Source organism: Leiobunum rupestre, chromosome 7 (genome assembly GCF_980474605.1).
Source record: "Leiobunum rupestre chromosome 7, qqLeiRupe1.1.hap1, whole genome shotgun sequence".
Lineage (NCBI taxonomy): Eukaryota > Metazoa > Arthropoda > Arachnida > Opiliones > Sclerosomatidae > Leiobunum > Leiobunum rupestre.
This window is the reverse complement of record NC_143390.1, coordinates 56,999,338-57,071,426: the sequence shown is the minus strand read 5'-3', so window position 1 is coordinate 57,071,426 and position 72,089 is coordinate 56,999,338. Positions and strand designations below refer to the sequence as shown.

The window sequence follows — 72,089 nt, the reverse complement described above, 5'->3', positions numbered from 1 at the left end:
TGAGAGTGTCAGTCCTCGATATAGCTTTGTTGTTTAATTTGTAGGAGTACATTGTTGTATTGACTTTTCTCGTTAACGTTATGACCGCACTTTTTGATTTGTTAACTAGTAGATTGTTAGACGCGCACCAGTTAGCGACGCGACAGAGGTCGCGCTGCAGTTGCTGGCACTTATCGGTGGTCGTAATCGCACTGTAAATTTTCGTGTCGTCCGCGAATTGCTTCAAGATGGAATTTTTAACGACCGTGTGTAGGTCATTGGCGTATATATTATACAACCACGGTCCAAGGGAACTGCCTTGGGGGACTCCGCATATAGTTGGAAAAGAGACGTTCGTTGTGGTACCATTACATTTCCGGATGTTACATCTGTTATTCAGGTAGTCCTCCTCCCATACATACGATAGACCAACCAGGCCATACATTTTCAGTTTTGTCCGTAATAGTCCGTGTGACACTCTGTCAAATGCCTTTGATAGGTCAATCGATATAACGTCGACTTGACCTTGTCCGAACACAACGGGCATAACGTCGTTTAAAAATGAAACGTGGTTGGTCTTCACGGAGCGCGACCTGATGAACCCATGTTCCGTCTCAGCTAAGTTAGGCTTGAACCAGTTGTATAGTATGTCGTGCATCAATAAATCTAAAATTTTTGCGAAGACGCAAAGTAGCGAAATAGGTCGATAATTCTTCACATCGCCAGCGAACCCAGCTTTGAATATCGGTGAAATAACGACCTTCTTCCACAGTGACGGGAAAGACCCAGATTTGATATAGAGATTAAAAATATAGCAAAGAAGCGGAGCGATAATGTCCATACAGCCCTTAACAATGAAGACTGGTATGTTGTCTATGCCGCTAGAATTAGTGATTTTTAGCTTCTTTATGGTGATGCGAACGGCTGCTTCGTCTACGGTGATGCTATTGAGCACATAATCGGCTGCGTGGAAGTCGCCGAGAGAATAGTTGGTGGTGTCCCTTAACGTGTCAGTGGCCACATTCTCAAAATTTCGTGCAAATTCCTCCGCTAAGATCGACGGGTCGGACGTCACACCTGATGGAAGGTGTAGTGAAATCGGATGTGGTTTGTTGTTGAGCCGTTGGTTTACAAAGTTCCAAAGGTGTTTAGGATTTTCTAGTGAGTTTCTATAGGTTAAATTATGTTGGAATTTATTTTCCTATAGTTCTTTTCTATTTATAATTTAGACAAGCTTTGTCGATTTAGGTTTTTCTTATATAGAAAAAGGGGTATCAATTGATATTACATAACTCTAATATATATATATATATATATATATATATATATATATATATATGTTTCTATTTTAATAACTTCCCTGCTGGACCCTGCTGAATGCTTCTTTCGAGCGACTGATTTCTATAAAGTAATATTTAAAATTTGAGAATTTAAAGCTTTTTGACCTGGTTCGTGTAAAGAGAAGCAGTATTTTACATTTTGGAAATGCATTGGCACAAACGCCGTAAAGAACCGTTAACAGTAGGATCTTCATGGTTGTCTCTACTGGGAACGAATTATTATCATTTGAATGGTTTCATATGGCTCACTTTTATCAGGCAAAGTAAGGGTCAAATAAAACAAAATATATTTTTGACAAAACAATGCTTGGATTCTTGAATAATACTTTTTGTCCATTTTCGGACAGTTAATTTTTAAAATAGGAACCGTTACTATAACTCTACATTTTTTGTCTTAAAATAAACGTAAATCGGCTTTTACGAAGAGGATCTACCCTTTCTCGGTTTGAATATTTAACCCATTTAAACTTGTAAAACCTATAGATTCGAGCCTGTTTATAGCGGATGAAGTTCACGATTTAAAATATTTAATATAATATTACTCGTATATATTCGCACACTGTTTGGTAATGAATATATAATTTATTCTCTTATTATTTTACGGATTACAAACTTAAAAAGCCAACTTAAATATCATCTTTAACTTTTATATAATTTTTATTAAACAAAAGCCGTTAATTAAACCAAATGTCTTCTCATTTTTTCCTATTGGTTTCAATATTTTGTACTGTCATGGCTTGAGATGATTTCATCTAAGTGTCATTTTTGACAATAAAATCAAAATTACAAGCTGAAATATATTGGATTATTTATCTAACCTTCTTTGATGGATGGTTTTCCCAAGATAAAACTGTCGGAATGCCTTCTCCTTTTATACTGAAATTATGTTCTCATAATCAACGGCGTTTCATTTTTATCAGATTCAAATTTGTTGAGAAATGGCATCTGTTGGAAAATTCGTTCTATGGCACTAATTTTAATACATGCCATATTTAGCTATTGAGACAGATTCTATATTTACAATATATTTTGAAGGATTATCTCTCCTGATAAAAAGGTCTGAGCTTTTGAAACCAAGATGCTAATGAACTTTTCAATAACTTTTTATGTCATTTTCAAAACCTCAATTCACCAACAGCTGCAGACTGAACATTGGGGACACCTCCTACGATTAACTTTTTCTTATTTACTGCCTTTTTGTATATTGGAGGCATTTCGTTCACACGTGTCCAATTAAACATTTTGTCTCGAATGATTACGTAGTCAATGAAACCAACTTATTATTCGATAAAATTAACAAATGGTTGAAAAGTAATTATCTAAGTTTGAATCTTTGTAAGACGGAATACATTATAATCAGTAATTAAGGAAAAGATACGAATTTTGGGACGGATTTACAGATTGATCACCAAAATCTAAATGGAGTATAAATGGAAGAATCTATTATCCCACAAATCTTTAAAGGAAGTATATCACGCACTCTTTTCCTCTAATATAAATTACGGGCTTTGCATCTGGAGAAATACTTCCGCGAAAAAATTAAATAGAATCAGTGTGCTACAAAAAAGAATAATTAGAACAATTAATAATGTACCATTCCTTACCCACACAAAAAAATATTTTTAAAAACTGAAATTTTAACTATTTATCAATTATACAAATATTCCGCAATTTTATTTGTATACAAATATTAGCGTGGTACTCAAAAACTATTAATATACATAAAAAACTAACAATACTAGACTCAACTGGAAGTTCAAACTCCCCCAATGCAAAACCTCGAAAAAACTCCCATCTTTTATATACAGGGTCTTTTTTTTTGCTCGGAAAAGTGTTTTTTTTCAAAAACTATTTATAGTACCGATTTCAAATTTGGAAGGTCAATTCTCTATACCGGGGGACATCAGTTTGAGAAATTTGAGCGTTTTCGGTAATGTTTTTCACCAATTTTGAAAAATTATTTTTCGACCACTAGGTGCGAGATAAAAAATTTCTATTATAAAGTTGTAGGCCGTCATCGAAAACCCTTAAAAATTGTTCACTCGACGAAAAACAATTTATTTATCAGTGAAAATTCGAGCTTGAAAAATTTACAAGTTGGTGAAGCCAAATTACGATTGTTTGAAACGATAATTGAAACCGAATTACCTAATCCAGTTGAAACTTTGGTTAAAAAAACGACCGGATTTAAAAAACACGAGGCTATAGGTCAATCCTAAACATGCATTGGGTATTTAAAGGAAAACTTTGGGAGATTATTATCAGTGTTTGATAATATTTCGAACAATGCCTCGTTATTCAGTAGCTGAGCGTACCGAGATAGTTGCCATTTACTATGGAGAAGCAGCGCAAAACCTTAGAAGAGTGACTGAAATCTTCGCAGAAAGACATCCAAATGGAGCACCATCTGTAAATACAGTAGGACGAGCAATTCACGATTTCAATCAATTTGGTAACTTGCAACCTAGGTTTCGCGGATTGGGTCAACCGGATTTAGACTTCGAGAACAATGTACTCGCGTACTTTGTGGCATATCCTCGTCACAGTTGCGCTAACGCCGCTGCTGATTTGGGTTGTTCTGCAAATCGTGTGTGGAAAATTCTTCGTAAGAATCGCTATCACCCATACAGAGCTACGCTCCACCAAGGACTAATTGACGGAGACCATCAAAGACGTTATGAATTTAGCAACTGGTTACTAAATGCTGTCCAAGAAGATAGACAATTTTTGCGCCATGTTTTGTTCTCCGACGAAGCGTCATTTTCTAGAGATGGGCCCTTTAATCATCAAAACAGCCATCTTTGGTCTGACATCAACCCACATTGGGGTTTTGAATATCATCACCAGGTTCAATTTGAACGGGTCAATGTTTGGGTTGGACTTGTTGGAAACCGTTTGATTGGTCCCTTTTTCCTGCCGACGAACCTCAACGGCCAAAGGTATTTACATTTTCTACAGAACGAACTGAGTGACGCAATCGACGACCTTCCATTGGCTGAAAGACGTCAGTTGTGGTTTCAGCAAGATGGCGCCCCTCCGCATTTTTCCCGGCAAGTAACTGAGCACCTCAACAACGAGTTTCCTGAAAGGTGGATAGGGAGAAATGGTCCAGTGCATTGGCCAGCAAGGTCACCTGACCTAACACCGCTGGATTATTTTCTCTTTGGATTCGTTAAAGCAAAGGTATACGCCACGCCCATTGAAACTAGGGAGGAACTCATTAGACGAATAATCAGTGCTTGCCGAGACGTCACACCAGAAATGGTAGAGAAAGCGTTTGAGAGCTTAATTGTCCGCGCACAAACCTGTGTTGCAGCCAATGGTGATATTATTGAAAATGTTTTGTAAAAATTTATGTGAATAAAATATCTGCATTTAAAAACCAAACGTGTACATTTTTTCAAGTGTGAAAACTCTACTACGTTTGTATTAGACTTGTTCCCTTTTCAATTATCGTTTCAAACAATCGTAATTTGGCTTCACCAACTTGTAAATTTTTCAAGCTCGAATTTTCACTGATAAATAAGTTGTTTTTCGTCGAGTGAACAATTTTTAAGGGTTTTCGATGACGGCCTACAACTTTATAATAGAAATTTTTTATCTCGCACCTAGTGGTCGAAAAATAATTTTTCAAAATTGGTGAAAAAAAATTGTCTATCTTCTTGGACAGCATTTAGTAACCAGTTGCTAAATTCATAACGTCTTTGATGGTCTCCGTCAATTAGTCCTTGGTGGAGCGTAGCTCTGTATGGGTGATAGCGATTCTTACGAAGAATTTTCCACACACGATTTGCAGAACAACCCAAATCAGCAGCGGCGTTAGCGCAACTGTGACGAGGATATGCCACAAAGTACGCGAGTACATTGTTCTCGAAGTCTAAATCCGGTTGACCCAATCCGCGAAACCTAGGTTGCAAGTTACCAAATTGATTGAAATCGTGAATTGCTCGTCTTACTGTATTTACAGATGGTGCTCCATTTGGATGTCTTTCTGCGAAGATTTCAGTCACTCTTCTAAGGTTTTGCGCTGCTTCTCCATAGTAAATGGCAACTATCTCGGTACGCTCAGCTACTGAATAACGAGGCATTGTTCGAAATATTATCAAACACTGATAATAATCTCCCAAAGTTTTCCTTTAAATACCCAATGCATGTTTAGGATTGACCTATAGCCTCGTGTTTTTTAAATCCGGTCGTTTTTTTAACCAAAGTTTCAACTGGATTAGGTAATTCGGTTTCAATTATCGCTTCAAACAATCGTAATTTGGCTTCACCAACTTGTAAATTTTTCAAGCTCGAATTTTCACTGATAAATAAATTGTTTTTCGTCGAGTGAACAATTTTTAAGGGTTTTCGATGACGGCCTACAACTTTATAATAGAAATTTTTTATCTCGCACCTAGTGGTCGAAAAATAATTTTTCAAAATTGGTGAAAAACATTACCGAAAACGCTCAAATTTCTCAAACTGATGTCCCCCGGTATAGAGAATTGACCTTCCAAATTTGAAATCGGTACTATAAATAGTTTTTGAAAAAAAAACACTTTTCCGAGCAAAAAAAAAGACCCTGTATAACGGAGTAAGCTTAATGAACTCCGCCCTCGAATTTATTGATATAGAGGATACATTTTTAAGCGAAAATTGTTATCTTTACCCTATCGTTATTGTTAAATAAGCGTTATTGTCTCCTTTCTTCTAAATTTAAATGAAAATTAAAATGAATTTTTAATATAATTACCGGGCTTACAAGTCACATAGGTGACTTAGCCCAACCACTCTGTAATAATATAATTTATGATATTCACAATAAACTTTGATTTGATTTCAACCTTATTTGAAAAACAAAAACAAAAACAACAACATACTATTAAGAGCACACGATTAACGAATTCGCTGAATACGTCCGCACCCATTTTAATTATACGTGCCTTGGCATATTTGTCTCAATTAATTGTTTAAGTTTCCACCCGTTAATTTTTACTAGAATTCGATTTTATACACCTGAGGAAGACGCTGCCACAAACCACAAACCACAAACCAGCAGTAGCGATTAGAGAACGACCACTCCCCCTGAAAGAGAGGTCATACTCCGTTTAAAGGAAAATGCCATTGTTATAGAGAATGTCGATTATAGTTTACGTTTTTGACTTAGTATGAATTGATAAGATTATCTGGTAACATACAACCAGAAAATTTTCTTTACGGTGATCTCGACTTTCTCTGGAAGAGGGAAGATAAAAGTAAGAGGGTTTTATTGAAGAGTCTATTCCGAGGGGTCGGACATCTGCCGAAATACCGTTGAAAATTTAAATGAAAACCACCAATCCAAAAAGTGTTGGTTGTGACACTTTAAATAATTGAGGGTAAGAAGAGGTTAATGAAAGGGCTAGAAATATAATATAAGATGTTTCAAAAATCCTAAATCGAGAACCACCATCCTAATAAGGTGTCTTTCATTTTGGTGTAGTGAATATATTTTTAAACACCTGCACCATTCGTAACTAAACTAGTACTTTTATAAAATAAATTGACATGTTTTCGGTGTTTGGTAAGTTCATTCATAAACGTTTGATATTGAGCGGTAAAGCAATCTTTTGACGAGAGAGAAACGAAAATGAGAGGATCAACGACAAAGGTTGAATGAAAAGCGCCCTAATTTCCCAGCTTAATAATTTATATAAAGAATGAGTCCATAAAATGTACTTACATTTTATATTTGTATTGTGCATATTAAACGGATCACAGCATATATTTTGATAAAATTCATATCTCAAAATTAAAATTGCGTAATGGTGGTCAAAAATATTTTGCAAACTCTCAACTGCAATATCGTCTAAGCGAGCTGTTATCAGACTTTTTATTTACTATTCCAATTCGTCCATTTTCTTTATTCCCTTCGTCTTACACAATGAAGTTGTATAACACTCTTCGTTCTTTAGTTCACAGACCGAGCACTGTTTCGGAAAATGTTATTCTAATACCATAGCTAATCCCTAAGTTTTAAAGTTCCAAACACGAATAAACTACTATAACTCTACATTAAATTCAAAGAATTACAATTGATCTTGAAAAAGTCGCCACGAATTAAGGAGTAACTTTATTTCTAAATTCTTAACAAGGGAGATCAGTCAAGAAGGCTGCTATACACTGTCATATTTGCTTTGTTCCTTTAGAGAATATTCTAGTCATACTTCCAGCACCTTTTAACGTTTATTCCCATTCGACCGAAATCCCATTCAACCGAATCCCATTGGACCGAAATAATTTTAAAATGTAGCCCAATTGGCGGGGTGATTTGGTATTTTATTTATAAGTAATGTACTATCGAAGATACATGTTTAGGTTAGGTTAGGTTAGGTTAGGTTAGAGTTGGTTAAGTTTACTATATTTCAGTTTTGGTCCAGTTACTTTTCTTGACTAGGTGAAGATAATTATTATTGATGTATAAATACCCTCCTTTATTAGCTATCCGCTCCATTGTAAACGACTTCAGTAACTAAATTGAAAACATAGCAAAAGCCAATTTATATAGCAGCCTTCGGTCGAATGGGACACATAAAAACCGCACGTTTCGGCGGAATTCGGTCGAATGGGACACCTCAAAAACCGCCTTCGGTCGAATGGGACTAAAGCCCTTTTAAAGACGTTTCTCACAACTCGCGTTCCAAATTAAGAATGTCTAAAATATGCTTAGACAATGTACAAACAGATTTTAATTTACGTTTTCAAAAATAATTTTTATAGAATTTTAGTATTAGTACTTTCTAAAATAAAAAAAAATTACAATGTTATTGATAAATTTGCGAAAATAAACAAAATTCGAATGTTGTTTTTTCAAACCTTAAAAACCAAATACTTAAGGAGTATAGTATATCAAATTCAAGTTTACGTAAGAGCTATTAAAAAATAACTTGTATTTGAAAAACGAAGTTGGGACTTTATACGCCGTCGAAGGAGACCCCCCATTTTAGAAAAATTCTAAGAAAACTTTCTATGTTTTTTTTTGAAATCTACAGTATTTATTACACTAAAACCGAATATGTTGCTTAAAACGTATTTGTATATTATATTTTATTCAACGATTCCTTTGGGGGTAGCAAAATGAGCCTTACGTCACTTCGAAAAAGATACTTCTGTTCATATTGCTCTAGTTTTGCAACCACTTAATATTTTTCGCTAAAACTTAGAATTTGCCCATCAGTTTGTCCTTATTTTACGTGGTAAAAATTTCAATTGGATCGGCCGACCCATGAATGCATGAGTTGTCGATTTGACGCAGAATGACCCTATATGATAATGAAGACAGCCCAGGTAGCAAAATCTCGTTGATAAACCGTTTGTGAATCCTTGAAACTATGTTGAGAGGTAAACGTTATGAAATGGTTGACGATGTCACCAAAATAGACGGTTTATAAAACAGTTGATATTAAGTCTTTTAATACTAACAGAAACCCAAGTATAAACGTTATTTGATTAACGTCTATTAAACGTCAATATGAAATGTTAATACAACTATTAAACGATGCATAATGAACCTAATATAAACGTTATAGGACTAAAAAGTCGATTAAACGTAGGTTTTGAACATTTTGTAAATTATTTAACTAGATAGGGTACCCGATATTTCCCGGGAATACACAGCACAACAGCATATTTTCCCTTAGGCATATACCGTTCACCAAACAGTGCAGGCAATTACCTGATTAGTAGCGGCAGTGACAAACATCATCAGAATCAATACGAATGTACAACGGTGCCGTAACTCTCTCCACGCATGGCACCGTACCCCATATAACCAACTGATTTATCCAAATTTAAACAATTATACGTTGATAACACAATAATTTCCTTTTTACCATAAGGCCTAGTGTCTATAGAAGAAGGCTTTCAAAACTATTACAATACTTTAATCGTTTTCCGTGTGTAGGGCCAAAGAATGAAGAAACTCGGTCTTTTGGCTAAGACCAAAGTGTAGTATCTTGTGTATAGCGGATATACCTCATTTTTAAATTAATCCAATTAATTAAAGATGTTTTGCCGACCGTAACCGTTGAAAACCACAGTCAGGATACCATGAGATAGTATACCAAATTTGGTCGACCTAAGTTGAAAACTGTAGATTCCTATAGCGGATAAACAAACATATAAATACAGTTTATATTTAGTTAAATATTAACCACTTCTATAACATGTTTTAATTCGAATATTTTTATTAAAACATGTTTAAGAAGTGGTTAATATTTAACTAAATATAAACTTTTATTATTAGTTAGATTAAAAAATTAGTTGATAGCAAAAAACATAACGTCTCATGTTTGTCAAAAGATATATCCTTAAAAGGTTAAATAATATAACGTTATTTTAACCTTAATATCCACATTAAAAGTGACGTTTTTGAATGTGATAAATATAATGTAAATAACGTGGTTTTTTCAACCTAACTATTTTGATGAAAACATGAGTTCTAAAAGAGGTCAATATTTTACTAAATATAAACGTTTATAATTAGTGGGATAATAACCATTAAACGTTATTTTGACCAAAAACCAAATATTGACCATTTTACAAACGTTATTTTGCTACCTGGGAGGTTTACCTAGAAGCATAAATATGCGCTATGAAGATGATAGCACAGTTTTATTTATCGAAAAAGGTACTAGCTATTGTGAAAATTGTGGCAAATGAGGACATACCGTCGAAAGATGTTATAATAAACTTAAAGCAACTGTGAAAGAAGTTGCAGAGGTAGAAACGGTAAGAGTGGAAGGCGGATAAGAACAAAATGACCCAAGCTTAGAAGCAGATATGCGAAAAAATAATGCTAGGTTGACTTGAATCTAGACCACTTATCAAAATAGTACCAAAATCTGTTCTACTACTTTCAATCGCTCCCAATTACGTTATTAAAACCAACGAATCTCTCGTCATAACTGAATTACCTAATTTGGAAGTGCTCTTTTTGAGTCATCCACTTTACCACCAAAATGGGAAATTTATCGGAAATTTATTTAACGCTGAAAAACATAAATTCGAGTTATCCGAAGAGGGAAGGAACATTAGTGCCGCAACAAGAAAAGCGTTAACACGTCAAGCTTAACTAATTATGACTGATCTCATAAGCAAATTTCCACTGCCTTAAAAAATATATTGGAACGCCTATAAGTATAAAGTTTAGCCTAGAACTTAAACTTATTGAAAATAACGCGGAACTCGCGGTAAACACTATAAATTCAAGATTACAAACATTTGTAAACCCGGCACCTAAAGTACAAATTCCGAAACCGTATATCTTAATTAATGACAAATATATAGTTTAAAAAATTAACTTTAAATTCATATGGAATAACTTATTTACAAACCACGAAAGTATTTAATTTTGGTGACTTTTGTTAAGTTTTGTTATTTCCCCGTATCTGACCTCTAAATTGCATAGTATAAAACCAGAGTGCCCTTTTTGTCAATATATGTGTAGTAATTTTAAACATATGTTTTTGGAATGCCCAATAACTATATGTTTCTTGGAAAAATTCGAAATTTGTATGTGTTAATATGATAGAGTTTTTAAAATGGAAAATAATAAATACTGGGTGAATAAAGTAAACCCTGGTTACTTTTGTAGCATCACTATCTAGAATTATTTTTGCCTAAGTTAGTTGAATCAATAATGTATTTATTTATACTCAGGGAGAATGAATATGTCGAGACTATCGACGGACACGTTGAGGCCCTAACCCCGTCACGTTAAGGGGGGGGGAAGGAAAAAGGAGGCGGTCTTATTTTTTGCGTCCTCGCAGCACCGTTAATCGTGTCGGAAAATGTAATTTTTAAGAACCAATGAGATTGCAGTATTATTTTATTTTATTAAAGCGGAGGAGCATACCGGGGGGCCCAACGGGTGGAATTGGAGAAACGCTAAAAATAATCTCGACATATTCATTCTCCCTGAGTATAAATAAATACATTCTTGGTTGAATATTTATTTTTTGTATAACAAAAAAATGAACATTTGTATAATGGACAGTTCATCCTTTATTTTAACAGATTTAAATAATCGCATAAATAAGTTTGTAGAAATGGAGAGAGGATATTTCAAGAATATGGTGTTTCCTTTGTTAGGTAATGTTAGTCTCAGGCTTAGTTAGTGAACGTGATCAAAAGGTTATTGTAAATTTCGTAATAGGGTGGCATTTGTGAATATGAAAATATTTTCGTTTAAATTCGATTTTGATGTTTTTCTTGTTTTCTTTTTTCCTGTGGTTTTTGTTAATATTTGTTGATCTCTTTTAAATAAACGCCCCTCCCTCGTTTTGGAGAGGCTTAAACTAAACACCAAATTGAAACAAATATTTACAAAAATTGATATTATAATTAATTTGCACGTGGTGAACGAAAGAGTTAATCGTGAGAGGCGTTCCTTCTGTTGACTTGTTGTTCAAACAGTGTTTCGACAATGACTACCTTAATGAAGCAGAGTTCATTCGCGCCTTTGTTTCAAAAGCCCAGACTTATTTATCAGATGAGATAAATAAATGTCATTATAGAATTTGTCTCAAATCCTAATTACGGCATTTCTTAAAAATAGTGTCAAAGAACTACAAATTTTTCAACAGGTGTCGTTTTTCATCCGATTTCACGCAGATAAAAATGCTACTTGGTTGATAATTGAAAAAAATTCGGTATAAAAGGACTGGCAATTTCAACCGTTAAGTATTGGAGAAATCCATCCATCGAATAAGGTAAGCTAAATTAATAAATATTTTTCCGCTTGCATTTAAAACGGAATATTTGAATAATGCTTCCTAGCATAAGTGAATAATATTGTTACATAGGTGTGACACTTTGTATTTTCCACATTAGAAAGGTTTACTGATAGCTATTCGAGAGACAGCCTGAACGTAGCTTTTGACAGCACCTCGCTAGAGGGAGATTTTCTTCTTGTGATAACGTCACTCCGTTACTAGCTCTCTTTAAATTATTCCCAAAAGTGACAAACAATATTATATACTATGTTCCTAGTCATGAGAAAGCTAAATATTAAAATCTATAAAGGGTAGAATTATCTAAACTTCTCAACGAATTCGAATGAGGGAAATAATATATCTAAAATACAGCCTCGGCTTATCCAAACAGTTATAGACCGCGGTTAAATTAAAATGTCTCGACTGCAGAAAGCTTATGGGCGTTTTTTTTCAAAATTTAAAGTGCTATTGAATAAAAAATTTAATAGGCTTTTCAATGAAACCTGTTCAGCACTAACCAATAAGTATTAACATTCCGCGCCTGGACTAACAGATTCCTTTTTGTATAGACTTTGTCACTTGGGGTCGCTTGGTGCCTGAAATAAGGAAATATTTTTAACGAATATTTTTAACGCTGTAAACGTTAGGCCTAAGTTGGAATTCGGGATCAGAGATATAGATAATAAGTCGGGAATTCATTATTCTAAAATGCCTAAAACAGCTACGTGGGTTAAAGGAAACACTTGTTGCATTTCAGATTGTGAAAGTAATACGTTGAGTTCTAATGGGATCAGTTTTCCTCGTTTTGAATTTTCATTCAATATATTCGTAGATTTTAGCATTAACTGTACTTTTGCTGGTTTTGGGGTTTTATTACCGTCTAGTGGCTCCATATCTTCTCTATTTAACTGAAAACTAGAAATTATTAAGTTATTTACATTAGATTTATTTCATTTAATTAAAATTTTAACTTACCTAACGTTAAAAATCTTAACGAAGGACCACATTGAACGGTAACGCCGCTACGGCCGTGTGCCGAGGCTTACAGTTTAAAGCGAAATTTTGGACTGAAGTTGGCTGTACAACTACCTGATAAAATCTGGTAGCCGTGTAACATAAATTAAATCACCTATTTCCGGTTTTACGCGGTTGGCGGGATGGAAGGGGGACGTAACTTTTATTGAAAGACCTGTCGTCACAATTTTACCATGATCTCTATAAAACCGATTCTCGGTCCCTGTAACCGAAACTCCTATTCAAGAGCTTCCTAAATAAGGTTTTTGTAACTGGGATAGTATAGTGAATATTAGTGTAGTGAGGGCAATGTGAGTGAAGCGAAAACTTTAAAACTCCATTAATACGATTTATAAATGTTCTAAAGACATAAAACCATGAAGATTCTACTGTTAGCTGTTCTTTGTGGCGTTTGCGTCAATGCACTGCCCAAATGTAAGAAATTGCTCCTATTTAAGAATAACATCAATTATACAATTTAAATAATTATTGATATAGATCAGTCGATCGGAGGTAGCACTCAGCAAGTCTCAGCAATGTAAGTTATTGAAACAGAATTCTGACAATTCTTACTTAAAAGATGTAAAATATTAATTGAAAAATATAAAAATAATAACGTAAAAGTAACCATTTATGTTATTTGTAATAAACTAAAATTTAAAATGAGTGTAAATGAGGTTCATTGGGATAATTACGATAAATCCTATAAAAGAAAAATGAAGAGTTAACCCTGTCAATTTTTTCACGTTTCAAAACAGTCGTTTGGGAGATAGAGAGTTGGCATTAAGAGGCTTTTTGCAAAGATCACTGCTACAAATTCAACAGATTGCTGCCCAGAGTGAGGACGTACAAGACGAAGTAGCAGGAACGGTAAGTGTTCAATTATTGAATTATCTTACAGCTTTACAAAATATCAAATTGACGATAAAGTTTTGGTATTGCTATAGATCGCCCAGCTGCAAGACCAACTAGAAAGCTCTGTTGGGTTACCTGAGCAGCTAGCTCTGCAATCCTTAAGACAAACCCAACAACAAATTGCTCAGGTTTTGCAACAAGTTATTCAGGAACTCCAACGTAAGTATACTAAGTTTCCACTCACAGCAATGAAATTAAATTATCCTTTTTGCAGGGGTTTCTTCAAATGCTCTACAAGGCGAAACGCAAGAGTTATTAGAAGATCTCCTGGATGGACAAAGCCAATATCAGCCACAACAGCAGAAACAACCGCAACAAAGGCTAATTCAAGAATTAAGCATCCAAGTTCAGACTCAGATCCAACAATTACAGCAACAAGTGGTCCAAAGCGATGCTCTTCAACAACAGTATGGACAACAGGTAAAAATTAAGCATTTAAAATTGAAAATGAATGGCAAAATTTTAAATTGTTTCAAATGTAAAAAAAACACAAATCAATTCATGTTAAATGATAGAAGTACGGTAAGTGACTAACTTCAACAAGCATTCACGAAGAACTAATTTTTTTCCATTAGGTCGCTGCTTTAATCACCCAACAGCAATCTGCAGTTCAGCAATTTGATTATGAAGCTCTTCAAGGACTCATCTACGTTCTTGGATCGGCATCACAGCTCTCCGCCCAAGTTGCCCAACAACAAGGACAAGATCAGCAACAACAAATTCAACAACAGCAACTTCTACAACAACTTAGAGGCCAAGTTCAGCAACAGGTTCAACAAATTCAACAACAACTAAGTCAAAGTCAGTCTCTCCAGACTCTATACGGACAACAGGTACTTTTTCATTAATAAATTAAATGAAAGAAAAACGATCAAGATTGTAAGACGTTTGTTGTTATATTTGAGTAGCTATTAGCTATTAGAACTCAGCAACAGTCTCTGAGCCAAGAATCCGGGTTGAACTCTGTGCAAAGCCAGGTTTATTTGCTTGGTACCGTTTCTCAACTTTCCCAGCAAGTAGCCCAAAAACAAGATCAACAGGAACAGGACTCTCAAGGCCAACAGCAACTTGCTCAGCAACTTAGCAGTCAAGTACAAATCCAAATTCAGCAACTCCAGATCCAAATTTCTCAAAGCACTTCTCTTCGAGGACAATACGGACAATTGGTAAAACTTCGAAAAACTTAACCCAAAATGTGACAACTACTAATCAATATCAATTCTGAGTAGTTGTCAGCTTTGGAAAACCAACAGCAAACGGCGAGCCAGCTTTTAGGGCCTCGACAGGTGGAAAGTCAAATTTATCTTCTGGGTTTTGCGATCCAGCTTTCACAACAGATCACCCAACAACAAGGCCAATCTCAGCAGCAACTTCAACTTGTCCAAAAACTCAGTGTCGAAGCTCAAAGCCAGATTCAACAGGTGCAACAACAATTATATCAAAGCCCTAGTCTTCAAGCCCAGTTCGCACAGCAGGTAAATATCACATAGTAACAACAAACTGAATAAATTCCAGACTAGTACCTTGAAGTATAATTATATTCTTGAAACAGTTGTCGGCATTGAAAACTCAACAACAAGCTGCTGCACAACAATCTGGAATTCAGGCCTTAAGAAGTCTTCTTTACCTTTTGGGTTCAGCAAGTCAAATTTCTGCTCAAATCGCTCGACAGCAGCAGCAGCAACGACAACAGCCTCAATACTATCAACAAAGTCAACTGCAACAGTTTATTATTGAACAGCTCAGTTCTCAAATTTCTTTTCAGTTACAACAAGTGCAGGCTCAAATTTATCAAAGCTCGGCCTTGCAAAACCAGTACGGAGATCAAGTAGGTTAATTCAGTGAGGTAATCAAATTACTATTATATACGAATAATCATGTATCTTTAGGTGTCAGATCTATTAGCGCAACAACAGTCGGCTGCTCAACAATCTGGAATCCAAGCTGTGCAGAGTCTGATTTACCTTCAAAGCAGAGTTAGTAGTCTCGCTATTCAAATTGCCCAAGAACAAGGACAAACTCAACAACAGCAATACCAATCGCAACAACAAATAGAACACCAAGTGCAAGCCGTTAGTCAAGAGATTCAGTTACAATTGCAACAGCTGCAATACACCCTGGGCCAGAGTATCGCTCTACAACAAGAGTTTGGGCAGAATGTAAGTTGAAATGCCGTAGGAATTTATCGAGTACCTTCAAATTCTTAAGTTCAATATTCGTTGTTTAAAAGCTGGTCGCTTTGAGCGTTCAACTGCAAGCAATCTCCAAGCAATCGAGTCTCCAGAAACAATTGGAACAGTTGTATACCATCCAGCAAAGAGCCCAACAACTCTCTTTGACTGTTGCCGAACGTATTGCACGTGGACTTGACTAGAGAGGAAATGTTGTTCAACAATCGCCCTTTTTAACCAATTTTAATTTTTTTAATATATATATATACTGTATTGCATTTTTAAAAAACCAAAAAAAAAATAAAAAACGTTTTACTATAACAAATTGACCTTATTTTCTATCGAATAGAGTCATTAGCTAAGACTTTCTTAATCCAATATCTTTGAACTTCATTCTTTCGCGGTAAGAAAAGCTATTTCGACTATACACTACAAGGTCCCCCCACTGTAGTCCTGTTATTCCCAGCTGACCTGGAGTTTGATAGTAAGAAGCGGAATTTAAATCCATTATCGTTTTTACATTTTCATAACATTTAAAAAATTTTACACAGGGCTCTTTGGTTTTCAAAACTTCCTTGATGCTGATGACCTTATTCGGTGCGGTCGTAATTCAGTGCGCGCTGATTTCTTTAATTTTAAACCATATCCATACGTTTTCTATTAATTTTATGTTTCGGTTTAACGACTGTTGATACTAAAATTCTTAAATGTATGGGGACTGCAAACTAATATTAATTAAGCCTTTGTACCACGTTATATTATTCTTAAATATTTTAAATGTAACTATTACAAAACAACAAATTTAAATATGGGTATCTGTATTGTACCTGAAAGTTAGAAAAGTAATCATCCAAGAAAACCGAATAATTTATGAAACGTGTCGATTGTGAAAAATTAAGTTTCCACAAATGCTCAAACAACGAAAACCGAAAGAGCCTTTGGTTAAAAGAAATATTCCTCAATGATCTGTCAAAGTATAGAAAGCTACTGAGCCATTTCAAATAATCAGATTTAAGTACATCCACCAATATGAAAACATTGCTAAGCCATGCAGTAGCGCTTACATGCTGGGAAAATGCAAAGATCCAGCCTTATTTAGACAGTACAATGTCAAATAAACGAAGCTGCCTGAACGAGAACGACTTCGTAGAGTATTGATTCCACGATGGTTTTAAAAGTTTAAAAATCATATGCTTTAAGAAATATGAATTTTTTCAATTTTAAGATATTTAGTGAAAGCATACCTATTATTTAACTTACGACTATTGATATAGAACTGATATCTAAACAGTGATAAGGAAATGCAGTTTAAATAGTGACAAAGAAGTGATATTTAAATAGTGGTAATAAACTTATGCTTAATTTGTAGTTAAAACTGGGCTTACTTAGTTTTACACGATTATTGTATTTTCAAAGGCGTATTTTTTAGTAAATTGAATGCATTATTTATATGTCTCCTGCTTAAAAATAACATTTTGTCTAGCTCATTAATAAATGAAGTCTATAGCAACAAAATTTAAAAAAAAACCTTTTGAGAAGTAGCGCTGCCTTTAGGGAAATATCGCAACTACACCATAAAAATTTACCGCTCCGGTAATGGAGCACGCTCCTGCTTCTAGGAATAACGGAGGCACCGACTTAGCTTCACACTTAAGGCCCATTTTCATGCTCGCTGGTAGCGGATAAAAATCGCCAAAATTCGCATCCGCCACTCGCAAGCGTGAAAATAAAGCTAAAATACCTGTTTGAAACAGATCGACGCGGAAAGTGAAAAAGTGTGTAGCGGAAGCGGGTTTTGTCGATTTTTACCCGCTACCCGCGAGCATGAAAATGGGGCTTAAGGCCGTGATTTCAGCTATAAAAGTCTTTACCCTACGTGCAATTGGAAGATCAAGCAGTTAGGGAAGGCACCAAACATGGGAATGGTTAAGTTCCTGGCCAACTGAAAAGGTTGTAAGAGTGCTTATGTTTTAATCTTTGTATTTGCTTATTGCAAGGATTTTCATTTTCCAAACCTTCTTGCACATTCTTATGCGATGTACATCCTCTACATTAAAATAGTTTTTAGAAAAGCTTAATTTATTTCGTTTACAAACTAGACCGAACTCCGAAGTGGTTACTCCTGCCTTCCTCTAAAATTTCCATAATCAAATAGATAGCTCACGAGTATCTTCTTCTAAAGGTAGTGCAGAGATTAAAATTAATTTAAGCTTATGAGGCAATGCATCTATTATTTCAGTTATTGTATTTAATACAATCTTAGATATTAAAAGAGCCTATTATAGGAGATAAATTAATCCGTTACTCCACTAGGAACTTGCTAAACTACAAATGTATTTATAGGAACTAATTAATTGTTGTAAACGCTTATAGTTGTGTTCTTCTTGAATAGCACATACCAAAGCCCTCCGTTTTCCAACTTGAAATTTATCTACAGCTTTTTGTTTTATCCCTTCCATTGGTTTATCATCCGCCGCGGTCCCATAGTTTGTACGAGAGTTGTTGGATTTCTGTTTTATAGGTTTGTTCTTAAAACATCGCTAATTAGGTGAAACTTCGTTTGGATAAAGATTTTTGATAACTCGGAGCAATACATAAACACGCTTTATGGGCGTTAGCTTGGTCATCCAGTATAACTATCTTAACGTCTTTTGCAGTCCTGTTAATGCCAGAGAACCACTCCAACAGGCTTGCGTGCTCCTTCGCCTAATGCAGGCAACCACTTTCGTTTGTAAAGTAAAAGATTTCCCTACATTACTTAAATATATATACTAAAAAGGCAAGGTTCGTAAAAAATGCTAAAAAGGTACTTAAATTCGAGGCAGGGGCGGCGACATAGGGTACGCAGGGTACGCAACTGCGTGGGGGCGCTTTTTTTTCGAGGACTATAAAGTGAGTAAGTAAGTTTTATAGTTGGCGCCAAAAGTAGGTAAAGATTGGTTTAAATCTGATGTATTTCAGTCTTTAGACACGAGTAGTTTATTTAAATGCGTTACGAGTTTTACGCTACTTCATTTTAACTTACTCTTCGAAGAATTAGTTCATAACGCAGGGTACACGCCGGGGACTTTTTTTATTATCTAGTCGCGTTACGAGATTTACTCTACTTTACTTTAAGTTTACTACTTAGAATTAGCTCATAAAGCAGGATACACGATGGACACGTTTTTACTCTATGTTACATTTCTATGTTGGAGAGCTTAATAAGGAGACGGGTTGTTTAAATTTAAAAGTAACATATAATTAAATATTCGAAGTGGCGGCGTAACTTGCTAGTTGCCACGCTTTGTTTTATCTTTATTTTAGAAATTGGGACTCGGAGAGTCGGAAAACCGCGCAATTTATCATCTGTCTAAATTAAAAAAAGAAAAATAGTAGGACTATTTTATGCAACTTAGTTCTATATTTTGTGGTACCCCCAGTAGTGCCTAGCGGGACTGGGGGTATATAAATATTATAACAATATGTCTAACGATGCAACACTTTTTGAAGTAGATACTTTAGCAACTACAACGAATCAAGGCAGCGTTCGAAAAAATATTATAAATCACTGTTCAGTGTTCGCAACTTAAAAACAGCAGGCTTTTAATTCGGATTTTGATATTTCTAGGTTCGCAAATCATTTGAGGGGGCTGTTCGGGGCCCCATCATCTAGATTTGGGGCCCCTACAAACGAAATAAAAGTAGGCTGTAGCCTGCGTAGCCTACCCCTTGGGCCACCACTGGATATTCGATGTAGTCTTGCCTAAGTACCGTCACGTACCCTACATCATTTTTGTTGAACAAAGGATTGAGGCTAATACGAGGATCTTTCGAATTTGTTGAATTGGTGCGACTATATATATATAGATATATATACATATATATATACATATATATGTATATATATAGATATATATATATACATACAGGGTCTTTTTTTTTGCTCGGAAAAGTGTTTTTTTTTCAAAAACTATTTATAGTACCGATTTCAAATTTGGAAGGTCAATTCTCTATACCGGGGGACATCAGTTTGAGAAATTTGAGCGTTTTCGGTAATGTTTTTCACCAATTTTGAAAAATTATTTTTCGACCACTAGGTGCGAGATAAAAAATTTCTATTATAAAGTTGTAGGCCGTCATCGAAAACCCTTAAAAATTGTTCACTCGACGAAAAACAATTTATTTATCAGTGAAAATTCGAGCTTGAAAAATTTACAAGTTGGTGAAGCCAAATTACGATTGTTTGAAACGATAATTGAAACCGAATTACCTAATACAGTTGAAACTTTGGTTAAAAAAACGACCGGATTTAAAAAACACGAGGCTATAGGTCAATCCTAAACATGCATTGGGTATTTAAAGGAAAACTTTGGGAGATTATTATCAGTGTTTGATAATATTTCGAACAATGCCTCGTTATTCAGTAGCTGAGCGTACCGAGATAGTTGCCATTTACTATGGAGAAGCAGCGCAAAACCTTAGAAGAGTGACCTTGCTGGCCAATGCACTGGACCATTTCTCCCTATCCACCTTTCAGGAAACTCGTTGTTGAGGTGCTCAGTTACTTGCCGGGAAAAATGCGGAGGGGCGCCATCTTGCTGAAACCACAACTGACGTCTTTCAGCCAATGGAAGGTCGTCGATTGCGTCACTCAGTTCGTTCTGTAGAAAATGTAAATATCTTTGGCCGTTGAGGTTCGTCGGCAGGAAAAAGGGACCAATCAAACGGTTTCCAACAAGTCCAACCCAAACATTGACCCGTTCAAATTGAACCAGGTGATGATATTCAAAACCCCAATGTGGGTTGATGTCAGACCAAAGATGGCTGTTTTGATGATTAAAGGGCCCATATCTAGAAAATGACGCTTCGTCGGAGAACAAAACATGGCGCAAAAATTGTCTATCTTCTTGGACAGCATTTAGTAACCAGTTGCTAAATTCATAACGTCTTTGATGGTCTCCGTCAATTAGTCCTTGGTGGAGCGTAGCTCTGTATGGGTGATAGCGATTCTTACGAAGAATTTTCCACACACGATTTGCAGAACAACCCAAATCAGCAGCGGCGTTAGCGCAACTGTGACGAGGATATGCCACAAAGTACGCGAGTACATTGTTCTCGAAGTCTAAATCCGGTTGACCCAATCCGCGAAACCTAGGTTGCAAGTTACCAAATTGATTGAAATCGTGAATTGCTCGTCTTACTGTATTTACAGATGGTGCTCCATTTGGATGTCTTTCTGCGAAGATTTCAGTCACTCTTCTAAGGTTTTGCGCTGCTTCTCCATAGTAAATGGCAACTATCTCGGTACGCTCAGCTACTAAATAACGAGGCATTGTTCGAAATATTATCAAACACTGATAATAATCTCCCAAAGTTTTCCTTTAAATACCCAATGCATGTTTAGGATTGACCTATAGCCTCGTGTTTTTTAAATCCGGTCGTTTTTTTAACCAAAGTTTCAACTGGATTAGGTAATTCGGTTTCAATTATCGTTTCAAACAATCGTAATTTGGCTTCACCAACTTGTAAATTTTTCAAGCTCGAATTTTCACTGATAAATAAATTGTTTTTCGTCGAGTGAACAATTTTTAAGGGTTTTCGATGACGGCCTACAACTTTATAATAGAAATTTTTTATCTCGCACCTAGTGGTCGAAAAATAATTTTTCAAAATTGGTGAAAAACATTACCGAAAACGCTCAAATTTCTCAAACTGATGTCCCCCGGTATAGAGAATTGACCTTCCAAATTTGAAATCGGTACTATAAATAGTTTTTGAAAAAAAACACTTTTCCGAGCAAAAAAAAAGACCCTGTATATAGAATAAAATAGAATTTTTGTTTATTGTACCATAAAACAGTATACAAGTTATGATACAAGAGAAATAAATAAATTAATAAACCGGTTATATAAATTATAGAAGCAAGACAAATGACAATTAGATTAAGAATTATTATTACGTTATTTGTCAGATGTAAAAGAAAAACAATTACGGTGCATGGAAATTGCTTTTGAACATTAACATTAAACAGTGCTAATTTAGAAAAAAAGTTTAAAACAGAGTCATATGTAAAAGTTAAACACTGCAATTTAAAAAGTGAATAACAATAATTCATTTTAAAAGAGCAAAGGTAGATAAGATAAAATATTTAAATGCATTTTAGATTAATATTCTTGTTTTTTAGTTTTTTCGTTGAGAATAGATCAGCATTTAGTCCATGATTATTAAAATTGTTCATGATACGAGCAAAAATTTGACTGCTGTGTTTAAAGGGATAAAAAATTATTGGTTCTCTAGTTCTTTTGACTTTACAGTTAAAATTTATATTTCCTAGTATTTCCGAGCAATCAATCTGTTTAGTTATAACCCGGTGGATAAATTTTACGTCATTTTTGATAAAGCATGATTGTAAAGTATCTAACTTCTGACGCTCTAGTGCTTCTTCGTATTTAAGTTTTTTAAAACCGTTATTCGATGTTTTGTATAGATAGATGAATTTCTTTTGGGTTTGCTCTAACGGTAATAAGCTGGACTTACAAGCGTTGGTATATAAAAGTGAGCCGTATAATATGGCTGGGATAACCAATGTACGATACAGTGTCAAAAGGCACAATGGAGATTTTAATTGGGTGGCTACGCGATAAGACGCACCTAAAAGTCTATTAGCTTTGGATTTGGCTTGGTGTATGTGAAAAGTATAGAGGAGCTTACTATCTAGATACATTCTCAGGTCTTTGAAATTTTCGGCCCTCGTTAAAAGAGTACCATTTAATTTATAAGGGTAGCGTACAGGATTGGTTTTACAAGTAAACGTTACAAGCACCGTTTTAGTTTCATTGATAGGTATATTATTTTCATTGCACCAACTTCCAAGTTAATAAGGTCGTTAAGAAGAGCTTTACAGTCCGAGATAGAATTTATTACGTTAGACAACTTGTGGTCATCCGCTAATTGATAGACCTTTGAATCACGGAGTAGTGCTGGAATGACGTACGTATACACGTTGAATAATAAGGGACCCATTGAGGACCCTTGGGGAACCCCACAATTGAAACTATAAAATACATCAGTCAAAACTCCATTTATTTTAATATTATTTAATATATTACTGAGGTAGTCACGTAAACAATCAATTAGGGGGCTTGATAGGCCGTGGTGAGACAATTTATCCATCAATCGAGGGTGCGAAACCCTATCGAAAGCCTTCGATAAATCAATATATATAGTGTCTACCTGCCCTCTATTTTTAACCACCGGGTCAATGTAGTTAACAAAGTTGACAAGGTTGGTGTCTACAGATCGACCTTTAGCAAAGCCGTGCTGAGTTTCTGGAATGCTCAACTTAAACCAGTTATAGAAGTGCTTATAAGCGACAAAATCAAACACCATATTGGAGCCATTTAGTACCAAAATGGGACGGTAATTACATGGGTCACCACTGAAGCCTTTTTTAAATACAGGAGAAATAACAGCTGTCTTCCAGGGCTTCGGATAGGTACCGGATGACAGAGAAAGATTACAAATATGTGCTAGTGGTTTAATTAATGGCTTGAGCTTACTAATGGCTTCTGAAACATCGTCTTCGGTGACCACAAGACGGAAAAAGTTATTGATTATGCATGTTGGCGGTGATGTATTGACGACAGGATTGGAGTTATCACTAGCTACGCTAGAAAAATGTTTGGCGAACGCTTTTGCGATGTCGTTACTCTCGGTAACGAAGTTATCGTTATCAACAAGTGTAATTGAGCTGTGTTTATTTTAAGTCTTATTATTAATATAAGACCAAAATTTTTTACTATCCGTAATAATGGTTGACCTGGTAGTATCGGTATAAGTCGCTCTATCTCTAATAAAGAGCTTTTTCGACAGAATGCGTTGAGCATTAAATTTTTCTTGATTAATAACGGATGAGATACGTTTAAATTTCCTGTGAAAAATCCTTTTGCGCTGGAGCGATTTTATCAGTTCGGGGGAGAACCAGCTCGGAAATGTTTGTTTATTTTGTGATCTGACTACATTATTTTTGAAAAAACTGCATCCATACAGCGTATTATGTTTGTAGTATAAAATTAAACTGTGACATCTGGATTATCTATACTATAGAGGGCATTCCAGTCGATAGCTTCAATGTAACGATAGAGAGACAAATAATCAGCCTCTTTATATAGATAGGTATTCTAAGAGTTCTTAGAGATATATTCAAGTAAACCGTAGTACTCTACTATAAATACAGGATGTAGGGGGTCTATCTTGACAACTGGACTGTAATTTTTTACAAGCACACTATTGCAGTTCTAAGACACAAGTCTAGAACATTTCCCTGTGAATTGGGAATATAATTATTCTGTGAAAAGTTGCAGAGATTCACAAGATCGAATATAAAATCACTTTTTAGTTCCACATCGAGATATATATATCGAAGTGGGACTATTGCTATGGACGGGGACTATTGCTATGGACGGATTGTCGTTAAGTGTTGTTGTTTGTGTGTTTGTGTGTTTGTTGTGGAAAAGCGACGACACGGTAGGTGGAGCTGCGAAAAATAATTCATTAATATGTTTTATATTGCTGGCCTGGCCGGGGCTCGAACACAGACAGCCGCTCGCCGCGTAATTTCTTTTTAACTCCACGGCCTACCAACCTAGCCACGCCGTCTTCAAAAACACTCGCTTGAAATTTTACCCTTGAACAGTTTTTTTCTTCCATTGGGGGCGGGACGAAATTTTGCGTTTACTCAAAAGCGGGACAAGTAGTTTGTTAACTAGTAGTGCCCGTAAAGGCAGGAGAGCGCTGACGGTGCAGTCTGCGGATCGGACTGAGGATTTGCGGACAGCCATATTCCGTTCTCTTTTCGAATCACATAGGCTTTTTCGCCCGTCAATTTTCTCCCTCGCCCCTGAATCGCGAAGCCCCGGTGACGGTGCGGTCTGCGGGTCGGACTGGGGATTTGCGGACAACCATATACCGTTCTCTTTTCGTATCACATAGGCTTTTTCGCCCGTCAATTTTCTCCCTCGCCCCTGAATCGCGAGGCCCCGCTGACGGTGCGGTCTGCGGGTCGGACTGGGGATTTGCGGACAACCATATTCCGTTCTCTTTTCGTATCACATAAGCTTTTTCGCCCGTCAATTTTCTCCCTCGCCCCTGAATCGCGAGGCCCCGCTGACGGTGCGGTCTGCTGGTCGGACCATGGAATAACGAGAGAGGGAACGGCGACCTTGTGTTGTAAAACTGGTCGTAGAAAACTTTAGGATCCCCCTTTCGGTTCATTCCCCCATAATATAGTAGGAACTTGCATGTTCATTTGCGCACACTTATCGCGCATTCACTCTAGTGCGATCGGCTTAGATGTCCGTATTTGAAAGCTTTCCAGTAAGGTACAGTTTGTTTGTTTGATAATTTGTTGGCACTTGTTGCAGACGATTTTTAACGTGACTTAAGGCGGAACAAGTTAAATTAAAATGGTTATTAAAAACTGTTGCTATAAAAACTGTAAAAATGATCCGAGATTTAGCAATAACGATTATATGGATGGGATATTTTTTCTACCTTTTCCAAAACCCAAGACTAATTTAGAAAAATGTAAACGATGGATTTTGGCTTGTGATAGACCAGAGTTTTTAACTCTCAAAAGAATAACCAAGTACAGGCAAGTGGTCCTAGCACTCTTTTATGTTATATCGTTTTAGGTTACTTATTTGTAATTTTGTTTTATTACGATTTTAGATATGTTTGTTCTTTTCATTTCATGGGCGGTGCTGGCCCAACTCCACAATTCCCCGATCCAATCGCTTATCATCAACACTGTGTTGATGATACGCACAAAACATTTAAACTAGGAATTTAAAAAAACCTTAAAAGTGATGTAAACAAACTAAGCCCTTGCCGAGAGTAGAAAAGTATTTTCAAATTTCAATCTACACCGCTAGTACGTCCAATCATAATTCCATGGTCCATTAACCACTCAGCATAGCGATATGATGTAATGCGCGCCAAATATGCGCATGAAGCTTCAGAGGTTCCTACCCGAAAGGGGGAGAATGGGGGAAGACATTTTTACCTCGAACGTTTTTAGTACAGGCTTTCCTATTCAGACCGCCGTTCCCTCTCTCGTTATTCCATGGTCGGACTGGGGATAATAAGTGTGGCACTTTCTTATCGAAACCGTGTTTGGTCAAAAGTAAGAAGTGTGGCACTTTCTTATCGAAACCGTGTATGGTCAGAAGTAATAAATAAGTGTGGCACTTTCTAAAGCGGTACAAGTAGATTGTTAACTAGTAGTGCCCGTAAAGGCAGGAGAGATAGATCCGTTAGACATTGCAGCAGAGAGCATATAATATTATATAATAATAATAAGTGTGGCACTTTCTTATCGAAACCGTGCTTGGTCAGAAGTAATAAGTGTGGCACTTTCTTATCGAAACCGTGTTTGGTCAGAAGTAATAAGTGTGGCACTTTCTTATCGAAACCGTGTATGGTCAGAAGTAATAAATAAGCGTGGCATTTTCTTATCGAAACCGTGTATGGTCAGAAGAAATAAATAAGTGTGGCACTTTCTTATGGAAACCGTGTATGGTCAGAAGTAATAAATAAGTGTGGCACTTTCTTATCGAAACCGTGTATGGTCAGAAGTAATAAATAAGTGTGGCACTTTCTTATCGAAACCGTGTATGGTCAGAAGTAATAAATAAGTGTGGCACTTTCTTATTAAAGGGAGAGTGACCGAAAAAAAAACCGTTGGTCTCATTCGATAGAACTCTTTAACGCGCACGCAGTGCCGTTAATTTCCGCCCCCTCCGACCAACCCCCTTAAAGGGAGAGTTACCGGGAAAAAAAGTTGATTTCATCAGGGTGGGCGGTGGCCACTCTTTAACATAGGATGGTGAATTTATTTCAAACAATAGGAAATCACATTGGCCCAACAGATTTTTTATTAGTTTGTCCACCCGGGTCAGCTGATGGTGGGCGGCATCCACTCTTTAACTTAGGGTGGCAATTTATTTATAAAAAGATAATAAATCACGTAGCCTCATTAGCTTTGGTATTAGTTTGCCTACCTGTGTCTACTAAGGGTGTATATGTTTGTCCACTCTAATACACTGATGTGGAACTAATATTACGGCCTGGGCCGACTTGTTTTAGATACGTACACTGAGAGAAAAAACCGTAGTTTTAACAGAACATTTTTACATGAAAATACGATGCAACACGTTGACAGAATAGTCCTGTAAATATTACCGGGTTTTGGTATTTTTTTAAAGAGAATATTTACAGGAATAACGTGTATTCTTTAAGAAAGGTATTTACCGTAAAAAGTACCGAAGAGGTACGTAAAAACCTTTAGCACACTATAAATCTGTATAAATTACAGGGAAAATGTCTGTGAAATTGTCAGTGCACATTGCAAAATTAACATAAATATAATGTTTTCGCTAAGTAAGTTACCTTACGTTAAAAGTACAGTTTGATGTCGTAAATACGTTTTATGTAATTGAAAACTGTATGTTTTACATATATGGGAAGCTAAAATATACATATTTGAAGGGAAAAATTCACAAGTTCATAACGAGAACTTTTAATGAAAAATCAATTTTAAATATTTTAGATCACATTTATTACATAACACCATAAGTTTATTTTCGCAACGCTCTTTTTTAATGACAGTATGTTTTTCTAATAAAAATATATTTTAAAGGTAAAAGTATACTCTTACTTTTACCAAATAATAATAAACTATTCAGTTGGAACCAGTGGCGTAGTTAGGGGGGCACAGGTGGCACGTGTATATATAATTTATGTATTTTATTTGTTTCCATTGTGTGCCCCCTCCGAAATGAAATCCCGGCTACGCTACTGGGTGGAACGTTACATTTATTATTATAAGCGCTCACTTAAATCCCAAAATCATCTGCTAAAACTCGTTCTTAGGTAACTAGCACCTAGGAGCAACAAACACAACACCCCACACAAGGAGAACGCAACCCGCCAAAAGTGGTGGATTTTCTTGTGTACGTTTTTCATTGGCTATACGCTTTAGCGCCTGCTGCCGTCGGAAGGGGAAAATTCGGAAATTGTCTCCCCCCCCCCGACCATAAAACGTTCATCGTAAAGGCTCGTGACGCTCGTCCAATGAATTTCGTACACAACCCTTCGTTAGCGTGTTTAAAGGCTAGCTGCGTTCTTCTTGTGTTTGTTGCTCCTAGCTAGCAACAAACACTCCTAGCTTTGTTAAACCTGGTGGCAGAAATGCGGAACTCGTTGATCCACCATAAACATGGAACTACGTACTCCCTTTAAGGTACTAATTTTTATCTCTCCGAGGGTACATTCCTGTTACGCAGTATAAAAAAATCTCTAATATTTTATTCAATGACGTTTTCGTCACTCTTTAATCATCAATATTTGAATTATTGCTGTGATACGCTAATGTTTTAAGTTGCTGAATTCCTGGCAAAAGAAGGAACTTATTGTACTTTTGTTGACCTTTTTGTACTGATCGACATAACGATTAATTTTCTTTTATTTTCGGCGTCGGACTCTACCGCATACGATGGTCGACGTTTGTTCTGCACTTCAGCAGTGCTACTACTGGCGCCTCTAATGGCTGGTCAGAAGCTTCTCCCTTGTTTCTAATGGGGTAACATTTTTTTGTAGGGCGACGTCTGTCTAGTTAGCGAAGCGTATTAATAGTCTTTGCAGGAAAAATGTAGATTCTGAGATCGTAGAACTTCGTTTCTTCAAACTCTCGAACAATGTTGCATTTATCCAGGATCTTGGCATTTTGAGGTCGATCTTGCCATCAGGGTATATATTTTCCACACTTTGGTATTTCACCTTGGGTTTTTTTTTTGGCCCAAAAGACTTATATTATCCATAGGGTTTTATTTTCGAAAACGTTACAAATTGGGATTTTACTATAATTTATCCTATTTAAGTTGGCAACCTTGCGTACGAAGTATAAGTCAAACTATAACCATAGAAATCAGAAAGTAACTACATGTAGAACGATTTTTGCAAAGGCGGAATGCCCGCCGATTAGAACCGTAGCTTTGTCTTTACTAAAACAGTACTTCCAATTGTATATTTTACACATTCTGCAATATAATAAACATGACTACCCGTCAAATATGCAGTACTTCCAACGGTTTATTTTACATATTGTTCAGATAAAAATAACATTTAGACCTTTTACCTTTAAATATAAATAACCTTTGTAAATATATTTTTTAATAAATTGTGTGCCCTGTTCTGACCCCCCCGCTGCGCTCTCACTCGATATAAATAGCCAGTGTAAATGGCGATAGGGCGGAGAGTACCGACGCCTTCGTGCTCAAACGATTCAATCCCTAGAGACAGGGCCTGATGTCCATGCCTAGGGTTGTTGATTAGTTTCACGGGTACGAGTGCGGTTGGGAACAAGATCACAGGGTTCTTCACAGTTAAACTTAGACACCATCTCATCATTTCTTAACAATATTCTGCAATGTAATAAACGTGACTACCCGTCAAATATTCAGTACTTCAAACTGTATATTTTACTTATTCTTCTATGTAATAAACGTGACTACCCGTAAATTATACAGCACTTCCAACTGTATATTTTACACATTCTTCAATATAATACACATACGAACCCGTAAATTATACAATACTTAAAACTGTATATTTAACACATTCTGCAATGTAATAAACATGACTACCCGTCAAATATGCAGTACTTCAAACTGCATATTTTACATATTCTTCAAAGTAATAAACGTGACTACCCGTACATTATACAATACTTCCAACTGTATATTTTACACATTCTTCAATATAACACACATACGTACCCGTAAAATATACAGTACCTCCGACTGTATATTTTACATATTCATCGATATATTAAATATATCTTCCTGTACAATATACGGTAATTTGAGCTGTATATTTTACAAATTCATCAATATAATAAACATAACTTACGGTAAAATATACAGTACTTCAGACTGAATATTTAACATATTTTTCCATAAAATACAAATAACTGTAAAATATACTGAGGGGCGAACTGTAGTTTAAACATTTTTAGTTAGAAACTGTACTATAGTGTATGTAATATGTATAGAGTTACCTACTGTTATGTTAACATATTGTCCTGTAACAACCAAAACCTCTACCGTAAACTTTTAAATGTAAAATCTACATTATGTTTATTTACATAAATTTCACGAAAAGATCCAGTTCAATCTACAGTAACGACATGGACACCCGTGGGTCCAAAATATACCTGTAAATTCGACAGCATATTTTTCTCTCAGTGTAGAATGTGCAGTTTGTTGCATCGAGGGTTGACCAAGAGACTTTATATATATACAGGGTCTTTTTTTTTGCTCGGAAAAGTGTTTTTTTTCAAAAACTATTTATAGTACCGATTTCAAATTTGGAAGGTCAATTCTCTATACCGGGGGACATCAGTTTGAGAAATTTGAGCGTTTTCGGTAATGTTTTTCACCAATTTTGAAAAATTATTTTTCGACCACTAGGTGCGAGATAAAAAATTTCTATTATAAAGTTGTAGGCCGTCATCGAAAACCCTTAAAAATTGTTCACTCAACGAAAAACAATTTATTTATCAGTGAAAATTCGAGCTTGAAAAATTTACAAGTTGGTGAAGCCAAATTACGATTGTTTGAAACGATAATTGAAACCGAATTACCTAATCCAGTTGAAACTTTGGTTAAAAAAACGACCGGATTTAAATAACACGAGGCTATAGGTCAATCCTAAACATGCATTGGGTATTTAAAGGAAAACTTTGGGAGATTATTATCAGTGTTTGATAATATTTCGAACAATGCCTCGTTATTCAGTAGCTGAGCGTACCGAGATAGTTGCCATTTACTATGGAGAAGCAGCGCAAAACCTTAGAAGAGTGACTGAAATCTTCGCAGAAAGACATCCAAATGGAGCACCATCTGTAAATACAGTAAGACGAGCAATTCACGATTTCAATCAATTTGGTAACTTGCAACCAAGGTTTCGCGGATTGGGTCAACCGGATTTAGACTTCGAGAACAATGTACTCGCGTACTTTGTGGCATATCCTCGTCACAGTTGCGCTAACGCCGCTGCTGATTTGGGTTGTTCTGCAAATCGTGTGTGGAAAATTCTTCGTAAGAATCGCTATCACCCATACAGAGCTACGCTCCACCAAGGACTAATTGACGGAGACCATCAAAGACGTTATGAATTTAGCAACTGGTTACTAAATGCTGTCCAAGAAGATAGACAATTTTTGCGCCATGTTTTGTTCTCCGACGAAGCGTCATTTTCTAGAGATGGGCCCTTTAATCATCAAAACAGCCATCTTTGGTCTGACATCAACCCACATTGGGGTTTTGAATATCATCACCAGGTTCAATTTGAACGGGTCAATGTTTGGGTTGGACTTGTTGGAAACCGTTTGATTGGTCCCTTTTTCCTGCCGACGAACCTCAACGGCCAAAGGTATTTACATTTTCTACAGAACGAACTGAGTGACGCAATCGACGACCTTCCATTGGCTGAAAGACGTCAGTTGTGGTTTCAGCAAGATGGCGCCCCTCCGCATTTTTCCCGGCAAGTAACTGAGCACCTCAACAACGAGTTTCCTGAAAGGTGGATAGGGAGAAATGGTCCAGTGCATTGGCCAGCAAGGTCACCTGACCTAACACCGCTGGATTATTTTCTCTGGGGATTCGTTAAAGCAAAGGTATACGCCACGCCCATTGAAACTAGGGAGGAACTCATTAGACGAATAATCAGTGCTTGCCGAGACGTCACACCAGAAATGGTAGAGAAAGCGTTTGAGAACTTAATTGTCCGCGCACAAACCTGTGTTGCAGCCAATGGTGATATTATTGAAAATGTTTTGTAAAAATTTATGTGAATAAAATATCTGCATTTAAAAACCAAACGTGTACATTTTTTCAAGTGTGAAAACTCTACTACGTTTGTATTAGACTTGTTCCCTTTTCAATTATCGTTTCAAACAATCGTAATTTGGCTTCACCAACTTGTAAATTTTTCAAGCTCGAATTTTCACTCATAAATAAGTTGTTTTTCGTCGAGTGAACAATTTTTAAGGGTTTTCGATGACGGCCTACAACTTTATAATAGAAATTTTTTATCTCGCACCTAGTGGTCGAAAAATAATTTTTCAAAATTGGTGAAAAACATTACCGAAAACGCTCAAATTTCTCAAACTGATGTCCCCCGGTATAGAGAATTGACCTTCCAAATTTGAAATCGGTACTATAAATAGTTTTTGAAAAAAAACACTTTTCCGAGCAAAAAAAAAGACCCTGTATAAATATATCCCCAGGTGCCATCCATACTCGACATTCTATAACCTTTCGGGGAGGGTAGTTTGCAGCGGAAGAATAAGTTACTCTAGTCCTCAGCTGTGCGAGGGTGGGTTCCGGGCAGCCCATGGTTTCGCCTTTTGTTGGTCCATGATGAGGGCGTTTGTTTGCTAATGTGAGGCAGTCACGGTGGCTGTCTCATTGGCCGAACGTTGTTTCGCAAAGTGCACTTTTGTCCCAGCCAGTTGAGTCTCGTAGGCCGCTGTGGTGCTTAGGCAAAACAGCGGGGTACAAATACTTAATTCTATGTCTTGAATCTATTGTTTCGACATTTATGGGTCTTAAAAGGCGACCTCAAATCTTCTTTTCATTCTGTCTGTCGTCTGCTTTTGCGTCTAGTCTGAAGTGGTAGAGTGCTATCAATATGATCTTCCATAGAAAGTAATATAAAGACCTAGCTCATAGTTTGATTTCACGATTTTTATGAGCTGTCAAGACCTGGCTCATAGTTTGATTTCACCACTTTTATGGGCTAGAGTAATATAGGACGTGACGTTTTTGTTTAAAGGACCAGGCAATTTTTAACCGAATGATTTTTGGGTGGATTTCACACCTTTTGGTTTTTAACAATGTAAGCAAAGTCTGGTAACGCGAAGCCAAGCTAAGCAGATGAACTTATGTGAAGATGGAAGAACAGATTCATGTTTTGTACTGTGTTTATTGAACTGTGTTTATTACTCCTTGGCGTCGTTACCGACTCGCTGAACTGTACATGTTTCGCCGTAGCTCAAGCACTATAACAGATTTTTTCCTTTGGCAGGCTTCAATGGGAGCCAAAATTGAAAATGTTTACCAAATTTGATTGAAATCGGTACAGTACTTTTTGCTATACAGGGTGTTTCAATAGGGTATCCAAACATTTTAGGGGGTGGGTAGATAAGTATGCCTGAAGAAACAATAATTTCGAAGAAAACTGGTTTATCTTCCCAAACAGAAACCCTTACTTGCCGTGCTATGGAAATACAGACTAATTTAACTTTAGATGTGTTAAAGGCTATGGAAGCGGAAATAGTTTTTCTTCGAGTGGATAGAAAAAACTCAAGAAAAAAGTACAAAATTTTGAATTAAAGTTAAATTTTACACTGGATTTCGAAGTGTGTCTGTTCTCGCTATTTTGATGGATGATATTTTTCCATTTTTGAATTTAACTGCAATTTTATCATTGACCAAATTTCAACAATTGTTACTGGCTTTAATGAAGTTACGACTTAATCTTTCATACGTATATTTGGGCTAAGAATATTTCTAAAGTGCCCTGAAAGGGAAGAACGATGGAAAACGATACCTTTGGCTTTTCAAGAGGCATTTGGGAAAAAGGTTTCCGTGATAATTGATTGCTTTGAAGTGTTTATTGAAAAATCCTCGAACCTTGAAGCCAAAAGTCAAACTTGGTCCGGTTACAAAAAAAAACAACACATTGAAATTTTTAATTGGCATATGTCTTCAAGGAGTCATGTCATTTGTATCAGATTGTTTTGTTGGTAAGGTATCTGACAAATATGCTACAAAAAATTGTGGTATTTTGGAAAAGTTATTACCAGGACATGTGGCCCATAAACGTTTCGGCTTTCACTAAAGGGAAACTTCAATTAGAACTAGAAGAAGTGGAAGGCACAATAATTATGGCAGCTGTTCTAATTCATGTTGAAAGAGTAATTAGAACACTAAGACAAAAATACCAAACTTTCAATGCTGAACAGCCGATTGAAATAATTTCAGAATTTTACAAAATGTATAAAGTTTGTTGTGCTTTAACAAACATGTGTCCTTCGGTGGTGCCCTTAGATTGAGGAGCTTCTTGTTCAATAGAGTTATCCAATATTTTTTGAACAATTTATGTATAGGATAATAACCATAATCAGACTACGTTAAAATAAATAAAAGAGACAAAATACTTCATGACTAACATTTTTGGTTTTATTCATAAACATTCAAAAATCTTGACTAGGTTTTGAAACCCAATTCCTCACCAGGTCACTGTTTATCACCAACAATAATAGTCAATAATAATTACAGGAAAGTCTTCATTTAAAATTAATAGCTGGATGTAAAATAGTATCTATAATCTATGTAGTATTTTGGTTTCTTTTCATACCCTTTTTTGTTATTGAACACTTTATTAAATAATTTATATTTGGCAAAAAATTATCTTTTCTTTTTAGTTTAATTTTTCTTACAAATGTCACATATGTACTTTCCAGATGGAACTTTTATCAAATTGATACACTTGGTGTGATACCATAAAAGTGCACAATTTCCTTTTTCACACTATCATTTTGCCCCTGAATTTGTTTGTTTTTTTGCAAATTCACCACTCGCTGCTTTTTTAATTATTAGCATTAATCAGTAGCGTAGCCAGGATTTTGTTTCGGGGGGGTGGCACACCATTGAAAAAAAAGTAAAAAAAAAAATATTTGTACGTACGACCATACGTTTCGGGGGGCGTGTGCCCCCTGTGCCCCCCCTGGCTACGCCACTGGCATTAATGTTATCGATATAGTTCCAAGATCACGTAGAGTTTCTTTTGGCCGGGTGAAATACTTGCCTAAGAGTTCTGGTAATAACTGTCTTTGAAAAAAGTTGTTGCTTTCTGCGAAATTTCGTTAAAAAATGTCATTACGTTCAGCTCTTTCCATGTGCATTTTTCCAACATTAGACCATATGATGAATTCGCGATACCACGAGGTGCCTAGTACAATTTGAGTTTGAACTGGCTAATAGTATGAGTAAGGAAACGTCGACGTTTATTTTTCTCATGTAACCGCACGAACGTCGACGTTCGGAGAGATACGTCGACTTAACGAAAACTACCTCGAACCGTCGATTTAACGCCTTACGTCGACGTTCGGCGCTGCATGTAACCTCTTTACGACGACGTTTCCTTGGCCAGTAGGGATTTTCCTACCGCATATCCGACTGTTCCGTAATAAATTAGTTTTAATTTGAGTTTTATATATTATATTATATTATTTTATATACTTAATTTTCTTTCCTATTAATTTATATACTTAATTTTGTTTCCTCTTAATTTATATACTTAATTTTCTTTCCTATTAATTTATATACTTAATTTTGTTTCCTATTAATTTATATACTTAATTTTATTTCCTATTAATGTATATACTTAATTTTGTTTCCTATTAATTTATATACTTAATTTTATTTCCTATTAATTTATATACTTAATTTTATTTCCTATTAATTTATAAATAATTTTAAATATTTCGAAACAATTTACTAACTATACAAATTGCAATTTATAATTATGAAACTTTTTAAATTATACTGAAAATATAATGAACATAATTTATAATTATATATATATATATATATATATATATATATATATATATATATATATATATATATATATAAATATATAATAAATTAATCAACGTATGAAAGATGTCATTTTATATATTATTATTATTATATGAAAGACTTGATATAGTTATATTTAAAAATGAATTATTTTATAATTGAATATCAATAGAAACTTACCTAAAATTATATACTAATAAAACGCGAGTAAAGCATATTTTTAAGGAGCGCCAAAATACCCTGTTTTGGAGGGGAAAATTCGTAGTATATTTTGAAACGACGATCATGTAACCACTCCCCTTTTCGGAACGTCGACGTTCGTCGAAAGTCGACGTTCCCTTACGTCGACGTTCAGAGCCCCATGTAACCGTAGTCTATGTGAGTTCATTTTTTCAATTGTTACTAGACAGACATTCCGTTTTAATAACATTTTCTCCCACACATGTAACCTTGACACAATAAGGGCATTTAATAATAATAATAATCAGCTAGGCACCACACACCTACGGCCATGGCAATCGCAAGTAACAAGTCCGTCCATTGTCGCACCAAAATGTGGAAAACGAGGGTTTATAAATAAACCACACCCTCTAAAGCTAAAATTTGCGTGTTTAAGTGTGAAATTTAAAAAAAAATGCCTTTCTGGGAACTTATTCATGCCGACAGCACCATTCCGTAGATTTACTTTTAAATGTGTATAATTCTGGGTTACATATTGGTCTAATTTAGCTTGGGGCAGACGTTGCAGATTAGTGTTACAGGCAGCTTTAAATTGGGAAGCTGTGATATGGCCTCCTATGTAGTTCAGCCAATTTTTATTTTCACTTTGTTTCCTCGTCTGTTCTTCAATTGTAACGGTCAATTTTTCGTCAATGCAATTGTTTATCGAGGAATTAAATTTTTGCAGCTCTAAAAGCGAAAGTTTTAAATGATCTTCTTTCAAATGTAACCGCAGATATTCAGTGGCATGAATAACTGATGATGTGTTTGGCACAAACTGATCCGAAAATGGAGATACGATTGATAAAATAGCACACTTTTGCACTGGCCAATATGCTTTAACAGCTGTGACAGCCTTTGCTACTCTCTGCCTAATAACATATTCATAAAAAAAGCAGCTGCAACGTGTGGGCAGGATTCCCTTAATCCTGCCACACAAGTACAATGCGCTGATTCTATAGCTCCATCTTTGCAAATTAGAAGCCATGGTTTTAGAGGGTCTACATTTAAACGTAGCGAATTGAAAACTTAAAGAAAACTGCTCATTTAAAATAGACATTTTTAAACTTTATTAAAAGTTACGTAAAACGCATACAGGGGTTATGTAATAAATAATATTATCTTTCAGAGGCATCATCAGACCTGATGAGGCCTCTGAAAGAGAGCGAAACTAGTCGTTGTTAAAATTTTAAATCTTGTTAAAGTTTTTACTGTGTAATTAAAGTTGTTTTTACTATTCTTTATGACCATATACACAGGTGTTTTTCCTTTTTAATTATGAACATGTATACTTGTAAACGTTTAGTCAGTGCGAAAATTGTTTAAATAAGAACGTATATACAGCCTTTGAAAGGTGATTAGCTTACTTTTGCAATGACTAAGTGATGATCTTAAAATCACTTATGTTTAATTTTATAAAACCATCCATTTACGAAATGATTATAAGCCTCTAGGCTCTTATACGATTTAAATTCCTTATTTGCTCGGCACTTTTTTGAAACACAAGGTTATTTACAATGTCTGGATAAGTAACCCCAGGAAAGGTCTCAATGTTTTCTTCTAATTGGGCACTTTTTAGTGTATAGGGATCAAATCCTTTTAGTACAGATATATTATCACTTTACCTTTTGGCAGTTTTTTCGTCTAAGCTCCTATAATAATCACTTTTTCATGTCATTTTCATAAATAAAATTGTTAATTTCGCGTAACTAGAAACACTAAGAACATGCTAGGATTATATTATCTAGTAAATGGTTTACCTCCAGGAGCGTCTGCTACAAATTTTTGGGTGGTCTGGCAGCACTAAAAATCACTTGATTGTCGAGAGACTATCCCTAGAAAAGGTTATAATTTTCGGCTTCTATACTATAATTAAGGTTTTGGTTCTGCCTTCCGCGAAAGAAGTTTTTCAAAATTTAGAACTTTCAATTGTTGGTGGTGTCATCCGCTGTTTAGCGGCTGGAAGTGTATCCCATACCATTGAACTTTGAAAGTGATAGATGGCGCGACCCGTATGATGATAGAGTTGACGGCTGATTACGCCGGCTTGATATTTCAGAATTTCTTTCGCGAAACCTGGACTCTCGAACTCTCCTATGTTATTCTAGCGGTACTATTCGAGATATATAAGGTAAGTTCTTTTCTTTCTAGCTTCGCGTGTGTAATAATTTGACCACTTCATTATAACATACCTATAAAATCCCATTATGGTTGCATAAAAGCTTACCCTGAGCTTAAAAATGTATGTATTTTATGTTAGATAAATAAAAAATAAATAAATACTGTTTGAAACTAAAATGCGCCTAGAATCGGTGCGAGTATAAAATTAGAAATGTTTGTGGTAAAGTAGGGTAGAGGAAAACCAATATTCGCGTTTCGTCAATGCTCAGGGCCATGCATAAGGCCTGTTTTAAACTTTTACTAAACTACTTCGCCAATAAATTTGGATGATGTGCTTATAGAGTTTATATCAAGAACCCACGAAATAATTTCGGTTCTTCTAATTAATAAAACTTCCTTATTTCACTACTATTATATTTAAACAGTGTGTTTCAATTTGATTGGCCCAGGCATCGCTATCAAGAAAATTAACAACCTCATGAATCAAAGTATCATTTACATATGTGGTCTCAGTGGTTTCCAAGAAATAAATTCCCCGAATTTAAGGGCCCCCGAGGGCCCAAATGGTTATCGCAATCGATGTAAAATTTAATCACCCATAAATGCACGTATCGTTCATATTTTTTCGCCTCAGTGGTCGCTGAGAAATCAAGACCCTAAAGTTACGGTCCTCGGAGGTATCGTGATATAACCCAAACTGAATTATTTTACACACCTCGTTTTAGAAATAAGGTAGCTAAACGCAACCGCGTTAATTGCCTAATTGACATTATGTTTTACTTGAACTGAATTTTTTGAGATACGTTGTTTTGCAAATAAGGTAGCAACGGCGACCTATACCACCGAAACTATCTCGCGAGCCATCGCTAGCGCCTCCAAACCGGGAAAGCGGTGCAGTCATTTATATTTAAAGGCTTACTTATGTTTAATGATTGTCCTTGCGCGTTACGTGCCAGGCTATGATAAAGCACTACCTAAATAGTTAATCATGAAATTATTAATTCAGGGAACACTTCCCACTTATAATTAATAGAATAACTCGCTTATGATGAATCGGGTGTATTTATCATTATCTTCTAGATCGGTGACCCTTTCTGGGATTATTTTTAAGGGCTTCACTTCCGACAGAGATTTCGTGGAAAGCAAACGCGTATTTTCATTATTATCATTTTGGTTTTAATTGATGACCTCTACTTAGCTTTCTCACTTATTCAAAAGACGGACAGTTAAATTATTAAATTAAAAGCCAAATACCTTTTTTTCGATGCCAAATATCTTTCACTATTTCGCACTAAATTGCAAGCCCCAACTTTCGGTAATAAAAAGCTTAATTCACGCGGGCAAATCCATTTACAACCGAAGCAGAGATTCCATAAATTTACGGTGGTAAATATTGTATTATTTATGGTGACCTTATTTACAACCGAAATCGGGGCTTTTTCCGTTTCAGTATTAAATAGCATCGGCCGCGCAATCGAGACTGTTTATTACTGAAAATGCACCGATTCTCGGGGGTAAATAGTGTCGATCGCGCGTTCAATGCTATTTACAACCGAAATCGGGGCTTTTTCCGTTTCAGTATTAAATAGCATCGGCCGCGCAATCGAGACTGTTTATTACTGAAAATGCACCGATTCTCGGGGGTAAATAGTGTCGATCGCGCGTTCAATGCTATTTACAACCGAAATCGGGGCTTTTTCCGTTTCAGTATTAAATAGCATCGGCCGCGCAATCGAGACTGTTTATTACTGAAAATGCACCGATTCTCGGGGGTAAATAGTGTCGATCGCGCGTTCAATGCTATTTACAACCGAAATCGGGGCTTTTTCCGTTTCAGTATTAAATAGCATCGGCCGCGCAATCGAGACTGTTTATTACTGAAAATGCACCGATTCTCGGGGGTAAATAGTGTCGATCGCGCGTTCAATGCTATTTACAACCGAAATCGGGGCTTTTTCCGTTTCAGTATTAAATAGCATCGGCCGCGCAATCGAGACTGTTTATTACTGAAAATGCACCGATTCTCGGGGGTAAATAGTGTCGATCGCGCGTTCAATGCTATTTACAACCGAAATCGGGGCTTTTTCCGTTTCAGTATTAAATAGCATCGGCCGCGCAATCGAGACTGTTTATTACTGAAAATGCACCGATTCTCGGGGGTAAATAGTGTCGATCGCGCGTTCAATGCTATTTACAACCGAAATCGGGGCTTTTTCCGTTTCAGTATTAAATAGCATCGGCCGCGCAATCGAGACTGTTTATTACTGAAAATGCACCGATTCTCGGGGGTAAATAGTGTCGATCGCGCGTTCAATGCTATTTACAACCAAAATCTGTAAACCCCGACTTTCAGTGCTAGATAGTCCGCTAATTAGTATTCGCTATTTACCACCGAAAGTCGGGGATAAAAAGATAGAGGCTATTTACCACCGAAAGGCAAGAGGCGCTATTTACCACCTAAAGTCGGGGGTAAATAGCAACGGCTTACAATAAAACGAAAAGAAGAACCAAGAAAGAACGATCTTTTCGATATATTTAAAATGTCACTATCGGAGCAATGGTATTATAAAATAATCTAATTACAGATCCTCATAATCATATGCTGTATTTGTTTTGGAAAGACGGCTGAAGATTATCCACACAGAACTGTCAAGTCGAGTGTGAGCCACATAATTCCCATCACACCATTTCGTATAACTTCTACCTTGCAAGTGATTTTATTAAAGTGGACTTTAACCATTTTAGTCACGGGTCCAGCGTTTGGTAGTCATAAGGCAATTAGCTACAATTCTCAAAACGTTTGTGCCAAAATTTTGGATAATTTTCTAACGAGATATTTTTTCTTCTTTTGTTCCTTGAATTACTCTTTGATTTTTTAAAGAAAAAGGGGGACACATCTCCCTTTTAACCAGATATCCAATTATAAAAACCCCAAATGTACTTAATGACATGTCCATCGAACCCCAAAGCACTTTTATTAGTAAAAAACTGTAGGAAAGTTGGAACCAGTTGGAACCTTATAACTACCTTTGAAAAATATTGAAATGCAATTCGAATCTACAAACGGATATTAAGTGCAAAAAAAGGATGAAGATGGAGACAGCTCCGTTGAAAAATAACAGGATCTTTGCTTCCGCTGTTAGATTGGACTGAGGGGCAAGATAAAAAATGACAATATCAAAGGAAGAGTTTTACTGTTGTGGGAAGTTTTCACATCTGAAAGCTAGAGAAAAGGTAGTTCGTTATATCCATTAATTTAATTTTACAGGAGTAGACATACTGCTGGTAAATGTTCTTATTTGTTTATAAAGGTGACATCACTGAAACAAATATATCAATTTCCTTTTAAGTCGGAAAAAGAGCGACATGTATGTAGTGGTGTAGTCGGGCCAGGGCGGGGCAGGGCGTCGCCCCGGTACTTTTTTCAAAGGCAGGGCCCCGCCCCGCCTTGGTTTTTCCATTTTGCCAGGGTGGGCCCTGCCTCTTTTTTTTTCAACTTGCCAGGGCGCGCCTTGCTTCTATTTCGTATAACATTTTTCTGGAATAAAGGGTGTGTGAATTTATGATAAATTTTTCCCGCAGAGAAATACCATAACAATTTCAAATCGTTACCTAGTTACGGCCAGCTTCGATCACGCTAAAAATCGAAGTTGGAGGTACATTTATAGCAGCCAGTACAGCCAAATTCGATTTCGCGCGTAATCGAAGTTGGCTGTACCCAGGTAGCGCCCCGGTTCTTTTTATTTTAGGACTATACCACTGCATGTATGACAACCGAAATTTTATTGATATTGTCCAAATGACTCGAAAAGGTAATGACAAATTTTGCATTTTGCTCTCTTTGGAATACCATTTAGTTTAGAATCATTTCCATAGGCCCATTTAATCGTTCTTGATCTTTTACAACAGACAGGGCAGCCGGGTCTAATGTTTCGAAATTTCTAGTAGCAATAGGCTCGGAGGGCACAGGTATTGTATGATGTTCTTATGGCTTCTTTTTTAACCTTCAACACGTTTCCCAAATTATTACATATACAGGGTGTTACGTACTAGTGTACTGAAATTTTTAACAAGTTTAAAATGTCAAATGAACCATGATCCTAAAAAGCCCCGTTTCAGAGTTACGAGCTCTCACAAATCGGTCTAAAACATCGAAATCAACGGAAATGTGAATCTTTATTCTTCCTTGATCCCAATTGTTTTCATAAATTTATTGGTTGATTTTAAGCGATAAAGTGATAAACAGATTGTCGAATTTCAAAAGATCATTGAGAGATCGTTCAGAAGTATGCACCGCCAGATTTTGAACTTACTAAATTTAAACTGGAAAGATTGAATAATTATTAAATATTTCAAATTAATGATAACATCAGCTAAGCCCTAGTAGATTGTGATACGCAAAAACCAAAGACACATAATGGAATTGTTATCTCTTTTAATAAAAAAATAAAAAATATTATTTACAACACCTGTTCAAATTGCCACCTTGGGCTCTAATGCACAAACGACAACGTCGTAAAAATGATTGACGAACATTTTCAAAGACTTCTGGTGTATTACGAATAGTCTCACATCCATCAATTATGTGCTGTCGTAAGTTGTTGATATCTTGCACGTCGGTTTTTGAAAAAAAGGCTTTGAGATGTCCCAAAAAAACGTTTTTCTAAAGCATGAAAAATGTTCCGATTGTGTTCAAATTTACAAGCTAAAGCTTTTGCTCTCTAGTACAGCTTCCCTGAAAATTTCAAAATTCTAGGTTGAATGGTTGTTGCGAAAAATGCACTGTCCGAGCAATTTCAGACACGCTGTACATAATTGTACATGTAAAAAGCTATGAAAAATTAAGAGGCAAACTTATTCGTGTAATAATTGCCTTATATCTTATCTATGACGATTTGCGAATACCAAAACTAAAATAATGATAGCCTTAATTTTACTAAATGTTAGGTTTCAATAGGACTCCATCGCCTTTGAACGTCCTGTAGCACCTTAACAGAAATAAAGATAAGATTAAAATAATTGAGTAGCTGGCGCGTTAAATTATTTTCACACAAAGTCGTTCGGAAAAAAGAAGCAGTTTCGAGTGAAGGTAAGATATATATATTTTCTTAAACCTGTAAAAAAGGATTAAAACGTCTGGGTTGATTTAATTATGTCTGGAATTTGGATAGATGTTATATCCTTGCGTTTAGGAAAAATCTACAAAGCCATGTATTTTATTTTCAAAATTATCCGAACTGAACCTTCCGTTTTACGCTTTCTAAAATCCACTTTTTTTAAAATAAGGAGGGCACAGATTTCAATTTTAAAAATGGAAGCTATCGGAAATAAAGAGCTAAAGATGAACAAAATGAAATTACTTTTAATTCCTGATCACGTTACTTAAGACACATTTTCCCATATCTCTATAAAATAACTTAATTTTTTCTAAATGTTGGGTAATACAATTAGACATTTCATTTATATATTTCAAATACTTTAATGAATTTCGTATTTCTTAAATAAATTTCGTTAAATGATTTTTATTTGATTTTACAATCTTTTTCTTTAGATAATTAAATTTTAATTTTATGAATTGTAATTATAAATAATGTTTTTTGCGATAAATAGCGCTAATTTAATTATTATTATTATTATTATTATTATTGCAAACGAATGCTGGGGCGAAATATTTCTTTGGCAGTCACTATTTCAATTACTTCACATACCAGGCTGATTGTCAAAGCAACGTGATCTGTCGACGCAACAAGTTTTGGGAAATACCTCCTTCATCCTTTAGGTAGGGAAAATGTTCGAACCAAATATAATATAGTATAATTAAATTTAATTAGATATCGAGGTTCTTGAAAGTGGGATTAATAAAAAAATCAGACGATTTATTTTCTATTGTCAATTGTGGAGTCATAAATTTAAAATTTTGTGTAAATTGAAAGCCCATCTATTTGGTATTTCCACTTGGCCAAGTTTCTGTCAAGAAAGGTTTTCGCCTTCCCATAAAAACTTGCTGAGGTTAACGGTAATAGTTAATGTAGGGAGCTGTTGGCTCGCGTGGCATGAAGGGCTTGCCACCACCCTCCTACGCATTGTAACCCGGCCACCTAGTACTTGATCACGCACAAGCAACATTGCTTATGTGGTCGAAGGTGGTGCCTTGCGTATTAGCTCTATTTTTAAAAAAAGTAATCAAGAGAACACTCATGTATTGAAACTTAACTAAACGACGAAATATTCTGAGCCAATCATTGACCCTTTACAAGTTTTACAGCACTGCTATGAAAGACAAAAGAGGAGTAATGAGAGGTGCCTGTCGAGAATGTGAAGGGGAATGCGACGAGTATCAGACTCCTGCCAGCGAAGACGATCAAAAGTGTGTTTACTGCTTGTGCCCTCCAACAAAACACCATAAAAGTAAAATAATTTTATTTTATACGCAAGTTAATGATCCCCTATGGGTAAATGATATCTTTTCATGTCTAATAAGGAATGTGATTAGAATATATATGCGTTTTAGCTTTATCTGGGCTTGAGACGCGTGCATTGTAGTGATTAGCTATTTGTTAAATTGTACCTATTGAGCAATAAAAAATAACCGATCTTAATTATTTCGATATACGTCGGAATATAACTTTGCGATGTAAACGTCTTCCAGTTAACATAAGCCCGGAATCTCCTCGATAGGTAATTTTTGATAAATACCATAGTCTATAACAATTCAAAACGCTTCCATAAAAAAACTTTTTTAATCTTTGGGGTTTATTAAGATAGTTCCCCCCCCCCCCCCCCCAACAATAGATAATAATTAATTAATGCGCCACTTTGTTCAGACGCCAAAGAATATATAAAATGCGGGTTCCAGAAGACCGAGCAGCCCCACCCACATCATTCCATCATGCGCCATCTTAGTTGTCAAAATAAACCAAAATTTAAGAAGGTGGGGGTTAGTGCAAACCCCGCTCACCGATGAACTTAGCAATGTAACAAATACCAATCGATTGCGCTTCGTATACGTTGTCGTATACGTTTCGAAGATATAACTGAAAAAAGGAACTAATATTGAAATACACTACTTCTCAGGGCCGTTGTATTGCGCTAGGTATATTTTGATTTGTGCAAACTTAGTTTTAAAAATAGGCCTAAAACAAGTAATATAATTTTAAATTACCTATATAACTAAAAGAAATCGCTTAAACTTTGTGTGCTCTCTTTGCTTCACCACTTTCGAGTAGTGCGCCGATTTGGTTCAGATGCAAATTATAAATAAAATGGGGGACAGTTTAATTTCTGCCTTTGAGTACGTAATAATTGGTCGAATGGAATATTAATTAGGGGCAATGTATTTCAAAGTGTTGATAAAAGTGTCATAGGACCGTCGCGTGTGTTTGAGAATAGCCCTCAAGTCAGATCCCAAAATGAACTAATTAACGGATTTAGACGTATTATACACAATTTGAACAGAACAATTGCAATAACTACATGGAAAAATAATACTTAATAATTAATATTGTATTTAATGAACATTTTTGAGACCATTATTAATATAATTTACATCTTTACTATGAACGTAAGAAAAAAATTAACCCTCCTACATACCAATATTATTCTTAGTTAGGGTGGGTCACTAGCTAATACATACTTTTTCTCTTTTGTATTAATTTGAACGGGACAGTTTTTGAATAAAATATAATTAATCTAATATGGTTTGTAGTGCGGCCATTGTGAAAAATTTAATTTTTGGTAATTAAAATTAATGATTATGATTAATTTTTAGACAACTATTATTAAAAAATCGGTATAAGGATGGAACTTATAGTTCGAACACAAACAGAGTTATATAAATAATAATACGAGGGGCAACTGTACAATTTGAGGCTTATACGCAATCAGCAGAAATGGTTCGTGCTCTCACTTTCGAGTTATTAGCTGAGATTCGTCTTAAAAAACTAAGAAAGCTATGCAGTTTTTGGGGAAAATATAGAGGTGGTTTTTCTATTCGGACCCGTGATTTTATGGTAGAGACAAACAGCTGTTTGAGGGAAACTCCCTTCACTATTTAGTTATTTAGAAAATATAATATCTGATCAGTTTGATTAACGTTTCAAACTGTAGACAATATGATGTTTGGTATTGCAAAAATTATATCTTTTAAAAAAACCAATTTTGTACCTATAAGTTACATATACTAGTAAATGAGTTATGTTTTTCTCGAATGACACTCAATTAGTAGAAAGGATGACGCCCTTTCTTTCAAGTTAAGAGATAAGATTGGCTTTGAGGGGAAAAATAATGGGATCGTTAAAATTTCATTGCTATTCCCTCCTATTTTTAAAAAGAAAGAATCATGTTATCTCATCTTGTTGAGGAATGTCTTAAGCGATATAGATAGTTTATTCTTAGGTATGAATAAACAAAATTAATTTATAAATTGATTTTACTTCTCTATTGTAGCCTTAAATACCTAGGAGATATTAAGTTAGTAAAATTGCTCTATAAAATGTTTGATTTGTGTTTTGGGTCCCGATTACTCGAGGAATTTAGATGGTGTAGCGACCAATTCAAAATTTTTATGGTTTATTTTATTCACAGTTCCTTTTAACATTTTTTTATTCTTAAAAATATATTTATTTCCCACTTTTTAAAAATTGGACCTTGTCCCTTAGAAATTTATTAACTTGGATAGATTTGGACTACTCTGGTGGCGATGCTGGTCGTCACCACCAGGGGGTGGGGTGAAGCGACTCATAGCTCTATCGTTCTTATTGAAGTGACCACGCAATGGACGGTTATTGGGAAGGGTTCATCTAAAATGACCATGTGGGGAAAGGTATCCTTAGTTTTTATATCGCTCTTCGTACCTTCAGTCTTGTGATTAGCGGGTCCCCATCTTTGGCAAACATTATCAAAGCGATGCAATTTCCAGCAATAGCACAGATTTGCAAATAGCAAACTGATTTGCCACGGCCCTCATTGGCAAACTAAAATTTTCAGACCTCGCTATTTTCGTTAACCAAAGTTCGCAAATTTGTGGTTGTTAAATGCGAAAACGGTATGTGCCGCGACCTAGAGGAATGTATCCACGGCGAGGCCAGTGTTGGCGTGTGCGACCCGGCTTCGAACGAGCGAGGAGATGCTGCTACTGCCCTCCACTAGTTTGGACCTACCCGGATCCGACCACATTACGGCTCAATTTAATATAATATAAACTCATTTATTTTCTATTTAAACCTGACAAATTTATTTATATATTTATCATAAAAGGTAAGCTATAGTAAAAATAAGTCATTTCATGTTAAATTCCACATCAATTAAAGCTCTACCTAGGTAGCCAAAACTCGAATATACTTCTTGTTTCATCAAAGTTTCTTAAACACGTTTTAAGCGCACTTTTTATATTTAAATCATAATGTTCTTAAAAACCAAAACCATGTGTTTTTAGTTGAAATATACTGTGTTAATTAGCTATTTATAGCTATTTAATAGATATTTTAATGAATACCAATAACAAATAACAAAAGATACAACAATTTCTACCTCCTCAAAGTTGTATTTCTTAGATAAATATTCATTTACTATATTTCTGCCCAATCAACTTTAAAAATGTATATAAGGATCATACGTCACGAAATTGTTAATAAAGTTAATCTAATTTAATGAACAGAAATCAGAAAATAAGTTTTTTTAAATATATTTCAAAGTCACTTATGAAATCTTGAAATGAAGCAATTTGATGCGTTCGAAAGTCGAACATTATGCTTGAAAACCGTTCGCCATTTATAAAAAACGCTAAATACAATTAAAGTATTGCTTAAATCATGCAAAATAATAGCTAACTGTAAAATAAATAACTTATTAACTTAATGCACGCCAAATTAGCACTTGTTGTACGATAAATAGTCGCTTATTATATGCAAAATAGTATACACTTAATAAACGAAACCTAAATGCTTCACACATGCCAAATATCTTTTACACTAAAAATATTCGTTTATTACCGTATATTTCAAATAAGAAACTATACGTTTGTTTCTTAAATTAATGTGATTTTAACTAAGTAACCGCATTTTATAATCGGAAAGTACAAAAAACACTTAGAACGTGTTTCACAAAGTATTTTTAACTGGTGACATGATACACGTTTACTAAAGGAGAAACCTTGATAAAACTCGTGGTATGTATACTTGTTGTTTCTACCTGGGAATGGCCGAAACTTACAAGGAGACGACCCGAGGTGTAACGCACCGATTTTGTTTAAACTTGGGTGTTTTGTAGACCATGTTACTTGAAACACCCTAAAGGGAAATGTCTCCATAGGCAACCGTTTTGCCATGGCAACCAAAAATTATTTTGACAACACAAAAAGGAAATTTTCCCATTAAATATAACATAGGAATCTGACCAATTTTAAGTGTACCTTCTGTAAAAATTTTAATCAATTTCGAACTTTTTCATTATTTTTTTATTTATATTTTCTATTTTTAGCATTTTAAAATTTTTTTAACATTTGTAGAGGGTGGTACCCTTAAAATCTATCAGATTCCCAAGTTATTTTCCATAGGAAAAATTCCATTTTGTGTTGCCAAAAACATTTTTGGGTGCCATGGCAAAATGGTTGCCTATGGAAACATTTCCCTTTGGGGTTTTTCAAGTTACATGAAGGTCTACCAAACACCTGAGATTTAACAAAATGGGTGTGTTACACCTCGGGTAGTCTCCTTGTTAGAAAAGAATATGTTATATTTTAGTTCGAAACACATAGAAGCTAGCTTCAAGTTTAATTTTTAAATGCTAGTTGCAGTAGCATAGCCAGAAACTCGTCAAGGGGGTCCCAGACTACGTTAAATTAAAGTAATTAAAGGACGGGGGTAAAAAATTAGCTCAGGAAAGATACGATCAAGGGAAGGGTTTGGACATTAAAACTCTTCCCTTGTCTGCGCCCCTAGTTATTTTTCTCCCATTTTGAAATATAAATTACCAATTTATTAAAATATTTAGCAAATATATCAGGTACCAAGAACTGGAGTAAATAAGGTTTACATTTAGTTGACAATCTTATGTTATATACACCAAATTTATACGAAGGAACAACGTGTAGTGGAACCTATCCACGAAAAGGTGTTTTATTTACCAACTTTACACGTTGAAACGACGGATAATTTTTTCTCAACAGGGACTGTAATTAATGAATACCAAATATAATTAAAATTCCAACCCACCTTTTTTTACCGTCTATTGAGTTTCAAAGGTGGAAAATGCGCGTCGATACTTTATTCATGGACACGAGTCATGCAGGTTTAACTTATATAAAGCTGACATTTTATTACAAATATCTAGTCACTTAAAGATTTTTTATTGGAAAATCATCTGAACTATTTGGGAAAAAACTATGTGCGTGTTTAGACAACCATAAATTAAAACTTACTTTCACTCGTAAGAATTTCATAAAAATAATAGAAGTTATTTTTTTTCTTAAATGTCCTCTGATCTGAATTGTAAAAACAATTTGTTCTTTATAGTTACAAAAGCCGAAGTATTTCATGAGAAAGATTTATCGAATGATGTCAAGGAAGTGACGGAAAAGGAATCGCTAGGGGGAGCCACAAACTTAAATGACCTCCTAAATGAGGAAGACCAAGACAGCCCTTCTTGTAAGTAATTGAAACCCAGTTTATTACTGTTTTGTAATAGTTGAACAATAAAACTATACGGCTAAGAAATTCATTCATATTGTTACGATGAAAATGTTTCTTCTAAAATATTGATTATAGGTAATTTTAATCAAGAAAGATTTTTTTTGGACATATGATTTTCAGCGTTATTCTAAACCAACCTAGCACAGTTCGCTAAAGTGCTCTTCCCGTGTTATGACAATCAAATATAATTGACGAAGTTGAACAGGAAAAACATAGCGCTTGCGAATCGTCTCTAAAACATTATTTGCATATTGCATTATAATAATACAATAAAAGAAATAAAATTAGATAGCAATTCCATATGCGTTGTTAAAATTTGTTGTGAATTAAAAACTTCGTTAAATTTGCATATATGAAGATGATCTGCTAAGCAGATCGAAACTGAGTAAGACAAGGCTTAGTGCCTTTTTAATTAAAAATCTCATATATGCAAATTTAACGAAGTTTTTTATTCACAAAAAATTTTAATACAATAAAAATACATGTTTATTATACGTGTATATTATCAAAAATGCATTTATTTGTTTTTAGGTAGAATAATTAATAAATAAATAAATGTTATAACGATCGAATGACTCAAGAGGGGTAAAAAACGTCAGCGGGGTGTATTTCAATTATCTCGGAAAACGTCAGATTTGGAAAGTCAATGATTTGTTGGGGTTAACAGGCATACGCTTCGAGCGTGAATGGGACTGGGACCAACGGTAAAATTCGTCTCAACATAGCCATTATCCCTAATTATAAAAAAAAACAATTTCTGATAATATTAAATAAATTGTATATTATTTGTTAATTTTTTTCGCGCGAAATATCCGCATCTGTAAAATAACAAATGTATCGAGTTTTCTATTTAAGTTGTAATTGATCTTTACTTTGTTGCATTTCTATTTCACTAGTTTATTAACTAACCAAAACCTAGTTCCCCTACAAATTAAAGTCACTAGAAAACACAGAGCCCGAAAGACGAAGATTGTATTATATAGCTTTAGAAAAGGGTGTTTCAGCTTTATATATAAACAATTAAAATCAGTTAAACATATATTTTTCTACACATGTAGAATAAAGTATTCAGCCTTCATAAGGGTTACTTTCACACATTCTAGAAATCGACCACTCGTCGGAAGAGGCAAAAACCAGCTTACAAATACTATAACTAGGGTTCTACAGCTGGGAGGAGCTACTTAATAGGAGAGTGAAGTTTTTTAATTGCGAGTTGGTATTCGGACGACGATTGCCTTCGTTTTTCCAAGTTTTAGTGGAGTTTGCTGCTGAAAAATAATAACGAAACAAAAATTACCACGCGATTTTCTTTTTTAAAAAACGTTTTTTATCGTCTATATGCTCATGCTACTCGTTAAACATTAACGCCTTCCGTTAAAAATGTCTTTATTTTCCCATGGTAAAGCATTTAACAGTTTACGCCCTGCAGATTTATTTTTAGTTGCGTGGCTTCTGAAATAGCAGTAGTACTTGTGTAGTAGAATTGGTTTAACAATCGAATTGCGTTCATTGGCATAGAAAAAGGAGGAAATAAGGGTCAAAGTCATAAACTGCTTGACTGTTCTTAATTTTAATACATTTTTTCGCCCCCGGAAATATTACCGAAGTATAAATTATCTTTACTTATTTCTGTCTCAGCCGATTTGCTAGCTTAAGCCCCTGTTGTTATAAGTAACTATTCACCGTTTTATGAGCGTGTTTAATAGACATTATTACAAAATGGATATAATTTGGGCAATTTTAAATTTGCGGTTTAAAACAAAAAAATATGACCTGTGCCGTCAAGTGTCGAAAACGCGCCTTTTATAACCTAGCCTTAAGTCTTCTCATCTCAGATTTAAATATATGATTTGTTTCCTACAGTTAAAGATTCTGTAGAATTTCAAGAAAAAGATTCTGCGAATAATTCCACGGAAGTCAACATAAATGAAAACTCACCTACGCCAGAGTATCAAAAACGTAAGCCAGCGTCATGGTATTGAGTTCTTTACTTTTATACGATAGCCACTACACACTACTGGGTAAGCGGACATGGTTAGAAAAATCTGACCTGTAATAATTATATTGATCACTTTGCTGATAAATGATTCACGAATCGTTACCTGCAAACTAAGCCCGATCTCAACTTAAGTAAATTATGTCGCTCCAAGGCAACATACTTTTAACTAAAACTAACGAAATCATAAAATGACCAAAGGAATTGAAACGATTAAAAAAATTCCTTTTTACGAATTTATTTCTAATTTAAATATTGTTTAGCCTGGTCCAAAGAACAAAAGTATGCATTTCCAATTTTCCCTAGTTCCTATATTTGGTCCAGAATCAGTGGTAAAAGCTCGACAAAACTTTGTATAGTCTTTTTCTCACAAAAATTAGTTTATATTGGTTGGCGTTGTAGTCTCTTGCGTCGCGGGTTCAGGTTGACTGACATATTACATTTTCCATATTTAAAACTGTGTTACTTAGTTGTCATCCAGTTTAACATATTATTCGATGAATTATCGTACGTGGAATTATTTGTAAATATTTTCCATAAGAAATGGTTTAATATAGAAAATAGAATGAATTAATCGGAATGTGTGATAAATGGAAACCCCCAAATTTCCATTTATCACACATATTCCGATTTATTTATTATATTTTCTTGCTAATTGTATTACCTTTATTTAGCCATTTCTTATGGAAACTTTTGACCACTAACTTCACGTACGAAAATCCCTCTAATAATAAGTTAAAATTAATGAAAAAATAAGTAACGTAGTTTCTATTTCAAATATGGAAAAGTTAATAGTTTGTCAGTCAACCTGAACCCACGAGGCACGAAACTACAAAGCGATCCAATATAACGTCTCCAAATAATAAATTTATACCGTGTGATCTTCTCCAGTTTCATTGTTTTTTTAATTAATAAGTTCAATAATGGTTTTTGTTTTAACCAGAGTGATCTACTAAGTTTTGTCGAAATTTTGACCACTGATACTGGACTAACTATAGGAACTAGGGAAAATTGGCAATGGAACATTTTGCTCCTTTGACCAGGCTTAACAACAAATTTTTAGTTGAAATAAATCCGTCGAAAGCCATTTCCGACAAAAGAAGTGCGTTGTCCTTTTATTATACTTTTTGTATAACATTAGTGTTTTTCTGTGCGAACTGATTCGAATTTTGTTCAGTTTCTTAAGTACCATGTGCAAATTTGGTTTTATATTTTTGGATTTCGTTTATTGTTGATATGTTTTCTGATTACGATTGCCCAATGTTTCGCTTAAATTTAACTAACTATATATTACTATATAGTTATAGTAAGACATAATTATGATGTTTTTCGGTAATGGGGTAAAGGATTAATTTTCGAATTAATTCGTGGTAGATACTGTGTTGAAAATGTCGAAAAATCCTGTTGCCTTATTGTCGTCAGTTTGCACAGAACAATTTTTTCAAATACTTCTAACAGTGTCTAATTTAAGAAGCGCTTAAAGATGAGTTCATAATATTCCTTATATATCATATATTTTTTTATGTTATCTCGCAACGTTTTTCAATCTGCATTATTCAAATATTGAAGAAAGACATCCTTACAGAAACATAATAAATACAATGTTGAGCAGATTTTAAGGCTATTAACAATCTATTACAGTATGTCAATATGATCCTCCGCCATAAACGGTAATTAAATCAGAATAGTTTATCATTTTTTCATTTAATCTGGCGTCTAGAAACGTGATTGACGCAGTTGAAACATACGACGGTGACTTTAAAAAAAAATCAACAGAGTTGTTTATCTTGGTGGCTGATATTTAAACAATGTTTAGGGAAAGGGTCAGCAAATCAAATAAATTTAGTAAATAAAGTTGATTGGTTGTAATTGGAAAGCGATTTATCTGTAACTATTGATCCATTTGCAAGTTAGCAATTGAGATTACGATTCGGTAGAACGAGATGTGTGAAGCCAAGAGCAGGAGCACGTGAAAACGTCTTCTTGCTAGTGTACTTATTTTTTATCTTTGAAAAAGATGTGAATATAATTACTTAATCAATTCAGTACGTTACCGTCGAATAAAGTTTGTATACAAGTATGCTTTATACATCTATTGAAAAGATCAGAATAGAATTTCTTTATCAATTCGGTACTTTACCGTCGAATAAAGTTTGTATAGATGTATGCTTAATACATTTATTGCACACCAAAGTAGAAAAATAAATCTTATCAAAACGCTTCGTTTCATTTTCAGATAGTGGTTTGATATTTGGGAAAGTCAGTCAACTATCTAATCAAATTGGATAAAAAAAATTTAAATAAGGTTTATAATTTCCTTAAGATAAGTTTGGTTAATCAATGGGAAGCTTTATTCATTCTTAGGAACTGTTTACAGTAAATGTAAGGTAATATCTATTAATTCTATTGCTCGACAAAGCTTATGGGCTTTTGCGACTTTGCAATAAATAAGACTTAGTTTTCTATGGACACATTACTCCTTACTCTCTCGGTCTATTGCTCGGACTCCTTTGTCGAAATTCTACGCTCTAACCAAAATAGAGAAGAATAGGTTTAATCTTGAAAATATCGATGTAGCCTTTCGTAAAAATAAGATAGTGATTAAAGAAGCAGCCGAGAAAGAGTTTCAAACTATAGAACAACTAGCAGAGAAACTTGTATATCCCACCCTGTTAGTCAGTTCGCATGTTGAAAAAATCGTGCGTTTTGTAATAGAAGCATGCTAATTTGTATACGTAATTTTTTTATGGTAAATTGACTTAAGACGGGAGGCCATCCGTATCTATTACGGCCGTAAGAAGTTATTAAAACGCGCCGTCAAGTGCAATCGTCCCACTCTAACGACCCCCGGCATAAGCGCCTGTCCACGTGACTCGTTCGTATGAGAGGGGTGTGTTTAAGGGGGCATCTTTAAAAGCAATTTTTTCCATTTTCTTTACTTGGTCGGTTTTTAGTTTAAAACATGTAAAGTTAAACGTATATTTATAATACTATTTTTCAACTCGGAAATATATAAAACAAAATTGCAAAGAAGAATATATATTCTTAAATTATCGAACCTTTATACATCATTTATCGAGGTTAGGAATTTCTCAAATATAACAGTTATTACTTTATTTACATGATACGTAACCGACTCTGAAACAACGTTGGCCCGACTTTACATTCACCCGAATTACCGACCCATTAACAAGATGAATGGCCGACTAGGGAACGACGTTGGTCCGTTTTTACTTGAGTCTGAGTTGCCTACCCAATTACAAGCAAACTGACTGTGAATAGATATGTTACCAACTCTGAAACAACAATGGCCTGTTTTGCAACGAACTCTTATTCTGATTTAATAACTATTAATTTAAACAATGATATTTTGCTTAAGGTAAACGATTTTTAGAAAAATTGACGTACTATCGACGTGAATTAAAAAACACTGTTATACCTGCTAGTCCATTTAGTCCTTTTTACAAAAGAAAATTGTAATAAAAATCACATTTAAGTTTAAATGAAATGAAGTAGTAAACAAACGCCATGAACATCTTTCGACTTATATATTTATTCAAATATAAAATATAAGATTTATTTTATAATTCGTGTATTTAATATGTATATTAGGCACGAACATATCCAAATAAAATTTATAATTTTAATAAAGGAACTTTAAAATCAAAGTTAAGTGACAGTTAAAAAATGCAAAGTTATAATAAATTATGTAGTGCCCATTTGTCAAATCAGAGCTATTGTCGAAAAAAGTTATCTTAAAAGTTTTACACGTAGTTCAAAACCGAGTTATTAAAACAAATAACGACGAAGACGAGCTTCGTCGTTATTTGTTTTTGATCACGATTCTTGTCCGAACTCTTAACTTCTTATAACTCCCGTTTCTTTCCGTGTGTTTCAACTAATATTTCAGAACTTCTTCAATGTCAAATAGCTTTACGATATTACGCTAATTGTCGAACAGATTGTGCATTTAATAGATACATCTTTCAGTTAGAGATAAATTTAAAAATTAATTTAACCGAATTCACACTTATGAATTTAATTTAGCTAGTCTTTACATTGTAAACCAAAGCTTGGACCTTATTGTTATATTCTATTGCTTTAAACTTGCTTCACTGCTAGTCAATATGTCGTTGTAAACAAAAGAAAACCAAGGCCTAATTTCTAGCAGCAAGGGTTACTGATCATTCTGCGAATTAAATGGATCACGTTTATTAAAACGTTGATGTAAAGACTGATTTTTTAGTCGATTGCGATATATCTGACCTTAACCCAAATATAATTTCAACTGATTACCCTTTAAATCAAAATTAACTATACCCACGTATAAACCTATCAAAATTGAACACCAATAAATTCGCAGATAAAATGAGGAAAACTAAATGGGACGCCATTTTCAATGTAAAAAATGTAAATGAAGCATTTGAATACGCCCACAATTAAATTCTAGAATAAAATATTTTCCATATTTTACCCGAATAATAAACGTAGAAAGTCCAATGAATGGATCAATGACAATATTAAAAAGGATGATAAAATTAGCGAATAAGTAGATTAGTCCATTAGAAAAGGGATAATAAAGCTAAACCGTAAATAAATTTGAAGAAATTTAAAAACTTACTAATAGCTCGTACCGATAGGTCTTCGAGCAAACAAAAAGACGCGAAACTCGGACCAAATAGATCTTCGAGTGAAAAACTAACTTTAATTAAATAAAATAGCTAGAAATTCCAACGGTAAACCGGTTACGTCCTATTTGGGACTCGTCACTACCGTGCGGGAAATATGGCTTCCGACTAAAACACCGAATAGAGAACCTAAGCATGAATATTAAAAACTTCAAAACGAGTTGCATAGCAACGGAAAGCCGAATAGGGGGAGAGTGGTGGAGATCAGTATATACGCAATGTTAAGTTAAAAGGAACCACCTATGGACTGCATTGTAAAGGATGATAAAATTAGCGTATTATACATTGCGTATTTATAGTTTTCAAAGTCTACATTTTTAACGTATTAAAATTTAAATTTCAAATCTTGTTTTAGCGCAGTCAGCAGAGATAAGATGGTGATAAGATAAACTTCGCCTGGAAAAAGTGTCAAAAAGCAAAAAGCAAATTATTTCTGAATGTTTTTAAAAAATGACAGTTTGGCAGATATAAGAGAATTTAAAAATAAATAAATTCCAGGTGGACCAGCTATGGATTCTTCGGAAAAATCCTCATCAAAAAGCGGAAAACCCTTCATCACATTAAGTGGATTAATTAAAGGCGTCAAGAGTTTCCAAGTTCTACAGGGTTATAAATATGTGATCAAGTACAGCACCACGGGAACTGGATCGAGTGTGGTCAGAGTGCTCGACACTACTTTGAAAGGCAACAATAAATGGATTATTCGATTCGATAAACCGCACGGAGTTAAAGTTCCCTTTGAACATATCAACGTTAATCCGAAAGTTTCCGGTCTCGGAAAGGATCCTCACTTGTGGATGCCGCCTGGTGGCACTCAAGTTAGTTATTATACAATTTACGATTTATGTTATTAGATCAATTTAATGGTTCTGGTAATGTGATATTATATTATGAAAGGTCAGCCAATTTAAAGGAAATTTCATGTTAAGATTTCCACTGGAAAATCTGACATATGGTGCTTGAACAAAAATGAAGGCAGACCTACGTCATCAGATATCAATCTCGGAGCGCTCAGATATCTTACTAGTAAAGGGCACTTAAAAATGGCTAAACCTTGTTTTCTGACCTATTACTGTTGAATCAGAAAATATTCGACATTGCCAAGCGAAAAGACAAATCCTAAATAGAATTTTCTAGGCAATAATATTAATTCGCAGATGTTTAAAATCTTTTCAATTTAGACCTTTAAATATGTTTTGCACTGCCTTTTAGAATGGGTTACTTGCGACATCAAAAAAGCCAATGTTTGTTCTTAATGAACCAGAAATAAGTTATTAAATAAAAACTCAAAGCCAGACTTCTAGCCGACAACGGTTCTTGAGAGTTATCTCTCCCATTGGAAGAAGACCTTATGAGTTGCTGGCAGCGATGTGGCATCGTATATAAGTTGGATAGCAGCGTCCAGATAACAAACCCATTAGAAATAATATAATTACGTTTACTATTATGAATGTTTTAAATTGATTTATTTCGTAAGTGGTTAATAACTGAAATATTATCAAAACCGCACTCCGTGTTAGAAAATACAACTTGAAAAGTGATACAAAACGTCCCTTCTACCATCTGTGTTTCCACAAAATTAGTCTAGATATAATATTTTTTTAAATTAAAACAAGTATTAAAACAAGTTCCAATTTAAACTAATTTGCCGCCTGTTTCAAAATGTAAACGACTTAATATATAAATGCCACATGCGCAAAAGACATCTCTCAAACCTTCGGTATTACCAATATAGTAATTCGGCTCCGTTTTAAATCTTTTAGGTGGCAAAAGGTACTGCCGAGACGATAAAAGTGATAAACCAAGTGGCCTTGCCCCTGGCCATTGTTGTGGAATGCGCTGTAATTGGGAAATCTGTCTACAACGATGTACAAAACAAAACGAGCCGCAATTCCGTAGAAGCTGTGGCGCAATCAGCTGGAGGCTGGACTGGCGGATTCGGAGGTACTGTCATTCATTGTACTCTAATGATCGTAATAGTGAGATAATACCTGACGGTGTTCTTGTTATTTTTTTTACTGTTTTTTTTAGAAATTATTACTTTTTTCAATATAAATATTCAATACTTTGTGACTTTAAGCTATTTAACCTAAAATAAAATTCGTATTTAATTTAATTCCCCAAAATTGTTTTGAAGAACCTGTTCTGGCATTTTATATTTTAGAATAATAATAATTTTTAAAATAAGTAGCAAAAAACATATTTGTTATCGTGTCGTTGCATCACGATGGGTACATTCTATCTATTCAAGTCAGTTACGCACCTTAAATGAGAATGAAACGTATTAGGATTCGAAAAGAACCTATCAAGACATTCTTTTTCTTCACTGTGGTACTTGATAGAGTTCTAGTTGGGGAGTCGTTTCATCGGTATTAGTTTATTAGATTAATCTCCGAAACGTTTTACGCTTTTTCTTTGAGATATGACATTGTAAATAGATAAAAATTGTCTAATTCTAAACACTGCAATTTTAAATAATTATTTTAAATTTCTATTAATTACAAAAAGATGTTCTAGCGTTATGGCCCCAAATTTTACTTATGAGGAGAAGGGCATTTTATGACCTGGTCCATATTGTTTTTTGAGGTAATAAAATGTTTATAAGCACTAAATGTACAAAAACAACTTTTTATTTAAAAACGTGGATGACGGGCAACTAGTTTTCCAGTTTTCTTTAAATAAAATGTAATATGTGAAAGGTTCAGAAGTGTGTTCTAGAGGTCCCAATGAGTCAAAAATGTCTCAAGAAAATGGTTCTTAAAGCTTTTTTTGAAATTTGAGCCCTTTTCAAAATAACCTTACTTCTAAGTTACACCATATTTAAATTCTGCCACTTGTTCTTAATTTTATCGTTTCACTGATATAATACAAACGAATAATTTGATAAAAACCATTTAGTTAATGGAATAACAAGGCTGCGTATTGTAATTTGAAACGAAGTGCTTTAGAATCCACGTTTATAAGACATTTTTCAATCATTGGGCCCATAGAAAACGCTACTAAATTGCTCACATATTTCACCTTAACACGTGGTTTATGTTTTGTGTTAAAACATTTATTGATTTCTGGAATTGCAGGGGCAGCTCTAGGCGCATCGATAGGAACAGCAATCCTACCTGGAATAGGGACTATTATCGGAGGAGTCGTCGGCTCAGTGAGCGGAGGCATCGGCGGTTCATTGGGAGTCGGGGCAGCAGTCGAGAAAATCGCCGATGTCTATGATTACGGAATGGAAGAAAAGGTTTGCGAAAATTGCCAAAATAAGTTTAAGATTCGAAAATACAAAGGCGAAAAACGGAGATTCTGCGACGAGTGTTATTACGTGTTGGACCTAGAATGCGAATCTTGCGGTGAAAAGTTCTTAATTCAAAATTTTAAGGATGAAAAAGGTTTATATCCTGGATTTTGCCACGGTTTGTGTCCTGCTGTGAAGAAGCTCGGAGAAAATGCATTGTATGTCGTTTTGGAAGATAATTGTATCAAATGTAAAGGTGAATTTAAAACTAGAAGTTACGACTGGGATCTCAACTTGAATATTTGTCATTCGTGTTCGTCCGCTGAATACCTCCAAGTGACGCAACAAATTGACAAGAAAGCTGAGATATTAGAGATGCACCACCTTGTGTGCGAATTTTGTGGAGAAAAACTTTTTCTTAAAATTTCGAAGAATGAGAGCAGTTCTGAATTTCGTCATAAATATTGTCCAAATGCAAAGCCCAACATTTTTAACGAATTATTATAACTATTCAAAATTCAAATTTAGCTTGAGTTGGCATTGTCTTCTGCAGGTTACCAAAAGTGTCTTGATTTTCCCCGATATAATTATTAAAAAGCTTAATTTCTTCATCTTTATGAAATAGGTTCCGACTATCAATCTTATTGATGTTGAAATTAGTTTTCCACCGTTAACGGAACATTTTAAGCAATCATATACACCATAAACTTAACTTTTTCTTTAAATTGGCTTTAATCCCTGAAGTTATACCTAGGTGACAAAAATTCTCAATTTTTTGTGTTATATTTTTAACTCTTAATCCATTCTCATTCGGGATAGGCGTTAATTTCTGTTTAAAAAATTAAAATTGAAATGAACTATCGAAAATATTTCACACATTAAAAGAATACAACAAATGCAAGATAATTTTCCTCTTAAGTAATTTTTTCAACAGACAACTTTGTAAAACATTTTTAATAACTTTGCCGTTTACGACAGTTATTTTATATTTCAAAGAAACGCAACGTATTTTCAAAATTACTATATTTATGATTACTAAAAATTATTGATCATTTTTTTTGTGAACAGTCTTTGCTGAGGACCATGAAATAAAGTTTCATATGAATGAAAATAAATCTCAGTTTTGAGCACAATACTACAGTAATTAATGGGTTGTCTTTTTGAAGTGTAAATTTATATTCGAGAAAATTTTTAAACCAATAATTTCTCCATTGTAGATGTATATTTTGTATTAATAATTTAAAAAGATATCATATATATCAATAACAGCGCCGATCATTGCCCAAGTAGAGAAAGTATGCATATTTTCCCCTTTAAAGTTATTCATAATTGACCACTGGCCATCGAGGTTGTGGTAAACTTATTTATCTACATCCGGTGATAAAATCTTAAGGAAAATGGGTTTTTATAGGATGTCTAACAGGGAAATTATTTGCCAAATATATTTCCATTTTATTTGTTTCGCAATTTTATTTAGAAATGTCAATCTTATTTCTTATACATGTATTATGTGAAGTTTCTTTTTGACAAAGCATATTATTGATAAAAAACTTTTAATAGTGTAATCACATCATCTATACTATTAACCCTCATCACTATCAGATGAATCAGTATCTTCACCAACTCTAATATAATCCTCAGTATCGTCAATCATATTCGAGCACGTTGTAATTTTACAAGCGACTGTACAAATTAAACCGTTAATCATACAAGAGCCATCTGATGGTTTGCACGACCTTGCGCATTTGCAAGTCATAAGTGTTAAAAAAACTTCTGGGGCTGGTGGACGATTGTAGACCATTGGACCGAAATCTCATTCGTCCGAATGTACCATTTAACCAAATCCCAATCGACCGAAAACCGCGTTTCGTGCGGTTTTCATTCAATATAACATTAGTGAATAGTGATACATTTCACTATATCGTAGGGTACGTGACGATAGTATATCTAATTTGGACCAAACTGTGTATTAAATATTTATTATTTCGTACCGATGTGTATTTTTAGACCTTTTTCCCTTAAAATTCGATATTTTCCGGGTTTAATTTTTGAAAATAACCTTGATAAGACCCGACGTGAAATAGTTCCCTACCATATCTAACCTCACCTAACCTAACCGAACCTAACCCAACCCAACCCGAACTAACCTAACCCAACCCAACCCAACCCAACCCGAAGTGAAAACGAACCAGATTTAAATTTCCCGTTCAACCGAATCCCGCTATGGTGAACTATAAACGAAAATACGTTTCGGTTCAATGGGATTCGATCGAACGGGATTCGGTCCAATAGTATACAACCCTCGTGGACTAGTCATCCATAGGAGGTCAATTTGACCGTTGTCGTCTAATTTCCATCAATGACCCTTTATAGGGTTGGGTAAATCTGGAAACTTTTCTAAACTTCTTTTCCAGATACCAGCTTGGTAATTTGCCCTTTTAGTGTGTCCGTACATGGTGGCAACTGTCCGGATTCTACATTTCCTTTTTTGGTCCGAACATGGATTTCTTTAGACGATCAGGGTATTTTCCGCTTTACAGCGATAAATTTATCAATTTGGTTAAGGGCTTCCTAATTGTTGACGCAATACGTTTTAGAATTTTCGGTGAAACATCGAAACCCGCCGCGTAATCTTCTTTAAGAGCATATATTATGTTACAGACCTCAGACTCCTCCATTAAATGAAGCACCATAGAGTTAGATATATTTTTAACCCCTTGCATTTTATCAATTATTAAGGTTTGTGGAGGGGGGCTAAAATAATCATTAAAGTTATCTGGGATATTGTTCACTTTTGAGTCTCCTGATTTTTTACTTTTGCCTAATAGTTCGTTAATTAGTTCCCACTACATTGACCTAGCGCGGATTTATAAAATTGATCCTCGCATCGCGAGTCCAATTATTGCTAAGATTTCTTTGGTCTTCGTAATTTCTTATATAGCGTTTAAATTTTCTTTTTAGTCTGATTTCACTTAGAATTTCGGTACGTATCCATTTATGCGAATCACTTTTATTGACTACATAATACGGTAAGGCCTTATTGTACGCTTCTAGGAAAGAATCATGAAAATTGTTATACGCTTCGTTAATATCCTGAGAATTAATTACATTATCCCACTTTTTATCTTTTAGTATATTGCTAAGAGTATAGACATTAAATTTAGACGCATTTCTAATTCTTAGTTTGGGTTTAACTGAGCTAGAAATTTCGAGAGATATCCTTTTAGGGTAATGATCGGTTACATCAACGTCTTTTAATACTTAAACCGAGGCACTTCAATTTGTGTAGCAGTGATCGATACGGGAGGACGATTTTTTACTAACTCTCGTGGATTCATCAATTAACTGAGCCAAACCATAGCTCTGCGTCAAATCGAGTAACCTTTTAGTTGGTAAGTCTGTTTTGTCGAGATTGATCTTGAAGTCAGCAAGTAAGGGGTTAAGCTTTGGGGGGGTTTGGGGGGCATCGCACCCTCCCAACATTTTCCAAAAGTTGGCAAACTTGGCTATTTGAACTTGAGTTGGCAAATAAAAAAATTCTGGAGTATTCACTTTAGCTCGATTTAAGTCAAGTAATTTTAATGGACCACTGCAGCTTCTATTTGATTTTTTTTATAATATTTTATTTTTATTACCAAGAATCCATTCTTCTTATTACTTTAAAAAAATTAAATTTCCAAAAATTTTATTCCATTTGGTTTATTGATTGTGGATTTGTGTTCCTACTCCACTCAGTATACGATTTTTAACAGTTCTGTTACATTTGCTTTGGTTTCATCCAATTTGTCTTATCTTCCTTCTTTTCGGTAAACCAGAGCGCCCGAATGAAATAAATACAATTGTTGAACTATACCAACATAAAGCTTCAACATTGAAATCAGAGAGTATTCGATTGCGATTATAGTGATCGAAGTTGGCCCGGCCTTGGTCTACCATCACGTGTTTTTTCGTCGTGTACATTGTTTTACCAAACAATTTATTTTCTAATACTTTTCTGTAATGCGATATTACTTTCACTTCTTGGCAAATAAAAATTAAAGCAAAAGGAATAAGGCGATATCACATTATTAAAATTGCAGGTATTTACCTTTTTATTTATGGTTATGTTTTCTATTTTCTTCTTTTCCAGTGTCGCTTGTAACAGAATCCGCATTGTACTAACATAATAACATAAAACCTTGGACTCTAGCAAAAACCCGGCCAAAATCAACCCTGGGGAAAAAATACTTGCCCAAAAAGGTTACACATAATCACATCTACAGACTACAGAATTCGACTTATTTGATTAAATGGCAGGTTACGCCACCACCTGAATTTCCCATGAAAACATGTAGGGGAAACTGATAAAAGGTGCAGACTGTGTACGTAAAGGAACGTGACTATGTCTCAACTCCCATAAGTTTCCCATACACGTATTCAGAGTTCAGACGGTTTGTAACCGCCATAGACGTCCCGTGATGTTTTTTTTCTGGTTCATTTGTTTCCTACCTTTATGTCAAACCCCTATTTGAAGGATCCCGCTCTCTCTATATATCTTCATCTGTTGCGCCTCTGGTGGAAGAAGTAAGTCTGTAGGTAACGTCCCTTGATAGCTCCAAAAAGTGTGTCGCAGGTTGAGCTGACTATGTCTACGTAATCTCACATTATAAACTAGTCCCGTCATTAAAAAACTATCAAATGCAATGTGTAATAACGCAAGCCCCATGGTAACATGATTTAATGTTCCCATAACTTCACTTAAGAAATGGTAAACATAATGAATACCACTTTAAACCAACGAAGGTTGGTCAGAATACACAATTAAACAAGTATCGTTATGAAAAGCACACGTAGAGTCATTTAGAGGAAGCCCCCTAATAGTTTAGATCAGTTAAAATTTAGTGTAATTATATGTTTGAAGTTAAAATGCCAAATAATGTAAATCGTAAAAGTTAAGCCTAGGCCCCATTTATTACCTCACAAGTAAATTCAAACCCAAGGGTTTGTCAATTCCCAACGAAAAACCTTGAAAGTGTCATAAAGTTTCTAAAAATAGCCGTAGCATAGATAGGGCAATGGGTCATCGGCAATTAGGCCAAGGTCACCAAAGACGGGATAGGCGAAAGGGACCCCCAACTCCCCACCGACTTCAAATTCGTCCAGTCATTCCGATAACCCAGAAACCACTGTAGAAGGCAGAAGCCACTCCCATATGACCCAGGGACCCAATGACCAAGTCAAACGCGATCGTTAAGAAATGATAGACAATACCGAAAGGATAAAAAGGCTCCGCACCCAGAGAACAGGGGATAATCGAGAAAAGTGATGGCAGGCGGAAGCCCCGATTGAGAAATATTTTGAAACTTAGAGGAAGCTAGAAAATTAATCCAAGTAGACATCAGAAACGAGAGTTAATCCCCAGCTGAAATAAAATGAGGAGTCCGATGTCTAAGCAGAATCAGAATCGAGAGCAAGAGAGAACCCAATCCAGAAACAAAATCCGGGATAATCCGTGCAGTAGTCCGAGATAATTGAGTTCAGGGAACTCGAGATAATCCGAGATAATCCAGAGAGTACCCCAGGAAGGCCCCTTCGCCGCAGCTTGGGTTCGACAATAGACTGGGACGTGAAGTCCAGGGAACTGTCATCGTCAGCTGGTCAATTCATTGGAGTTCGCCGTCAGGGACGTGCAACTCCATAACCGCGTGTGTCGAGCAGGGTGCGAGTTTCGCGTAGACTGAATACATGCCCCGGGGTTAAGTGAAGAGAAGGAATTCCCCGGAGCTCCGAAGAAGAGAAAACGACGGACAGAAGAAGGAAGATAAGTAGTAGATTTCTCCGATCGCTCCCCCTAACGCGTGTCACTGGGTCATGGCCTAAATCCTTTAAATTTCTCCCCCCCTCCCGCGTAAAGTAAAATAAATCCTAGCTATAGAGTTTCTTACTGTTTGACCTACCAAAGAAAGCCCGTTTGCCCCAATCACGAGAAAAGTAATTTCATTTCGTACCTGAGTCCCCGAGTGCTAACAAGGCAGATCGAAATTAGAGAGCTAAGAGTAAGTGTTCGGTATTTTCCCCAGAGGTGTTTTGGGTTATTTGTGACAGTTTATTGTATTATGTATTTCTGTGTTTATGGCGTAATTAAAGGAATATTAACTGAGATCATGGTTTTTTTCCGTCTGAATACCTGAACCTATCCTTTCCCTTTGTGTAATCTTGCTTTGGTCGGAGTTGAACAGCCCATTTAACATCAACGATAGATAAACTAATAATTAATCATCCTCTGACTTCGAACCAAAAGTAAGTGTTATAGGTTTTAGAGCAGGGCCTTAACCTGCCTACTTCAGTCGAAATTCATCAAAATAATTTCCAAGGCCAAGTTATCAGGCCTTAAGATCGCCTACCCAGGAATTTTAGCGTTTTATGATGAAATATGTAAGGGAGAACTCATGACGTGGAAAATGTATTTTCACTTAAACTAAACTGTCAAATTTCCACTGTTTCATGGAGACCCTTCATAGATGGGCACTTTCTGTTCACTCGAGTTCCAAAACCCATATTTTTCCACGATAATATCAGATACAGGGGAAGATAAATGTTTACCGTCAAAACCATATGGTACAGTTTTAAATGCCACCAGAGTTTGATTGCACTATTTGGTTTTCGACAATTTTTTCGTAACATGACCTTCAAGTTTAAATCTTAAAAAGAATGGGATTTATAAGAAGCTTTCTACGGGATCCAATAGGTCACATTCGAATAAGGGTGTTTCGAGGCCTTGACTGATATAGGGGGGGGGGGGGGGCTGGAGTTAAATTAGCCCTCCCACTTACGAAAGCGATTATCTCGTTGACTAAGATGTCGCATTCGATATTAATGGTTTCGCATGACGTCGCATTGAGGTCGAATTCGAATAAGGGTGTTTTGAGGCCTCGGCTGATATAGGGGGCTGGTATTAAGTTAGCCCTCCCACTTACGACAGTGATTATCTCGTTAACTAAGATGTCGCATTCGAAATTAATGGTGTCGCATGACGTCGCATTCAAATAATTTTTATTTATTTTATTTATTTATTGTTTATTGCGCTTGAAAATTTTTTTTTTTGAAAATAAAATAGTACTTAAAATAGTGCACAACAAAACCCCCCCTACCTAAGCAGTGCTTGTACTTAGGGGGGTGTTTTTAAATCCTTTAGTCAATTGCGGGTTAAGTTATAGATACAATTAGGTATTACAAAAAAAAGAGAAATCAAGAGAATCAATGTTAAATTAGAACAGGTATTATAACAATATGGAGTTATTTTTTACTAGTATTTTTAGCTGGATTTTAAATTGATGAAGCGATTTTTCAGTTTTCAATTTTAAAGGCAGCAAATTGAACCATTTTGGTCCAAGATATTGTAAATTTCTTCGGATAATTGTAAAGTTTGCTCTGGGAATTTGTACATTTTGCTTATCAAGAAATCGGGTTAAGTATATTTTTTCATCAGATTCAATAGTATTGCGATATACAAAATATGCAGTTACTACTGCTAAAATATAAAGTTGCGTTACATTTAGTACCGAAAATTCGTCATATAATTTTACAGTAGAATAGTACCACTGTTTTTTGAGGCATATTTTAATTATTCGGTTTTGTAAATTAACAAGTGGGTTTAATATCATTTTAGTTGCACTTCCCCAGAAAATAATTCCATAGCTTAAAACCGAATTTACAATGGCATAATACATTGACCTTAATGTGTTGTGATTCAGTATATTTCTCAGCTGGTACAGAGTGAACAATGAACGTCTTAATGTATTCACAATTTTTTTGATCTGAACTTCCCATTTTAAGGTACTATCGATATGAACTCCAAGGTATTTAGTACTTTCTACTTTTTCAATAATATGGCATCCACCGATGTTTAATCTTTTACAGTTTTTTTATGAATTATTAACTTTCCATCTGTGGGTTGCCCACTGATCGTTATAGATAAAGTAATGTAACATGTTTTAACAAGATTTAAACTTAAGAGATGTTCGTCTAATAGAAATTTTAGATTATTGAGGCTGGTATTAGCTTTTTTTTATAAAAACTTGACCATGTGTCACCATAATACAAATTTACCATATCATCTGCAAAGGAGACTAACTTATCGGCATCAGTAGTATCACAGATCATATTTGTGTAAATAAGAAATAACAATGGGCCAAGAACTGTGCCTTGTGGTACCCCACAGTTATAGGCCTCTTCGTCACTACGTTGAATACCAAATTTAACTATGGCCTTTCTGGAGGTTAAATAGCTTTTAAACCAACAAAGAGGAAGGCCTCGAATACCAATATTACACATTTTCCTTATTAAAATATTGTGGCTCACTGTATCAAAGGCTTTTGCCAAATCGATAAATATAGCCAATTATTTTTTACCAATGTTTACATTTTTTAAAATAAAATCGTAAAATATCGTTAGAGCATCATTTTTCGATTGATTTTTAGAAATAATACCCAAGCTTTCGAAGTAATGAACCAACTGATGCTTCATACATTTTTCAATTAATTTAGATAAATTTGAGATTATCGAGATAGGCCGATAATTAGAAAGTATGTCTTTATTGCCATTTTTATGCACTGGTACAATTTCTGCATATCTACAAACATTTGGGAAAATTCCCGAGGAAAAGCTTAAACTTATAACGTTTGATAATGGGGAAGCAATATAATCAATATTCTTTTTTAACATACTAGAGGTTATTTTATCAATTCCTTGCGATTTCGTATTTTTTAATTCCCCAGTAGCTTTTTTAACATCACCTACAGTTACAGGTTTTAAAAAGAACGAATGAGCGTAATTAGAATTTATATTTTGGTAAGTATTTCCATTTATATTTTTAGCAATGTTTTTACCCACTTTTGCAAAATATTCATTAAAAGAGTTTAAAATCTCTTTAGAATCATTTTTCATATTTAAATGCTTATTTTTTACCAAAATTGTTTCAATATCATTTCGTTTTTTATAGTCGGGGGTTGAAATGTCCCGTATTACTTTCCAAACCTTTGCTTTATCGTGTACCACATTATCAATTTTTTTAGCATAATAGTTCTGCTTAACAGTCTTAATAAGGGAGTTTAATCTATTTTTATATTTCAAGTATGTTTGCTTGAGATTTTCATTGAAAGGTTCTTTTTTTAATTGTTTTCTTAATTCCTCTTTTTTACCAATACTAGAGATAAGACCGTTCGAAATCCAAGGTTTAATTTTATGCATTTTTTTAATTAAGACTTTTTTCTTTTCATAGTTTCAATGAAGGCATTAATGACTAAGTCGACATTATTACATTGATAAATACTGTACCACGGTTCAAAGCCTAATAACATTTTTAATTTATCATAATCTATCACGACTGTTTCATAATTTCTTTCTTTCTTTATATGCGATTTAATGCTTTTAAAGTCTATACCTAAAACCGTAGCATGGTGATCAGTTATATTCGTCTCCAATTTACAGGAATTAATTTTTATACTCGGTATAGATTTTATAAAAATGTGATCAAGACAAGACTTCAGCCCTTTCCACACGGACACTTTAGAGCGGTTTAGAAGTGGGCCGAGCCTGGGACAACCGTGTTCACACGACCAAATTTGGCACGGGTTCCACCCGGGTCGAGACTACCTCTCGAGGTATTTAATAACCCTCGAATAAGAATGGATACGAGAGAACCTATATTCAGTGCCGCGATAAAATTAAAAAATTAAAGAAGGAGTATAGAGATGCAGTAGTAATAAAATGACATTCTTTACGCCTAACATTTTCTAGCTGTGCCGATTGCGGTTTGATAATAAAGTGAGCTAGTTCCGTTCACACTACGACGAAGTGAACCAATCACGTTATCGGAACTGGTTTAAACTTCCGTCTGGACGCGAGCCAACTATTCCGGTTTCGTACCGTGATGAAAAAGAAGCTAGTGTGGAAAGGGCTTTAGAGTCACCCGAGTGTCTAGTGTAATCATTTATGTAATCAGCATAGCTGTATGAATTCAGAAGTTCTAGGTATTCATTCATTTGTATTTTCGTTATTAGTATCTTTAGTTTTTATATTAATGTCACCAATTAAGACTACATTTGTTACCATTCTGTAAGATGAAATTTCGGCTTCAAGTCCAAGAATAAAAATTTTTAGGTTAGAGTTTGGAGATCTATAAATAGCTAGACACCGAAAAGAGTGACTCCAGTCCGTTCTAGAGATATCAAACTTTAAACAAGATACTTCCCCTATTTTAATTTCTACACAATTAACACTAAATGAATTTTTTATGAATATAAGCAATCCATCATTTTGATTTATAAATACCGTTGTATTATAAGAATTATAGCCAGGTAAGCTAAAATAACGGGGGTCCTTACCCTCGAGTTAATATTATTATATCAAATTGTTTTTTAATTGAACAAGTGTTAATAAAAAGGTATCAATTTTTTTTGTTAAACTTCTAATATTTTGCTGAGTTATAGTCAATCTAGAATCAATATTAAGTATCTTAGAATATTCATCAATTGTTAAAGTTTTAGTAAGTTTTGTTATAGAATCAAACATGTATATATTTATATATATAAATGTTTTAAACACATTTTCCCCCCTTTTTAGAAATAAGAATTAAGGTTATTTCAATATTTCTTCAAGTGCCTGCAAATTTTTTATCCTGAAAGCTCGTTTTCCTTTTTTTCTTAGAAAAACCTTTTCTCTTGTAATCCAATAAAAACTAAACTTATTCTTTAAGGCAAATTGTTTCGTTTCATAAAAAAACCTTTCTGAGGGCTGGAGTTAAATGATCATTTACATATATTTTTTGATTTCCTAATTCTTTATGAATATCTTGAGCTAATAGACCTTTAGATCTTATTTTTTTAAAAGCGTCAACAATAAGATTTTGAATTTCTACAGACGAACATTGAACAACAATAATACGTGGATTTTTAATTTCAAAATTTGCCGATGGTTAAAACGGGTATCGATTTATAGTTCTAAAGTCTTTTTTATCGACCTGCACTCCTAATAACTCTGTTATAGCTAGGACAATAGATAAGGTTGATTCGTTCATCGTTTCTTTAACACCAGTAATATTAAACGTGGATGATAGTTTCTCTTGATCAAGTTCGTCTACTCTAGATTCTAATAAAGTTACTTTATCATTTAAAAATTGCGTTTTATTTTGTAGACCTTCGTTATCTTTTTTTAGCGCGGTGATTATATTAGCTTGGCTTTTTAATTGGTTTGTCAAATCATCGATTTTATTCGAGCAGAAGTTAATATTGTCTTCAAACTCGGACAATTTATTGTCGATTTTGTCTAATTTGCATAACTTCTTATTTATTTGAAGTATAATTAATTTAAGACTTGACGTATCCAAGTCATCAGGGTTATTAACTGACAAACTAACATCTTCAGGTCCAGTTCTGCAGCCTTCATATTTCCAGGAGGCCTTTTTTGCCCCCAACTTCCTTAAATTTTCTTCAGAGCGTATAGATGTGCAAGTTGCATGAAAATACCCGGAACAGCTACCTTTACATTGTATAAGGGTGTTTCGAGGCCTCGACGGATATATTGGGGGCTGGCGTTAAGTTAGCCCTCCCACTTACGAAAGCGATTATCTCGTTAACTGAGATGTCGCATTCGATATTAATGGTTTCGCATGACGTCGCATTGAGGTCGCATTCGAATAAGGGTGTTTCGATGCCTCGACTGATATAGGGGGGCTGGCATTAAGTTAGCCCCCCGCTTACGATAGTGATTATCTCGTTAACTAAGATGTCGCATTCGAAATTAATGGTGTCGCATGACGTCGCATTCGAATAAGGGTGTTTCGAGGCCTCGACTGATATAGGGGGGCTGGCATTAAGTTAGCCCACCCACTTACGATAGCGTTTGTCTCGTTAACTAAGATGTCGGATTCGAAAATAATGGTGTCGCATTCGAATATGGGTGTTTCGAGGCCTTGACTGATATAGGGGGGGGGGGGGGTTGGCGTTAAGGTAGCCTTCCCACTTACGATGGCTGCTAAGCGCTTTGGCATTAATGACACTCTGTGTCTCTGGCTCAAAGTTATGCTGACGAATCGTGTGGTGGTATCCTCCCTGCTCGGTGAATCCCTTATGATCTCCACCTCTGCTGTGGTGCCTGGTTGTGGATGAGCTTTTGGTGAGGCTAGACAGGGATGGGTGCCGCTGCTTCGGCTATGCCGACGATATCGCCATCATCTTTACGGGAAAATTCCCCAACACTACTAGCGATTTAGTGAGAAGGGCTCTTGCATCAGTGGAAAAATGGTGCAGGGAAGTT

At 35.0% G+C, this 72,089-nt stretch overlaps 2 protein-coding genes across 3 annotated transcripts; both read left to right on the top strand.

Moving 5' to 3' along the window:
- Window positions 1-13,449: 13,449 nt before the first annotated feature.
- On the top strand, window positions 13,450-16,456 carry LOC149937553 (uncharacterized). Its single transcript, XM_090153833.1, has 11 exons — window positions 13,450-13,507; window positions 13,571-13,610; window positions 13,831-13,942; window positions 14,020-14,146; window positions 14,202-14,407; window positions 14,563-14,820; window positions 14,896-15,153; window positions 15,217-15,462; window positions 15,540-15,815; window positions 15,877-16,146; window positions 16,218-16,456. Exons 1-11 carry the CDS (start codon window positions 13,450-13,452, stop codon window positions 16,359-16,361), a joined length of 1,995 nt encoding a protein of 664 aa, XP_090009959.1. The 3' UTR covers window positions 16,362-16,456.
- A 26,693-nt stretch (window positions 16,457-43,149) lies between these two features.
- Window positions 43,150-60,882, top strand: LOC149937552 (uncharacterized). Of its 2 annotated transcripts, none has more exons than XM_090181202.1 (8): window positions 43,150-43,278; window positions 43,873-43,968; window positions 44,455-44,597; window positions 49,700-49,831; window positions 51,740-51,835; window positions 57,059-57,378; window positions 58,324-58,504; window positions 59,638-60,882. In XM_090181202.1, exons 3-8 carry the CDS (start codon window positions 44,462-44,464, stop codon window positions 60,300-60,302), a joined length of 1,530 nt encoding a protein of 509 aa, XP_090037328.1. In that variant the 5' UTR covers window positions 43,150-43,278; window positions 43,873-43,968; window positions 44,455-44,461; the 3' UTR covers window positions 60,303-60,882. The 2 variants fall into 2 exon arrangements, with proteins under 2 accessions (XP_090037328.1, XP_090037329.1); XM_090181203.1 differs by having other exon boundaries at window positions 43,152-43,278; window positions 44,447-44,597.
- Window positions 60,883-72,089: the final 11,207 nt, after the last annotated feature.

Bases quoted from the DNA above. Each gene is read 5' to 3' on its own strand.
- LOC149937552 (XM_090181202.1), top strand. From the start codon at position 44,462: ATGAAAGACAAAAGAGGAGTAATGAGAGGTGCCTGTCGAGAATGTGAA. The intron at 57,379-58,323 runs GTTAGTTATTAT...TAAATCTTTTAG, and splicing joins TGCCGCCTGGTGGCACTCAA to GTGGCAAAAGGTACTGCCGA. The intron at 58,505-59,637 runs GTACTGTCATTC...CTGGAATTGCAG, and splicing joins CTGGACTGGCGGATTCGGAG to GGGCAGCTCTAGGCGCATCG.
- LOC149937553 (XM_090153833.1), top strand. From the start codon at position 13,450: ATGAAGATTCTACTGTTAGCTGTTCTTTGTGGCGTTTGCGTCAATGCA. The intron at 13,508-13,570 runs GTAAGAAATTGC...TTATTGATATAG, and splicing joins CGTCAATGCACTGCCCAAAT to ATCAGTCGATCGGAGGTAGC. The intron at 14,147-14,201 runs GTAAGTATACTA...TCCTTTTTGCAG, and splicing joins AGTTATTCAGGAACTCCAAC to GGGTTTCTTCAAATGCTCTA.